Genomic DNA, 72,089 nt, shown 5'->3' with positions numbered 1-72,089 from the left:
TTTAAGAATGTTATCAGTTTTTCATCATTTGTTCCCACTTCATTTAATTAATAGGCTCAGTAAAGGACCGTTCAAATACCATATCACAAATTGATAGATTATAAAGAACTAGCTTGTCTCATATGGTCGTACAATCTCAAATTACCTGAAAATTAATTCCCATAGGAATGTACAATGAACGAATAAACAAGTGATGTGATATAATTTCATATTTTAACAGTGATAAATCGAGTTATCAAGAGATCCAGTAGCATCGTATTGCACTTGTATAAAAGTGTCATCGTTCCAAGAAAATTCAATCGTTTTTTGGACCGGGGATTGGAATAGCATACTCTGTCCTAAGATACTAGATATCAAAGATGAATCTTCACCGTAAATCATTCATAAATCATACGCCATACATATCAAAGTTAGGAGACTATAGACACTTTCAATATTATTGATTCTTATTTTTGATTTCTTCGGTCGCCGTAATTTATTTGGTATTCAATAAAACTTAGTTCAGGAAAGTCTGAATGAAAGGCTCATCTTTTGTGGATGCACAATCTTCATGCGACTGTAAAAAATCCAGTTAGAATTAATATCAAAACAAATCGATCATTGTGTTGTAATTATTATTGAGCAGATATAAACGATATATTTTCCGCCTTACTTATATAACTAGGATATTCCTAATTGTGTATTTCGTTTCGTCTTCCTGATTCCCAGTTGTATTTAATATATTAAACATAAAGCTTGACTAAACGAGGTGATTGTGTTTTTTTTTTAGTTAACACTTATAATTTGAGTCATCATTATGTTCAGTAGATCCGACTGTTTATTGGAAGGAAGTACACACCTGAGTGCTACGTATGACAACTCTGTTTAATTATGAAGGAATCTCTTAAGCATGTAAGCTCACCAAACGGAAGAAGCCTTTATCAAACATTAGCTCAGTTTTGATGCTCAGTATACCAATATTACTGAAATGTGTTGAGCGATAGATAAACCACTGGACAAACAGTTATAGTGTTAAGTTAAAATATGATTTAGTTAGAGCATATGCGTGCGCGCTTGTGTGTGTGTGTGTGTGTGTGTGTGTGCGCGCGCGCGCGTGTGTGTGTGTGTGTGTGTGTGTGTGTGTGTGTGTGTGTGTGTGTGTGTGTGTGTGTGTGTGTGTGTGTGTGTGTGTGTGTGTGTGTGTGTGTGTGTGTGTGTGTGTGTGTTGCAATTTTGTATCACCTGTTGAACATAAGGAGCCATCCCAAATAAATGCAATCAATCTGTTAATAATATTTTATTTGTAAACGGGCGGGCAGAAACCGAAAGAATTGCACTTAGTTTTCAATTTATCAAGAAGAATTTTATTTTTGAATCCGACGTAATGAAGAGTTTGGAAACAATATTCATTATACGAATCCGCAATTATTTTAAGTTTTACAATTTTCAGAGTACTTGATTCATTGGACTATAACAATATTGAATCTTTCAGTCAGGTGTAGGTTTTAAAAAGTATTTTATCAGTTTATCATGCTCAAAAAAAATCAAATCAAATCTAGAAAGGGAATTGTTTAATGCAAATAAAAAAAATTTCAGTTTTTGCAATTGCCTTGATTTGATTGATTCATCTTAGATAGAGGGGATATTTCGATATCGAATTTAGAATACGGCGTTCACAGTTTGACAGCTCCATAAGCTCTTAGCAAAAAAAAATTTCTTTATATCTCATAAATCAAATATCCTTCAGATTACTTTTTAAGATCAAGATGTAGCTCTTCGAACGAACTATTTCACTTGGCTAATAACTCTATTTGTTTACATTTTGCGCATCCGCCCTTTTCAAAATTCATTACCGTTAAATGTTTTGAATAAATTTTACGAGTAGAATTTTTGCGTGAAGTTATCAAAATAGTTTACAGATCTAAAATTTAAAATAATAAAAAAAATAATAACGCGTCCTGTAAATTTTGGCGATGGATGTGAAAAAAAAGCTGAAACTTGTTGATATTATCATCTGCTATTTTCATATAAATTAGATCATGTCATGTGTGTTACTTTTTTTTTTCTTTTTATATGTCGAAATAATAGTTATTTTTAACTATCAATTGCTGTTTTATTTCCATCTTAAGATCTGCTGTTTGTTCTCCATTTTTCTCATCATTTTATAATGATTTTGCTGCAATGAATCATTCATTATTGTCAAAATTCGTACTTGTTCATCAGATTATTCCTTCGTTCTACAAGTAAATTACAATCACTTAAAAATACTGTTTCCATGGTATTTCAAGTTAATTTGAAAAGGTCACGTTTTGTTTTTCTCAAAATATCCAGCATTTAAAAATAATAAAATGTTCTGATTGATAAGTTGTTACTCGAATTGGTAAATCGAAAAAAATATCAGATCTTTTCAAAAGTAGCAAAAATTTGAACATTACTTTGTACATGCAATGAAACTCAAAAAGGGGCAAGGAGAAAAAAGAATTGAAGAATTTTCAAAAGGTATAAATCACGAAAATAGTTTGAGAAGTTTTTGTTGGTGGCATATTATGGAAAATACATTCAATTCAAAATATTGTTTTTTTTTTAACCATAAAAGCCTTTTGATAATTCTTTGATTAAACAGGGATCACTGTTAGGGAAAAAAGCTAGTTTGATAGGGGTGAAATGTGGATGGTAATAATTTTCTTTCAATACTTAACTCAATATATATTTATTTAACGTTTATCGAATGCCTCGTAGAAGTAGGAGTTTCCTTATGAAATGTCTAGGAGCATAGAAGGTGTAGGAAAATACGATCGCACCATTGACCAAAATGGATCCTGATCTTTACCTTTTTCTAACTAACAAGTAACCCCTTCCTTTGATACTTGAATATAGATTCGCAGACGTACAGACGGTTTCCATAGTTGGTGATACTTACTTATTTCTTGTTCTGACTATTTCAAAATTATTTTTGGATTATGTAGGAGCATGAAGTTGCTAGTTGAACCTAAAGAGTATCAAACTAACATTCCTTCCTTTTTCCCCATTGACTACTAGGACGTGGCCGGCGCCGTTATTAATCATTTAAAAACGGAGAGCATGAGTTTTGTACATTGAGAATGAACTGCTAATCCCAAGCACCATTCTTTTGGACTTTGTGCAAAATTGATGGCCTCGATTAATCACGGAGTAGCAACCATTGGCGACGTGGAACTTGTTCTGCTTAGCCACGCCAGCGATCATGGAATTCGAAATGAGCATGAATTGATAAAAATAACTATAATAGGTCTCTTGAAGTACGTAATTAAATAGCATTACAATCCCCCGAAACCATTAAATAGCATTTCGAGTTCAATGATTTAAGGTGGATATGAGTAGTCAAACAAGCTAAGCTAAGCTAAGCTAAAATGATCATTCATGATGAAAAATTGTTGGATTACACTTTGTTTGACTGCATTTCTTTGAAAAAAAATCTTGAATTTAGGGGAAAAGAGGCAAAATGAGCCACTTGTCATAGTGAAATCAAAAATTGGAGTACACCAATCGATTTAACTGACATTTTTACATAAAAAGGTATGGTTTGTATGACTTTTTTGCTGCAAGGTAGATGGCTACAATCGGAATTATAACTTTACACCCAAAAAAATAGGGGAAATCGGGCAAAATGAGACGTTAAGAGTCATTTTATCAGAAAGCGGTGTAGACCATTCGATTCCTCGTGTTTTTTTACATAAAGAATGGTTGTTTTTTCATGCAAGGCGTTCTTGCCTGAATTTGGTACCTTTTTTGGCTCGAAAATCCCCACTGTGCACTGGGTGAGCAAAGAATTAACGCTGCAAAAATTTTTTGAGAAACAATGAACCAACGTTTGTTTTTCAATTGGGCCGTTGTTTGAGATCTGAATCTGCGCCGATCAGCCGTCGCATGGCCAGCTGGAAGCAGACGTCAGAGGTGCTCCGGGTCATTGTCATGCACCTGTGGAGCAGTGCAGCCAGGATGGGCTCCCAGATTATATGATACCTCATTAAACCGAGCTGTGATATGAATGTTTGTGCGTTTCGGATGTTGGCTCTGTAAATGTGTAGGAAACGGGCCTGTGTGTAGACATGATAAACTAGCTTAAGTTTTGAAAATATCGTGTGAGTAAAATTTAAAACTGCTACAACACTTAGGTTTTGCGTATTTGTGTTTTGGGTGATAGTTAGCCGTGCAGCACACACTAAAAGTAATTGGTGGTCAAATTGTTCCAATCTTTTTGGCAAAAAATTTTTTTTTGCAATTTTTTTATTTGAAACGGCTCATACCTTGACAATTTAAGGAGTCAAATTCGTTTTAAATGTTTACAATTGTTTGCTTAGGTTTACATCAGTTTTTGAAAAAAAAAAACAGGAAATAGATAGGGAAATATGAAAATAAAAAAAAATATAGACTTTTAGAAAAGGTATATTTCGAATATGTAATCAATGTCTATCGCAGCTAGTACATCTCTTACTGGGTTGCAGAGTAGTTTTCCTCGGGCCCGAAGAGAATCTATCAAGTTCGCTCTAGCGGCCAAAGTAAAAAAGTTATTAGCTATTGTACAGGGGTGTGTCTTTTGGCATTGAAAAACAATAAATTCAGTTAACATCACTGCTGGTGCCTAGCGAGGTATTGCATGACTACATTTCAAGCAATACTTCGCTTAGGCACCATCAGTATGGTCAATTCAACTGATTTTGTTTTAATGCCAAAATCCACACCCCTGTACAACAGCTAATAACTTTTTTACCAAATAAGATACGAAGTTACGGTCTTGGACAAAGTTGTTTAGTGGAAATTTGTAGGAATTTAAATATTGGTACATAAAACATCAGTAAGTTCGGTTCTACAGAGGAAAAAATGGTGTTGATTTTTCAGTAGAAAATGTTGAATTTTCTCATAGAAACCTAAAAGTTCAACTTTACTCATGTAAACGTTACTTAAAAATTCTGCAAAAAATCATGGATGAGTTTTAAACCAAAACAAAGCTACTTAAGATCCCAGGGTTTGAAAAATTCAAAAATGACCCCAAATCGACTCAGTCTAATACTGCAGCGCTCTTTTTGCGCCAACTCTAACGATGGGACCAAGAAGTTGAATTCCAAGCCGTGATGTCAATCGGCTCCAAGTGCGAAAAACGAGCTACCGTGCGACCATCATCATTACGTCGAACTGGAGGAGCAGGTGCTGAAGATGGGATAACTTCCTTGTTAGGAGACGGAATGTTGGACAAAACCAATCCAAACCAAGACGAAGCAGCTAGATAAAAAGTTGCTCACTCGAACGACGGATTACAGGAGTGTGTTGCAATGACTGCATTCGCAGCTATTAACTACCATAGCATGATTGCAGTTGCTGCCGCTTTGATGTCAAGCAGCAACTTTTTCTGCAAATGGTTTCAATCTAACTAATTAGTTGCTTTGGTTTTCAGTGCTATCAGTCGATTATGGTGCTTTCGGATAAACTTTTTCTTTACAAATCGAGAAGATACGCAGTAATTAATTGGGTATTGAATGTTCATCGTATATCTTTAAGCTTAAACACCTTTGAAATCAATTCTAAATGAAATATTAAGGTAGTTTAGTTGATTATCCAGGATTAAATTTGAAATAAACTTAGGGTTTATTATCTAGAATTATAATCGTTTTATTTGGTTATTAAAGCTATTGCTCGAAAATCAACCAACAGTGTACAATTACAATTAATTCCTACCGGAATCGAACAGGACTTGTCTATGAAAATTTTAATGAAATCTCTAGAGATGTCATCAGTCCAACCAAATAAGGAAGAAAAAGTTGAAATTATTCGTAAAAGCTCCAATCAAAAAAGGACTTTGGTTCCATCCAGGATCGAACTGGAGACCTTCTGCGTGTAAAGCAGACGTGATAACCGCTACACTATGGAACCAGTTGCTAATGCCTTCCTCCGTCAAGCAATGTTTATTTTTTCTGCCCCTTCCAGTTTTCGGTAGTTCTTCGCAGCAACTCGAATAGAGGCAGATAACTTTGTTTCAAACCCGCCAACAATCAGCAAGTGAACAAGGCGAGGCCAGGTATAGATAATATTTGAGTAGGTAGCTCCCTTTGCCAAAAGCAAACCACGCTCGATGGAAGCATTTTTATTTTTCTTGGTTCGCTCTTGCCAAAAAATTAATAACTTCTGTTCGGTTGACTGACAAGCCACTTCTGGGTTGAAACAGTGGAGGGTTATTGTTTATTCCTAGCTTTGATTTATGATTGCGTTTCATCGCATCATGTGACCAGATTTATTTTGCCTCATTAAGCCTTTCACTGCTCCGTCCACGGCCTGTCCGGATTGAGGTTAGGATCGGAAGAAACCCCATCTCTACCGATAAACTAACTACACTGCCTTCCACATTTCGGTGTCCAATGCATTGGTCAGCAGCCAAAAAATAACATAAGCGAAACTTACACACCCTTCCGAATAATTTACTTTTGATTTATTATCGCGGCTGCCAAGGTTTTTTTTATTTTCTTGAAAGAGGGTTGGCGATAAGTTGATAATTATGAATCACTGTTCCGTTACAACAAGTAGTTTGAGAATGAGAACTTTGAATGGTCACCGCTATCACTCCTGTTGTTGGATAACAATTGGCTTGGAAAACTATTTTGAAATAGTATTATGGCTAAAACTTAAAATTCAACTCATAATAAAACTTCAAAACTTTAAAATAGCATTGAAAAAATTAAATTTTTAAATGTAATTAAAAAAATTATTTGCTTGTTTGTAAAATTCAAAAATTTCGAGAAACGATAAAACATTTCCAAGTTAACTTTTTTTTTCAAAATTACTTTTGGTCCAAAATGGTTCAAATAAGGTCAGTGTACCTTGTATCGCTATACTTTGTCATTGATTTTTAAATTGGACATGTCTAGACTAAATCATCAAATCTTATGTTCAAATCAGTGGTTTTAAAAGTGGTCCCTACGGCCCCCTTGGGTTCGTTTAGAGCTTTTAGAGGAGTGGTGAGCTCAACTTTGAAATTTGGGGAGCGTTGGAGGGGCTCTGTGGGGCGGTGGGGTCATTTTTAAATTGACATTTTTACAAATTACGGAACAACTTAGAATTGAAATGACAACGTTCAATGCCCAACAATAAAACGACTTTAAAGAACTCCAAAAACCAAATTATACCAGGTTAAAGCCAATCACCTGTAAACTCACAGAGTTGTTGAGATCTGTATATTGATCTAGTGTTGTAAGTTTATTTTGGGTTGCAATATAAAGCAAAAATTTTGGATGGCAATGCCTGAAAATATTTACTTACAACTTCCAAATAGAATCTGTGTTAAAAGGCATCACAGAATTGGGTATAGATTTTTAGAATGAAAAGGATAATACTAACAAACAAAAGAAACTTTTATTTTTTAATCTGATTTGTTGATCTTTAATTCGGCAATTTTTCATGATCAAACATCAAAAGTTACTCGATTTTCTCCAAATAGTCGGAATTGAGTAGTTGAAACCTATTTTAAATTTTTAGACCCGTGAAAGAAACAGCATTTAAATTTAGGCTACAATTGTCATAAATAAAAGTAAATATTTTATTTTATCAAGAAATAATGCTATGTTATAAATAACAATATTTTTTTTATGGCAAGGCAAATTCAATTACTAAAAATTCTGTTTACCAAAACTTGGATAGGCTGTTTGTTATTAGATTTTTTTTTGTTTTCAATTTTTAGTACTTGTCTTGGAAAATTTATAATTTGAATAGATTTCAGACTTGGGGTTTGAAGCAATGGTTATGATGCGTTAACTTTTCGATCTTCTCAAGCCAAATATAGCCATTTTCGAATGTGCTTAATTGGACGTTTCAAATTATACTACAATAAAATTTCAAAAGCTTATGGTTTTGCAACTGCCAATTAGCATTCTCTTTAAAGATTTTTCAAAAATTTGCTCAGGGGGGCACTAAAACTTAGCAAAAGGGGGTGGTAAAGGAAATAAGTTTGAAAACCACTGGTTTGAATGCTTTGGATCTTTACGGTACGACACTTAACGATAGTTCAAAGAATAAATTTCTACCTGATATTTTTTTACCTTTTAACCATACAGCAAAGGGTATGTCACGATTGGAATTTTCGATTTTCTGTCAGTGTCATTCCAATCGAGCAAAACCAAGCAATCTTAAAGGCAGCCCCACAGCAGGGCTGCAAGCTTATTATTTTGAAAGGGATCAGATTGCGCCTCTTTGTATGTAGCCTCTTTACTTCATATACTTCAGCTAAAGAGACTGTAGTAAAAAAAAGAAACGCAATATGATCCTTTCAAAATAAATCATATAGCAGCCCCGCTGTCAGTTGAGCGCAACACAGTCTTTGCTTCAAACTTTACATGACTTCAGTTAAGGTTATGTTTTGTTTACACGTATCAATGATAATACTTTCCAAATTTTTCAGTTTGACAAGTCTTTTGCTCGATTGGAACGACACTGACAGAAAATAGTAAATTTTAATCAAAAAATTTTCTTTGTTGTTTTTAATAGTCTTTTCAACTTCAGCAAGAACATGCACATCAGCAACATCTACTGGGGAAAGTTCATACTAAAAGGAAATTTCAAGCATTGAAAAACTAATGTAACTCTGAACAATCTTTTCATCAACCGTAGGTTCGCGTTTTAACTACAAAGATTCGTGTTTGAACTTACATCTCGTTGACCACACGAAGAACATTTTGTTTATATTTAATTTTCAACAAAGGAATTTCAGCCTACTTGCCGTTTTTACCGAATGAAAAAAGATCCCGATCGATGGAATATGCTAAAATATTTTCAATTTTAGATTCCACTAATTATTCAGGAATTAAATTTGGAAAGTTCACTTTCTGAAAAAAAAACTGTATATGTGATAAAAAGGAATAATGAAAAATTCTACTATTTTACTAGGGAAATTGAATGAAACGATCGGTCTTAAAATCTGCTCAGGAGTATAATTTTAGATCGATTGATTTTCACAAAAGGTAACTCAAATGCTCTGGAACACGTTTGGTTAATGGAGATCAGCGTTTCCTCTAACAATGAATTAGCTGGTTATGGAATAAAAAAAAACATGTGGTTGAAGTTTTTGCGTAGACTCTTTTCATTTTGACCCATCTGATTTTATAAAAATTCCAAAACATATTACGACAATGAGAGTTTTGTTGATCCGATAAATTAAAATCATATTTCAAGTGTGAAATTAATCAATGAAATCAACTAACTTAATATGAAAATTTTTAGGAAAATTAAAAATATGGTATAATTGTCTGATCGGGACACGAAGCTTCGCTGATAACAAACTTCACAGTTGATGCCAGAAGCTTTTGGAGTAATTTGTTTTAAGGTCACTTAAGGCTATGATTATTTAGTTTCCGGGCACTTCATTTCGGTGATAGCTACGTTACTAGAGATCAGATATGAAAAACTCTAGCAAAGTTGTGTTGGTTATAAAAAAGACTATCTTGCCTAAGTTTTTCAGATTTTTAAATTTACGTGTGTTTGAGATATTCACGATGCAAAAAGACATGGTAAAAATAATTTTGCACAATAGCCTCGGAAATTCTTCATTGTCGACTTGAAAACTTATGAACTGTTGATTTTTTCTGATTTTTTTTGTTGGCCCAAATGGTTAAAAAGTATAAGGAGCCACTCTAGAATGCTCACGAAGTTCAAACCAAGCATGAGAGTGGAACCCTTGTTCTCAAAAATGGGTAAAAAGTCTATGGTTATTGGGAATTACCTAATGCAGACCCCTTAACTATGCGATTTCCGGCAGGTAAAGTGTAAATATCATATTAACACCTTCATTTCCTCCATAAAAATTTTTTCGATCAAATGAAGTTTTTTTGAATACACACGTTTGTAACTGGCCGGATTCTAAATTATCATAGCCTAATTTGAAGTTTATTGGTACTTTTCGGATGATTTCATTTTTAAATTGCTTGTTTTCAACGTTTGATATCTCTGAAGGTTACAACAAAATATTCAAATAAAAATACATATCCATAGGTATTTATATATAAAAAAATTAACACCCTTATCTTACTTGTTTATAAGAAACCTTAACATCGAATCAATAGCACCTACCACCGAAATCTGGAAAGAGAAAAATTAGAAAAGAATGTTACAGTTATAATTTTACATTTTTAAGAGGAAGAATGATGGTGATAAATTAAAATCCAACTCAGTAAAACCCCTATCATAATCAAAATAACCTCAACAACGTTCCAAATACCAAACTAGGACATTAATCCTACTCAAAGCACACCTTATCAAAGTGAGAAATCCCGCCCTCAACCGGTTAATCGTCTAGCACTGCAATATTAATTTGGCCAGACAGTAGTGCCGCGGCGCCATCAATTCGTTACATCTAAACGACTGCAACCTCGGGCAAAATCAGACAAAAAGTAGTGAAAAAACCCGACTAAGCCTGATTGACATTTCAATCCTCTCACTTAATTCGTTCAGCGGATTCAAACGTTGCCGTTGGTACGCTAACTAATGTATCAATTATCTTCGCGACCTGGAAAGTGACTAGTTAACTAGAAATGAATCTGCAAAAACCTAGAATCCCGAATCCCAACATCTAACCTTGTGACCAATAATGAGCTAGCACTAAGTAACGGTGCATCAGTAAACCCGCGGAATTACCGTAATTTGCTAAAGTCGGGACTATTGGATGCTACTTTTTTCCATTTCTGTTTTTGTAGATGCAGCTTTTAACCTCAGAATGATTGAATGGTCCGTAATTATCATCCCCCCATTCTTCCCTTCGCGTTGGAAAGTCGGACAGCAAAAAACAGTTACGAATAAATCAGAACAATTTCTTGTCGGGCTTGATCTTGCAGTCTGGAATTGCATCAATTGTGCTGTATCAGTTTGTTTTTTCACTACCTTTTTCCTCGTAAAGACCGAGAGGCCGACATCGAAAGTCCGGATCAGTAAGTTAGTAGAATTACATGGCCTGGGCACCATTGCTCTGGCTGACTGGAGGAACACCCACGTGTTTCTTGTTTTGTACGACTTGCGTCTTTTTTCTACTTGCAATCATTAATCCCGTTGATATACATGAACGAAAACGTCAATCACGATTATGGTCGGCGTTTTAACTTGATGAAAAAAAATCGTAAGAAATTTATTCGCTAACTACTTACTGATCACGAGATTGGTTTGTAGAGGGAAGTGATGAAAAAAATAAGCTTCAAATTTATTTCTCAGTTTGGAGAATTGCACCTTAATCAATAGTCAGCTGCTATGTTATTTAGAATTTAGGTACATAAACTCGAATTTTCGAAATTCCAGAACTTTTTACGCTTAAATTATAAATCAATCGTACTAAATCTTTTAACAATTCCTAAATGACAAATTGCACAAGGCTGCCTATAAAACATGAGATGAATAACAATAAAAAAAATAAAGAAATGGAAAAATTGTCCATAACGATAAAAAAAAACCCGAATAATAGTTACAAAAATAAAAATATAAAAAAGCAAACTTCAAAAAAGCCCAAAATGATAAAAATGACAAAAATGACAAAAATGACAAAAATGACAAAAATGACAAAAATGACAAAAATGACAAAAATGACAAAAATGACAAAAATGACAAAAATGACAAAAATGACAAAAATGACAAAAATGACAAAAATGACAAAAATGACAAAAATGACAAAAATGACAAAAATGACAAAAATGACAAAAATGACAAAAATGACAAAAATGACAAAAATGACAAAAATGACAAAAATGACAAAAATGACAAAAATGACAAAAATGACAAAAATGACAAAAATGACAAAAATGACAAAAATGACAAAAATGACAAAAATGACAAAAATGACAAAAATGACAAAAATGACAAAAATGACAAAAATGACAAAAATGACAAAAATGACAAAAATGACAAAAATGACAAAAATGACAAAAATGACAAAAATGACAAAAATGACAAAAATGACAAAAATGACAAAAATGACAAAAATGACAAAAATGACAAAAATGACAAAAATGACAAAAATGACAAAAATGACAAAAATGACAAAAATGACAAAAATGACAAAAATGACAAAAATGACATAAATGACAAAAATGACAAAAATGACAAAAATGACAAAAATGACAAAAATGACAAAAATGACAAAAATGATAAAAATGACAAAAATGACAAAAATGACAAAAATGACAAAAATGACAAAAATGACAAAAATGACAAAAATGACAAAAATGACAAAAATGACAAAAATGACAAAAATGACAAAAATGACAAAAATGACAAAAATGACAAAAATGACAAAAATGACAAAAATGACAAAAATGACAAAAATGACAAAAATGACAAAAATGACAAAAATGACAAAAATGACAAAAATGACAAAAATGACAAAAATGACAAAAATGACAAAAATGACAAAAATGACAAAAATGACAAAAATGACAAAAATGACAAAAATGACAAAAATGACAAAAATGACAAAAATGACAAAAATGACAAAAATGACAAAAATGACAAAAATGACAAAAATGACAAAAATGACAAAAATGACAAAAATGACAAAAATGACAAAAATGACAAAAATGACAAAAATGACAAAAATGACAAAAATGACAAAAATTGAAAAAATGACAAAAATGACAAAAATGACAAAAATGACAAAAATGACAAAAATGACAAAAATGACAAAAATGACAAAAATGACAAAAATGTCAAAAATGACAAAAATGACAAAAATGACAAAAATGACAAAAATGACAAAAATGACAAAAATGACAAAAATGACAAAAATGACAAAAATGACAAAAATGACAAAAATGACAAAAATGACAAAAATGACAAAAATGACAATAATGACAATAATGACAAAAATGACAAAAATGACAAAAATGACAAAAATGACAAAAATGACAAAAATGACAAAAATGACAAAAATGACAAAAATGACAAAAATGACAAAAATGACAAAAATGACAAAAATGACAAAAATGACAAAAATGACAAAAATGACAAAAATGACAAAAATGACAAAAATGACAAAAATGACAAAAATGACAAAAATGACAAAAATGACAAAAATGACAAAAATGACAAAAATGACAAAAATGACAAAAATGACAAAAATGACAAAAATGACAAAAATGACAAAAATGACAAAAATGACAAAAATGACAAAAATGACAAAAATGACAAAAATGACAAAAATGACAAAAATGACAAAAATGACAAAAATGACAAAAATGACAAAAATGACAAAAATGACAAAAATGACAAAAATGACAAAAATGACAAAAATGACAAAAATGACAAAAATGACAAAAATGACAAAAATGATAAAAATGACAAAAATGACAAAACTGACAAAACTGACTAAACTGACGAAAATGGCAAAAATGACAAAACTGACAAAACTGACAAAAATGACAAAAATGACAAAAATGACAAAAATGACAAAAATGACAAAAATGACAAAAATGACAAAAATGACAAAAATGACAAAAATGACAAAAATGACAAAAATGACAAAAATGACAAAAATGACAAAAATGACAAAAATGACGTGAGCTTTTATTACGTCTTATGAAACATCTTAAGGATTCACAATTCACAGAAAATTGCAGCAATTTGCGGCTAGTTTTAGTCAGTTTTTGTATTTTATTTCACAATTCAACTCTTTGTTTTCATTTTGTTTCGTACGACGTAATGAAAGCTCACGCGAGATATATTACTCTTTATCTCATGCAACATCATTTTTGAACATCAAATAACGTAATAATGAAGAATGTTCCGAATGTTCAAAAAAGAAATTTATTGACATTTTTTTGCATGCACTCAAATTGTTTTCAAATTTACCTTGATCAAATTTGTTGAATAAAATCAAAAACAATCCATTAAAAAATTTATTAAGACCTTTGGAAACCCACCAAATAAAAAAAAACAAGATGCTGCCAAAACTTGAGTACGATAATCAGATTGATGTGAAGAAAATAAACCGATAAGAAATGTTTGAAAGAAACAAAAAAAACAATTATTCACAATGATAGAAAAAACCTCTACATTTTCTTTTACTCTTTCGCTCTCCACAACGTGCCACCAGAAGTCTTTAATGTGTGACGAACATTCAGATTTTCCCACCACTTTTTAGCAACGCACTCCACCGAAAGAAAAAAATACAGCTTCCGATTGAGAGAAAATGTTCGTACGTGTTGTTGTTGATGTTGATGAGGACGCGTCTGGGCCAACGACATCGGTTCAAACACCAGCCAAAATAAAAACACGGAACGAAGATTAATCATCCGGAAGGTGAATTTCAACATCGTCGCGAGGAGAACAAATTGTGATGGAATGAATACCACTTTGTTTTTTTTTTCGTGAAAAATTCTGAAGAAGATGAAGTGAAAGTAGAAAAACTCATACGATTTTATGACATGAATTTAAAAAAAAATGTACCATCTAAAAACAGAACAAAATGAATTAAAAAGTTCAGAGACTTCATAAGTTCAGTTTTTTGAAGGAAACGATGATTTATTAATAGGCCGTTTTGAAAAATCTCCCCGAAACATCTCAATTTAAAAAAGATACAACAAAAACGAAAGAAAAAACACCTCTCAAGGCCCCGGCAAAGCAAGATACACGGATTGGAATCGCTGATACCAGCATTGCAATGACCACGAAGAAGATCGCTAATCGTCAATTTGAGCTGAGAAGTGAAGTGAGTAGCTCTAAGTGCTTCGGCGATTGATGGATTTGTGTTTTGTGTGGTAGGTTCCTATTTCTCGATGCGAACCACGAGAAATGCCAGGCGCCAACAAATGTTGATTTTATGGCGTCGCCAGCAATTAGCCCCCCTTCACAGGGTATTCTCCACCTGCTGTCGACCCCATCAGCAACGTTCCGATCAAGCGTATATGAATAATTGATGAATTTCTTCCATTCATGCTCGCCGAGGTAAACTTTCATTCATGCTGCTCTCGATGAAATTTTTTCAGTGGTTTAAAATTTAATGATACGGAAATGCGATTACACTTACTCTGAAATGGATAATGTTTGGTTCCATTCAATGATGTGATAAGGAGCCACCTGAACTGCGCTGAACTATGCTTACTTAGAGGCCTACCCCAACTTTTTGGTAACACAATTCCTTCCATTTGTACTAAATCAATAGCAATTAATTCGAAAAAGTTACCACTATGTCCTCATAAATTATCAAAAACCCCGTCAGCAGCAGACTAAATTTAATTTATCAGTTCCCAAAACCTATAACCCTTCTGACAGGAACCCACCATAAATCGGCCCCTTGATCATAAATCAGTTCTCGATGGGTTCTCGATGGAAACCTGATCTGATCACATTCATCAATTGTGGCCGTTCGTTTCTTGCATTGGGAGCCAGCCAGCATATCACTTTTCCAATTACAGTGCTAAGCCTCTCTAAAAGAAAAGCTTGAACGCACCCTCGAGGAGCTCCAGAGCGCTAATCAATATTCATTTATCGAACAAAACAAACCAATAAAATCGATTCCATATTACACGTTACGTTGTTGGTTGGTTGGGCATTAATATTTATTGTCCTATGCTGGGCCCAGGCTGCAGAGGGAATTCGCAGCAGCAAAACTTCGGAAAGAACCAGAACCCACCCGACTTACGAGGCGAGTTGTCGTCGAGAGAGCGCCTAAGTTGCGTGTCTGCCACTTGGTACAAAAATAGCTAGGATATTGAGGAGGCCTCTCTTTCGTTTGGCATTGGGCAATAGTCATATGATTCTTGCAGAAGAACCAATACATATGGATTTAAAACAAACTGGTTAGCCCTCTTCCGATTTCCTGCGTTGAGATTATGTTTTCAAGTTACATATGCCTGAAGTTTAAACTAAAAATCCAACGGGAGCTGAAGAGTGATATTTACTTTCTTATGTTAATTGTGACAGGAGCTATCAATCATGGGATTTGGTATTTGGGCAATTGGGCATTGGGCAATAGTCATATGATTCTTGCAGAAGAACCAATACATATGGATTTAAAACAAACTGGTTAGCCCTCTTCCGATTTCCTGCGTTGAGATTATGTTTTCAAGTTACATATGCCTGAAGTTTAAACTAAAAATCCAACGGGAGCTGAAGAGTGACATTTACTTTCTTATGTTAATTGTGACAGGAGCTATCAATCATGGGATTTGGTATTAAACAATAATCAATAAAATTTATGGAGTGGTATGCCACGGAAAATGTCTAGATTGTAAATAGAGACATACATTCTAAGGACACATTGGAGCTCAACCCAATGGAAAAGAAACGAAAAAAATGGTGTTTCATGACGTGAAGAACTATGAAAAGATGCGCAAAACAGTAGCTTACATTAGAATCCATCAAAAAATCCAAATCATGACCGAATATCGATATTTTTTTCAAATAAATTGCATATTTTTTTACACTTTTACTGATTGCCCTAAAGGTTAAAACTTACGCTACACAAATAACACAAAATAACCCACCACACTACAAAATACACACACATCACTCGGTACTTCATTCTACAATATCCTTGCTAGCTGATTGTTTCCATCCTGCTTTGTCTTGTAATAGAATACGGGATATGTTTTAATTGGTTTCTTCCAGACATATGCAATGCGGATGCGCTGGGAGGACAATGCCAGATATTAGAAAGCTCGTTAATGCCAGTCTGACATAGAATATTATACCGATAATTCCATCTCCAAGGAAGTTCATTATTGGAGAAGAGTCTGATTGTGGGTGAAGTCAGAAGTATAGAACATGCGTCTTGAAAATTCAAACGATCGATTTGAAGAAATGCTGTTCCAGTTAGAAAGTACCACCCAACTTTAAAAAAGGCTATTTCTACGATAAAATGGGGCTAAACAGGTACATTTTTCCTTTAGTGCATTTTTTCTTGTCAAATTTTACAGGACGCTACCTACCGTCGATATTGCGAATCTGCAAAATTTGACAAAAAATAAGGAGCCGTTCAGATACCACGTGGACAGAAAAATTAGATTTTTGACCCCCTCTTCCCCATCCGTGGACAAGCGTGGACATTTGGCAAACCCCTACCCCCCTCCCCGGATGTCCACGTGGACACATTTGAAAAAGTTTTTAATTAAAATACCTATAATTTGACAGTTAGAAAACACCACTTTTTGCCTTTTTGTTATAGAAATGGCTGCTTTTGTTAAAACGAATAAAAATTTCCTGATATAAAACAAAAATAAAAATTTAAATTTCTAATTATCATATTTATCACGTGCTTTCAAGTAGCTACTTATTGTTTAAACTTAAACTGGAAAGGTATGCAATTTTAAGATTTTGATTTAAACATCTTAATATCTATTCACGTTTAGAAAATATTTTGAAAGTAAGTATGTCCACGTGGACGTGACCCAAACCCTTACCCCCCTCTCCGTGGACAAGCGTGGACATTTCCATACCCCCCTCCTCCCTCTAAGTTGTCCACGTGGTATGTGAACGGCCACTAAGCCAGAAAATGGTCGAATTTTTGTTCTTTGAATTCCGCCAACAAGGCACCAGATTGCACCATTCCGTATTAAAGAAAATTTCGATGTCCTACTGTCCATTTGGCCTTGCGTCAAATTGACAGAGCAATTTACGTCCAAATACATAATTAATACCCAAAGAGCTCCTGTATCCGTAGTCTAATCTTGAGTCTAATTTATACAATACAGATTCAATCCAGTGAAAAAACTGGCAACCCCACGCGGGTTCCATTAACTGTCAAACGGTTTAGAACTGCGTCAAATTGGGTCCAAATCTCATCACTTTTGGAGCAATCCTTATACCGGTTCTTAAAAAAAGTTGAGTTGAAACTGGTATAATGGACCAGGAATGCGGTTTGGACTACGGATACAGGTGCTCTTTTGTCAGTCTACTGTCCGTTCGAACAATGTACCATTCAGTCTGACATCCATTCTGCCTATCGTTCATTTGGCCTTGCGTCCATTTTGGCATTGTGTCCCGTTCGGCGTATTGTCACACGACCTGAAGACCAAATTCTTCACATCTTCCGGCCTCACAACCTAAGGCCGAATTCCTGACTCACATTTAACAACATGATTAATATCACCTGTGCGTTCTGTCATAAATCCTATCCGCATATGATTTTTATATGATTTTTCAAAGTAAAACTGTACAAAAAACTCAATTTAGCCCGATGAATCTTTATTGGTCAGAGTCTGGACAACTTTGCAGCTTTAAAAACGCTTGGAACTGCTCTATGATAGAACATTTAATCGCACTCACACCCAAAGGACAGATTTGTTTGAAAATATGTGACTATCGAAAGGTTGCTGAAGCACGCAAAGGGTAGTAGTACAGGATTTGGCAACACTTTTCAAGAAAATACTGCAGCACCCTCGTCGATGTGTCCGTGTATTGGGGGAAAAATGTGTATTGAATAGGAATGTTGGGATTGGGAGAACATGTTCTTAATAAAAAAATTTAAAAATGGAAAAATAACGTTTAAGACATCAAGTTTTGAAAAAGAAGTTGATAAAATTCAAACATACATATTTAGGGAAGTAAAACAAAACTCATCTTAAATTATTGTGTGAATCGACACATTTCCCACATTTTCTATTGATAATTGAGTTCCTTTTAGTCTATAAAAGGTAAATGCAATTGGAAACCGATTCCGGATCCTGACGTAGATGCACTGGCTCAATCGAACTGCTCTCAACTGCTAAAACTCCCCACAAGTCCCAAGGGAAATAAAAAGCCAGCGTCAAAAGCTACCTTCTCCCTGTAGGACTGTGCATCGAAGGCTATAGAAAATAGTTTTAGCGCACTTTTTACCCCGAAGGGCTTTATTATATGCTAGACCAGATTGGCAGTTCCCCTCGACCTACACCGACTATTACCAGAGGCTATAAATTTCACTGTCGCCGCAATCCAACTGCTGCTGGCGAAAGTCAAGTTCATAGTTCAGAACTGCAGCGAGGGCCTTCTCTAGTCTGTTTTTAGAAAAGAACTGGGGGGGCTTGACTAGCAAACAAACAAACTAACACACACATTTCATTCCATCCCCCTACAAATCGGCCACGCGCTCATCGAGGACGTTTCTGAGGAACAAGTTGAGGGTAGTAAATTTTTGAACTTGGGCCAAATCCAGTCACGAGTATTTTTGTGCGCTCCATCCTCAGCCAGCTGTACGTGTTATTACTTTCTGCTGCATCCGTATGGGATACAGCACTGGTCCGTTCCATTCGACTAAATAAATGCTGGCGAACCCGGGCGGATGACGATGACGTTAGCATCACTTCATAGATGAACCCTTGTGCCCTCTATCGGATCCCGCACTTGCCGCCTGGTCTATTCTGACTTTTGGTTTAGTTTACACAAAATCCAACTGAGTGTTGTACCTGGGGATTTGTCCCCAGCATCACGACGCCCATCCCAACAATATGCAATGGTTGAAACCGCACTCATTCGCTATCCTCTAATGGAAGACTAAATTGACGGTATAATAAATTATGATTGAAACAGTGCTTTTTTGTTTGTTTCACCTTCACCTTCAAATCTGGGACGAAGGATGGTAGGTTTTGGCACATCAAGACCGATTCATACCCATCTGAATATTTGAAATTCCTTTGGGGACAACGACGGACGGTTGACGTGCACAGTTAATCATCCGAGGCGTTTGGTTACGGTGTACTTTTTGTAACAACCGGTAGACAGCTGGACAGCTGCCTGATGAAGGTTCGGAGAGTTTTTGGAATTTCAGAGTTCTGGGGGACATTCAGAAGTAAGTTGGATAGGAATGACTTAAGTTTTCACAGTTCTGACTTAAAGCACAACACCACCATTTAATGGTTCAATGTTTACATACCTAGCTCGGATTTTTTTATTTGTTTTTTTTTTTTTCAATTACTGTTATTGTAAAGTTTTATTAACAGACTATAAATTACTCGCTAATTTTGAAATCCTCAGAGCCCGACTCCATTTTACTAAGACATCGCCTTTTGTATGACGCAGCCGTCGCTTGATCTAAAACGACTCAGTTTTTCCGAGTATCGGCTACTCAGACGACTCGAAAATTGGCACTCAGCGAATTCGAGTGCTTGATGGCGACAAATGAGTAAATTTGGTACAGTTTGTGCGAAGCAGTCGACTTTGTTTGTTTTCGTCACGAATAATTAGGAAATTTATATGGTAAATGTAAGTTTTTAACGGTAATCTAATAATAATAACGTGATTTCGATCATTTTACAGGGAATCCGGTAACGCAGAATAAGTCCCGCTGAAGGCGAAAACCGGCGGGGGACAAACAGAATGGTGAAATGGTTCAACATAACTATTTCTTTTAATAAAAATTTATGTGCAATATTTCGACTTGTTATTTATTGAATCACCAAATCCATCATTTTTTCAACAATCATACAGGTTTTTACTTTTCCAGCATAAAAAATCAGGTCAAAAACTGTTCCGAAATCATTCACGACTTCTGAGTAACGCCGACTCAGAAGTCGCGAAAAGGGCAGTTAGTCAGATCTGAGTAAAGGCCGTTTAGTCAAAACTGAGTAAGTGCGGTTTTGGCGACAACTGAGTAGCCGTCACTCTGAACTGAGTAGCTGAACGTTGGCGAGTACAATTCTTTTGATTTTAGAAGTGCGTCCGCTAAATATATTTCAATCCTTTCTTTTTTGTTGGATGAAGTAAATTTGTTGTGTTGATCGAAACGGTCAAATACTTTGACACTCATATTAGTTCTAAGTTCTAGTGACTCGTGCTAATACCACTGATGAACAGATGTAACTCCCTAAAGCAAATGCAAGAAAATTTTATCGCCCAGAGCTCTAGGCGTCATCTAACTTATCTTTCCCGAACCACAAGCTCCTGTGTGAACAATTTCTATTCCACTAGCGCCATAACTACTAACGGTATAATCACTAACTATTAAGAAAATGGTTGATGGAAAGGTGCTGATACTCTTCTGATATCGATTTTGGATCATTAAACCGTGCTGCTTCCGAGATTCTTCAAGATATAGTCAAAAGGCAACCATTATTTAACCGGTACTTTTTAAATAGTATTATGTGTATAGCACCAAACCGAATAGCGACAGTAGGACTAGCGACGCTTTTTTACTAGCGAGATTTCTGTCATTCGCAGGTTTGTTTTCTTTTTTCAGTCCAGTAGGCGATTTCGATGTAGTACTCGAACAATGTTTATGTTATTTATTGTATATTTTCCTTAGGGCATCAATCGCATGCTCCAGGTCTCCTAGGAAACTTGCGGTGCGTCGTTATTATTTTCAACGTCGCGACGTATGCGACGTGTCGCTAGTAGGCAAAGCTGCTATGATTATTAGCGCTCATATTTTGGATTTTTTCTGCATGCATAATAATTAACTAGATCTTGTGTAAACTTCGAAATCCATTTTTGTGATTTCCAAACGAAGTTGGCTCTAGCAGCCTTCTAACATCAATTTTTGTCTTCTACTAGCCGAGCCGTTTCACCCCGGCTGTTGAATTTCGAGGATCGAAGCAACCCACAGGTTTGACAAGACGTGAAAAATTTGGCTCTTCCTAATTATTGTTGAAGTTGTTCCCAAGTATTGAAAAGTTCCGGTGGAGTTGGTGAATGCAACGTGAAATGAAGTCCGATTTGTTGTAGTCTGGCCGAGGAAAGTTTGTACCCAGGTTTCTGGTGTCACAGCAGAGCAGCCCAAATCTGCAGATCGGCTTGAGGTGAATGGACCCCATTTCCAAATGTCCCTAACTTGTTACCGAAACACCGAATCAGGCATCTTGAAACACTGGACTAAAGACTTCACTAACAATGTTGGAAGCTTGGAAGTTTGGATTTCACAATTCTTGGACCCGGATTCAAAGCTAAGTGCCATTTTTCTTCTTTTTCAATCCATTGCATAACACATAAAATTAAATTTAACTGTACGTTACTAAATTGATTTTTTTTTAAATAAAATTACGCTTATGGATTTTTTGGTAGATTTTTAATTAGTTTTTCTTTACAAATGTGCTGAAAAGTTATTTGTTTATAATGTACGAACGCAGCTTAATCACTTCCAATTACTTTGACCAAAAGATCCCAAAAGGGGTTTACAGAGTTTAAATAGTTCACATATACATATTTGGTAAGAAGGTTTCAGGATGATGTGATATTTATAATTTAACCTTTCTTTTCAAAATATATACATAGGTACATAATCAAATTCATTGAAAAGTAGATGAGTTTCAAAATCGATTTCAAACAATTTTAAATAAATGAAATCTCTGCTTACTCAAAAACGTAACCTTTGAAAAAAAATAATAGAAACGACAAGAAACAGGAAAATACATAGAAGAACCAATACCATTTCTTAACGAATTATGATTGGATGAAATTTGGTTTTAAATCCAATAATATACAATCAGCTGAATCAATCATTTTGCTAGAGTTTATGAAATTAGAAAAAACGAGGGAGCCTAAAATAAAAATTTGGGGTATAATTTTTAACAAAAAATATGTACATTACAACTAGCAGTTCTCATATGAAATTTCATTTTCAGTGTTTATTAAGTAAAAACGGAAACTATATCAGCTTTTTCTAAAATATTATGTATTTTTTGCAGTTTTCCAAAGAAACTAAGTAGCTTTAGGAATTAGGAGCGTAGGTTTTAATCTACGTTTGTGAGAATTGCGGAGGGATGGCATATAGCCGGACTCCGCAAAACAAATCGTCATATGTACTGCACTTCCCTTCCTCATCGACTACATGGACTTGGCCGGCGTCGTTGTTGATTCAAATTAAAGTCTGAAATTCTCAAAACTGTACAGTAAGATTGTGTTTTTGATCCCAACAATCTTTCACTTGGTTCATTGTGCAATTATTGTTGAAAACAGTAGTTTTTCGATTTAATCGCGGTCAAAAAAAATTTCATCGTGAATTTGGCGAAACTAAAAATTACTGGAAAAATGTATTTTTATTGTCTTTAACCAATCATTTTTATTGTTTTCTGTAGTGGAAACGTTTTGTATAAATAAATTTTGATCATGAGATGTAATTATCAAATTTAATTTAACACAAAGAATCGATTTCAGTTCAAATAATTCTTGTCTATAACAATTTTGAGATTTTTTTATAGAAATAAAACCATGTAGAATATCAATTTGATAGTATACATCTTATTAAAGTGAATTATTTTGTGTTTATGGAAATTTAATATTATCTCTTATGTCCATTTAAAAAAAAATAAAGAAAATCAAAAAATTATCTTCTGCAAATTTTAAATTTCAATATTTTAATCATTACACATTTGATTAACTAAAAAGTTTACCTTTTCTAAAATTGTTTTTGAATTTGCTCAACTAAGACTCTTAATTTTTTTTTTATTATTATAGTCGTTTTATCATTTTTATGGCTTTCGCGACTTTATCAACGTTGTAGTTGGCGGATCGTTATTGAAAAACTTAGCCGGTGCAACTGTGTTCGATGTTTACTCTTGGGCTCGAACTCACGGACATCGGTTCAGGAGACAACAGACTTGCCAACTGAGCTATATCACAAGCCACATGATCTGATACTTATCTGAATTTCTATTTGTTTTAAATAGGCAAAAATTCCATTCTCTGTGTCTTAGTTCTTTTTATCTTTTATGATCGCTCTTTGCTGTGCTATTTTGGGCAAGGTTACCAACCAGCAACGCAAAAAATCTGGGTTTTAATCTCAGAGGCAATCCTTTCTCGTTTTCTTCAATATCTAGTATCAGATTTGTTATGAAGAATAAGTTATTGTCAATAAAAAAACATTATGAAATTTTGTGTACAGTGTTGCCAGACCCAATATTATTGTATTTTAAAAGTTAAAATAGAATTATTTCAAAACGCCTGTCCTGTATAGGAGAACTAGGGGTAAGACGCACACGTTAAGCAGAATCCTTTATAACTCATAAATGAAGAATGTAATCCAGTAAATTCGACAATAGTTTTGGAAAGGGGAATGTTCTTCAGAAAAAATATATAAACAGGAATACTTAAACCAATAATACGTGTCTCAATCGTGAAATTTTGTTAGTCTTTCTAAAGTATGACCTCCATTTCGTTAGGGGCAAAGTGCGCATATGTATGTACACAAACGCGCCGGTTAAGGTTCAATACGTGTTAATTAATTGAAGTATACCTCCGAAAGTCTTTGCTAGGTAAATACACTTCTATTTTATTTCACAGTTGGAAGAATGATACACTGACATTCTTGTGAATAGTTTATCAAATCTATATGAAATTCATGAACTTCAAAAATTTCTGTTTATATTCAAGTTATGTTTTCCAATTCAACATGGAAATATCTTTTTAAGCGTTGTGATGAAAACTGCATGTAAATTTAAACAAATATAAAACATGCTTATAAATAAAAGATATGGCGCTTCACCCTACCTCGACATGTTCATTTAAAATCGTTCAAACAACAGAAATAATACTTCAATAAGAAAACTTTTCGTTATGTGATGAATATAAAGATCAAAGTTCATCATTAAACCTGATGACAGAATTATTTTTTTGTTTTTAGATGCCGTAATTCCTCACGAGAAAAGTTGAAAAATTTCAAGAAAAACTCCTTGAAAATTTTATTTTCGTTTTTCGTCAGTTTTACGTAATAAAGAAATCTGAGAAGGTTCCCAAATGTTAAGGAACGCACAGTAGTGTAGATAGGACAGACTGACATTTACTGAAATGTTGAAAAACATTTGTTTAGTGAAATACTGATGATTGCGCATCTTGTCAGCTCTGCGGATTTTTTACCCAGTTCCCTTACGTAGTAAACACTTGAAATTTCATTTTGAACTTGCATGTTTTTTTCTTAAAATAACATTTAGTTTCCATACGGTGAAAAAAAAATTAGAAGCGGCTCAAAAAAGCTCTTGCAAAAATAGGAACGAACTGAACCTTTTCAAACATTACTTTTTTACTCGCTAGCACTCACACTTAATATCAAAAGCCTTGAAAGCAGAAATGGTCATTTTTGAGAAAAAGAAAAGTCTTTTATACGAAAAACGCCAATTTGGAGGTCATCTTACCCCGTACCTCCCAAAATCATTGGATAGTCTAGTGTTAACTAAATTCCTAATTTCAGTAGGTTGATTTGGTCTTTTTGCCTAACCTCAAAATTTTTAAGTAAGCTTGAGGTGCTCGTCTTGCCCTTATTCTCTCTATTCGACTGTTTTTCTACAACAACTACCATATGTGAAAATTTTCCTGATAAATTGATTCATTTCAAGGGAGCTCCATGCTTCGGTTCTCCCCATCTGTAAAACAAAAGTCTGTCAATTGGGAAAACTCGATAAAGCTTCCTTTTATTCCAGGGATGAGGGAAGGAAGCTTAAAAATTCCAAACCTGCAGAACGGTGTTCTAATTCCATTCTTCAAAGAAGCATCCGACGGGAATGTTATCGGAGAAAAGGGCCAAATTTCATGCGACGTTACTTTTTCTGCTGCAGCTCCGGGACAAATCCCTACCTAGAAGAAGAAGTTTATCGCCTATCCTTTTGTTTTAGTATTATTCCGGGGAGGGAAATTTAGAATGGGGAAAATGCTCCACACAACATCAACCGGAACCAGAACCTGTGCATGCACAAAAAGATCAATCCTCTGGATTGTGGTGTTGCCGAACACACTTTAGGTCGGTTTTTCTGTTATGTGTTCAGTTTGATTAATTAGTCTGGAGTTTTGAGCGACACATTTCCGGTTCCCTTGACGTTACTGATGATGGCGCGCTCGGATGATGGCGGTCGGTCGATTCTCTGGAGCTCGATGGTGTTATTGTGGCGTGTCCTTTCAGTGTAGATACTTCAGCAGGTATTCGTTGGTGCTCCAGCTTCCTGGGGGGATGATGATGCTGGAATGCTGGTAGAATTTTAATGACCCAATCTGGGCGACAAACTGACTTGCGAGAGGCTTCTGGTTTGAGACGGACGAGAGACGACCACGGAAACCAGATGAAAAATGAATAATATTGATTGGTAACTTTTATGCTGCTGTTTTTGGTTTTGATGAAATCATACTAAGCTGTACAATTTTCTTTGAAGCTGACTTCTTCCTGTAGTCAGGATTGTTGGTTTAAAAGCGAATGTTTTTGTATGATTTTACTGAAACCTCATCCAAGTCTTCTTGATGTTCAAATACTGTATGATGTTGCAAACGTCAACAATTTGGAATCCACAGAATTAATATTTAACTTTACCTGGCATTTAATCACATAATGTAAAGATGGCTTATTTTTGTACTCAGGTTGCTACAAAGAAATAAACAGAGTACTTTCGTAAATTGCATTTTAGACATCAATATCTCGTTTTGGAGTAGGGCTGATTTTGTTTAATTGAGAAACTGTTTGTGTTGACAAAACAGTAATTGCTTTCGTCCATTAGGCATTCAGGGATGCTTCCATAAAACTTCAAAACATTTATGATTGAAACTCGTTGCTTATATAATCAAATCAACCGAAAAGTGACACAATTCCGTGCAGAACGAGAACACGCATCGCATTGAACCTTAAAAAATCAAGCCCAAATGTCTCTGGAATTGCTTAAATATTGCCGGTCATCACCAGTGCAGCTGAGCTCATCGTCTTCGTTCCACATCTGTCGCACTGGGACAGTCCATCTGCGGTTTGTCATGGTTACTTTAAAGTCCAATCTCGTCTCTCGGTTTCACAATCGTAAATTGTCCGGCATCCACTCAAGTTTTCTTGCGCGCCGGCCGTTTAGTCGAAATCGCCGTCCGCTTGCTTGCCAATTCAGTGCGCCCTAAATCAATTTAAATCAATTGACAAAACCAGAAAGAATCACGAGAAGAGTACCTAGTTGTTGTTTTTTGCTGCTGCCTCGATGCCACTTGGCACATGGTTTGGATTGTTTTTTCTCCTACTTCACTCACAAAAAGAGCGATTTCGATACCCGTTTTCGTGTGATAACGTCATCAGGAAATATTCCGGTTTCCAAGCATAACATAAGGGACATGCGATCAACAGCTTCCTTACCTGGAAAAGAATAAGTCATCAAACAGCTGCTGCTGATGCTGCAGTCTGATTGCTCCCATTCGGTGGGACGTTTCATTTATTCAAGACGTTCAAGAAGTTGTTCAACAAGAGGTTGTCCAATCTGAGATCAGCAAGAAGTGGAGATCATCCATGAAATTTGGTGTTGAAAAATTACCTTCACGGTGAAACAGTTTCTATTTTTATATTCAAGCTTTCAAGTCGGGTTTCATTCGGTTAGACTTCCTTAGAAAGTTTCGGCAGCTCAAGGTGGTTACTTGTACTGTAGCATAAATTTAAATATATTAAAATAATGTACGGCATTTTGTGGCACTTTTTTGCATGCTCCAAAACTCCTTTAAATCCTTCCTACAGCGTATGAAACATCTTAAGAATTCACAGAATACTGCTACAAAAGTCATCAAAACAACTTCAAAATTTGTATTTCCCACATTGAATATGTTGTCCAGACTACAAACATTATAAATGGAAAAAAGTTGCGTTGAGTTTATAATTGTTTTGTAATAAAACTGTTCGTTTACATTTTGTTTCATACGACGCAATGAAAGCTTACGTGATATATCTTACGAATTTACATACTCAAAAAATTTCAAAAATTCATTCAAGGTTTCGATGCACTTTGATGTTATATTTTGACCTTTTAAAGTTATACGTTCAGAAGCTCAAAACAAAAACTTGTGTGGTTTTTATTCTTATTCTTTTGAACATAAAAAAAACAACAAATTCGAGCTTTCATGAATGCTTAATAAAGATAAGAAAAATCAATGAGATAGTGTTTTTCCATGCCCCCATCATGTTTGTTAAATGAACCAACCCAAAAAAAACAAGTAGAATAGAATAAATTTATGATTTACATCAGGGGCGAGCAACCTTTTGAACCAACGGGCCAATTTAAATTTGAAATCTTGTCGGCGGGCCGCACTTAAAATAACTTTTTTTTTAATAATTAGCAGAACTTCACGTCAGTTTTTATAACTACAAATTTTTGGCAAAACAAATCTGAAAAAGGAAAGATTAACCGAATTTACGAGTTTAAAAACAGAAAATCAACACGAATTTTTGAATACCCGATATTGAAAAGGTACATCACTAAATCTTTGTCATTTCTACTATCTCTCAATTTTTCAATAGTCAATCACCGTCTTCTTGGCGTTGAACGTTGAACTGCTAATTGACTTTCTGTGTTTTGTTTTTCCATAATTAAAACTTGTCCTCAAAGCCTAGATTTTTTTTCCAACAAACGATAAGAACCTCGTTTTTTAAATCGAAGGTTTGTATTGGATCATTGCATTCAGATGTTGAGCAAGGTTGTATAGAAATCACACAGAAATTTTCAATTTCACATATTTTCAAGCCACTATCTTCAAAATTCTAGAATTTTTATCCAGATTTTCATAATTTTTAATCTTATTTAGATATCATTGGGATAGGATTTCAAAAGCTATATTATGAGTGAAACAACTCAATTTATCGATGTTTGTTATAAATTTTCTATAAAATTTCTGAAAAAGCATCACAGATAATCGTCAAATAACTTTTGGGTCAAATCACAGAATTTCAGATATCTAACTTTAATGCCGGCTGATTCATGTTAATATAAAATCAAAAATCGTTCACCCAGGCTTTATTTTTAAACTTTCGTTTTTTCGTCAATATTCAGAAATTAATAATATTACCCAAGGTTTTGGTTTGAATTTTTTTGCCAGTATTTGGATGCTGACAGAACAAGCCTTTTTACCGAATGAGATAGAAAATTATCTTCTGAGCATATTTTTTATCATTCAACTTTATTATTGCTTGAAACGAAAAAAATGACTTAACTAATGGACTTCGAAATTCCTTTGATCATGTGTAGCTTTACTTGCTCTTCCTCACTTTAATGGATTATGCTTTTCAAGGTGGTAGGAGTTAAATAATTAGGAAAAGTGTATCCTGATTTAAAAAAGAAATTCAAAATTACGTTATGCCAATGAAAAATATTGCATTTATGCCTTGAACAGAACATAATAGATGCTTAAAAGCCAGAAAAAGTTAACAATTTCAATGATTGTGGGGAAAATGCAGATAAGAGCATATTTTGATCAAGTCATTTAAATTTTCCAAACAATCCATTGTTGAAAAAAAGGTAAGGCAAAACATTTTAAAAAAGCTATGTGAGCCGCACAAAAAGGTCTCGCGGGCCACATGCGGCCCGCGGGCTGCGGGTTGCTCACCCCTGATTTACATCATTAAGACTTTGAATCAAAGCTCTAATAAACATCTCAACAGATAATAGACGATATCAAAACAGATTTGCTAAAGTGTTTCTTATGAATAAACTGAATTCATATTATGACTTTTATTTCATCCCATAAAATTATGAAAATCATACATTTTTACAAAATTTCAGCTTGGTTATATGAAAATTATCAGTTTCTGGACCATCTGGACTTTTTCAGATTTTTATCAAGCCATTATTGTGCCTTTTGAGTAGTGGACTGATGCCAATCCGGCCAAAACAGTACAAGGTGATTGCGGATCATAGCTCGGATTGCATGCCACACTTACATATGGCTTGACAAACCAATGCCTTTTTACCGAATTTTACAGTAAAAATTTATGTTTTCGTTTCGTAAATACATTGGCCATCCCAAACAGTGCAATACTCATGACCCAGAAACGTTTTGTTATCAAGCTTGCAGTTGATCATATAATTTTCGCGCTCTTGTTTTGAAAGAAGCAGAAGGTTTTTGACTCGGCTTCGGCTTCTTCTGCCTCTTATCTGTCTTTAGACCCAATATTACCTTGGCACAATGGACATTGCTGATCCACGTTTTTGGCCACATCCTGAAATAATCCGGTCTTCCTACTGGCATAAGCACGCATGAGTTTTCGGTCCAAAGTTTTGTCCATCGGACCCGGTTTCCGACTATTTAGATTTTTTTTGTTCACGAAGCTGCTTCCCTCTTCATTCTTCCGAATCGAATTTCAGGCCACTTTAATGCATATTTCTTCCATTTTCACCAACTGACTCAGCTAAATATTGGTAATAGCACAGAGAACTGGTTCTCTGGTAGGGCTGGAGCTCCAAGGGTGTGGCAATTTTTCCACATAGCTAAGAGCGTTACCGGTACTAAAATCTTTTCCATTTTTTCTACACGCTCAGAAAATTGCACTCTCTACTAATGACAAAAGCATTGCAAACCAAATCATTTTTTAGAGTTTAAATCATGAGTATGAAAATAGTATAATTTTTACAATTTTGAGTATGAAAATGCACGTTCTGATGCATGAGATATATATTTTACAATTATATGATTTCAAATGCCCATTTTAGACCATCGTTAGGGGCCGTTCACATACCACGTGGACAACTTAGGGGGGGGAGGGGGGTATGGAAATGTCAACGCTTGTCCACGGAGAGGGGGGTAGGGGTTTTGGTCATGTCCACGTGGACATACTTACTTTCATAATATTTTCTAAAGGTGAATAATTATTAAGATGTTTAAATCAAATTCTTAAAATGGCATACCTTTCCAGTTTAAGTTTAAACAATATTAAGTAGCTCTTTCAAGTAGTCAAATGATAAACGTGATATATAAGAAATTTAAAAATTTTTATTTTTGTTATATCATGAAATTCTTATTCGGTTTTTCAAAATCAGCCATTTCTATAACAAAAAGGCAAAAAGTGGTGTTTTCTAACTGTCAAATTATAGGTATTTAGAATAAAAACTTTTTCAAATTTGTCCACGTGGGCATCCGGGGAGGGAGGTAGGGGTTAGCCAAATGTCCACGCTTGTCCATGGAGGGGGAGGAGGGGGTCAAAAATCTCATTTTTCTGTCCACGTGGTATCTGAACGGCCCCTTATGTGTATACAAGTTTTCAACGTTGCTGAGCTAGGATACGCTCCATCTATGCGTTTACCGCTACATCACAACTATTATAACAGCCAACTTCGGACTCATATTGGTGTTAGGGTTCAATTTTCCCTTCCATAATGTTCTTCTCACCGTTAATCAAATTCTAAGTATTAGATGGGATGAAAAAAAAAACTTCAATGAAAAGTTACAATTTAAATTGCATAAGACTCATATAGATAATTATGATGCCTCGAAAGCATCAACGAAACCCACAGCAAAAGAAAACCACAACCCAGCAGTATGTCACTGTGATTATGGGTATTGCGGTTTTTCAGTAATAAAAGAAAATCGGCAGCAAAAGACGCCAACCCGCCATCAACGAAAGGGAAACAGATCCAATTATCCGTGTGACTTCTTCTTGATGACGGATGGGGAATGCAGCGACTCCCGTTGCTTTGGCTGATTATATTTATTTTTACCATATATGTAAGTATAAATGGTGATGTTCGGTACTGGAAGAAAAACATATTAAAGCTTCACCACCGACCCACTTTGTAAAGTGCATACGACTCATAATTTTTAATCCCTACAAAAACATGAAAGCTGATGGGAAGCGCCCTGCTGATAACGGAAACGACAGCAAGATATTTTTGACAGTAATTTTAATTTTTTCATATGGTCATATGGTGAATTTGTAATCAAATATTAGTCAAAAAGAAATGAACTGGATGCTGTGTCCCATTTACCCATTTCCCAACTTGTCAGTTTTTTTTATAAAATCTTATTATTCAACATTGAACTTTTCCACGAAAAAAAATGAGAAATCTTCTCTGAATGCAACCCCAACAATATCGTTTTAACACATGAACTTGCCTATACAGAGTCAAACACAATACGAGTAAACCATTCAAACGAATGCATGGGGTAAGCTCCCTGAAATCCCATTCCCCCATGTTGAGTTTTGACACGATTTTGTACGAACTTTCACATGTGAACCACCAACATGTGAATAGATGTACGAGTAGGTACCCACCTAATAGTGCAGTTCCCATTTGCCGGATTGTTTTCCTGTGTGGAAGGAAACAGTGGGAACTCGAGCAAACTATGTATTCAGTGATGACTGGTATGGTGGTGGTGTGCTTTAGTAATGAATGAACAAATGAATGAATGGAGTGCTCTGAACAAAAGTCAACCCGACTGGGTTAAGGAAGTTGCGCTGGGAAAAAGTTGTTCTAGTTTTGAATTTACTTAAGCTTCCCATTGAAACTAAATTGTTCCTGGAGATGGAGAACAGATCCCAGTCTTGGGAAGAACTTACAACTGTTGAACACTGAACTGTTCCTTCGATAAGGTCACCAATGACAGATTTTAGAACACTTATAAATTAAAATTTTGACGATTTCCATTTGAAATTTATTAAGATTAATGTAAATAATTAGAACCATTTCAATTTTCAAAAAACTAAAACCTTCAAATTAACCTACAAATTTTAGTGAACGAAACTATGGTATTAGGAATTTGTCATTTCGATGTTTCCGACACTCAAATTCAGCAGGAAATGTTTATATTTAAAAAAAAAAAAGATTACATCAATTTCCACACTTTTAATACACTTGAGGTCTCTATAAACACTTATCTTAATCGTTTGACATTGTTTGATGAGACTCACGTGATTATTAATATATTTTACTATGAAAGCAATATCCCCGAGCAACTTCTTCAAATGTTGATAGTTTTACGAAAAAAAAATTGAAGATTAGATTTATAATACGTTTTGCACAATAATTTTACTTATTTATTTGATTATAAAAATAAAGGCACCAAAAATGCTGTCCCCCTATTATTTTTGTTACTTGCGTGGCGCGTAGCAAAAGGGAAAGGTTGTTTCCGAATTTGTAACACTCCTTTATTCGTTCAAAGTTCGGTGCGTTTTAAAAACCTACGATAGAAACATAACTTTGATGAAGAGGACTAAAATTCAATGTTTCTTTATCTCACGTTAAGTAACTTTCTCCTATTCCCTTCCTGCTGTCTCGATTCGAATTAGCTGCCTTCCGCTAGCCACCTTTAATATTAATTATGCTAAATAAATAACGTTTCTTCTAACATTTCTCAATGAAATTCTCACCTCTACTCAACAGCTTGAACTTAATTGGGTGTCTTCTGAACCAGCGCGTATCCGCAATATTGCCCTGAATTAAGAGATTCCAAATTACTCAAACCGCACTTAGAGCACTTATAATACTCCTACCTTTGCTCAAGCGACCTCACTTCACTTCCGCACTATTGTATTAAGTTGCATTTTTAGCCTAACTCGTACTTTCAGGACGAATCTTTACAAAAGTAGATTCTTCTGCTCATAACAACTTCAAACCTAACGCGAATTTATTGTTGTTTTGTTATTGTTTATTTTCGTCCTACAACTTTCCCGCCGAATAAACCGCTTTTTTTCTCTGCTTGTCCGCAATGGGACGGCTAAGACCAATATGGTCCAACTCGCCAAATAAACCGCTTTCTTTTCTCTCGCTCTTTTTCCCTGTTCGAAACTGTCATCAACTTGAGTGCGTTCAGTGCTGCCTGTTCAGTAGCCCCGTTCAGTAACATCCCCTGTATAATCGATTTAAAAAGGCACATATGTTTCATTTATCATTTTTTTCATTTATCATTTTAAAAAACATTAAAAATGTAATAAAATAGTGTAAAACAGCAATTTTTATTATATTATTAAAATTAAATTATTTCAAATGAAAGTTTTTCACATTTTTTCTGGAGCAACAAAGAGGCATTCCTTTGCCAACTTCTCAACAACTCAACCGAAAAAGATTGTTCATATTGACAGAAAAGAAAAAGTTCCAAAAAAATCATGTTTGATGGAACTGAAAGTGGTTGATTTTGTTTTGGCGTGCATTTTTCAGACTGTAAGCACAGAGAACAGACGTACAAGCTCGAACAAAAAATCTTTAAAAAAGTGTGTAAAATTTCAAATGCTGACACCCAAAAAATACGTTGAAAATTGACTTGAAACAGTGCCATCTATTGCGCCGTTCAAAAGTTACAAATCAAATTTTCACAGTTCTCTTTGGTGTATTTGGAGACATCTGGTGACTAAGCTAAAAAGGAAAAATTGGTTAAGCCTAAATTTATTTATAAAGAGCATCTATGAGTCGATGAAGATTAAACATCCTAAGCCAATGTACACTATTGAGCGGATTTTTATTGAGCGGATTTTTTTTGCATATTTGTATATATGCCTAGCGTTTATTTTGCCTGCATTTAAAGCAGTGGTTTTCAAACTTTATTCACTCACCGCCCCATTTTGCTAAGTTTATGAGCTCAACACATATTTGGAAAACTATTAGCATTCTGTTCTGTTTTTGTTGTTTTTATTCTAAAACTTTCAAACTGCCTCCAACCTCCTAAAAACTATAATTTCTTGGACAAGTACTAAAACTTGGAACCAATTTGTCTTGAGAACCAAACCAATATCTCAAATTTTGGAAAACAAACAAGTATGAAATGAAAATTTCACCAAACAAAAATTGAAACATAAAGAATCTTTTGGCAAAATAAACTTAAAACTGAAAATTTTATACCCCTTTGACTCTGAGGGGCTCAAATTAATTGTTGAATTTCTTGATATAGAAAATTTTAAATTAGGTTTGTATTTTCGACCAGGCAGATGTTTTTAAATTATAATTTTTGGCTTTTAGCGGTCTGAGATTTTAATCAAACAACTTTTCATTTGAAATACCAGACGTTTCGACCATTTTTGTGGTTTTTCTCAAGGTAAGTATCTGTCTGCTGTCAATTTTAATATCGTTTTTTTCCAACGGCTAGGTGTCCAGTATTTGCAGCTTATTTAAACCGGTTAGAAAAGATTATTTTTCATTCGATTTCCTCTGGTCGTACTTTAACGTACTTTTTCCGAACGTTTTCATACAATTTTTATTGCAAAGATCGATAACTATGGAATCAAATTGGCTTGGGAGGATATTTGGATATCAGAGAAGGTTCTATGATTGTTTGAAACCCCACCCGATTTGCATTGGGTGGATAGGAAGAAGGGAGGGGGCTCTCAAACAATTTTTTGCAGAACTGGTGGAATAATCGAGCAAACGGAACTAAATTCGGCATGGGAGGTTATTTGGATACGAAAAAGACTTTATGGATGTTGAGACCCCCCCCCCCATGGCCCCAGTAAACAAATAGGAAGAAAAGAGGGGGCCACTAAAGTTTTTTTTAAAGATGTCGAGAGTAAAGAGAGTAAATTTCGAAAAAAGTCAAATATCCGATAAATTACAAGACTAAAACCAAATTTTGGAAGATGACTGTGCTTTCACCTCTTGTATTCTTGATTTTATTGAATTTTTCAATAAAAAATTACTTGATTTATAGGTTTTGTGCAATAATATAGTATCTATATGAAATTTTGTGCATTCAAGCTTTCGCGCAATTTTTTTCCAATTTGTTTGTTTTTTGCATTATTTTTTATTAGTTCTCTTTACGATTGTCGAACACCCAATAATTTGAATAACTTCTAATTAATACCACCTATTCGAAATTATATTCTATCCACAGGAAAGTACTAGTACTAGTAGTTCTTTCAGTTCCTAATATCACACAAAAGCTTGTTTCACCTTCTATTTCTCGTGTGCAAAACTGCAAAAACTTTCTTCAAAACGATGTATAAACTTTACATTTATCTAGACTAAGGTTGCCAGATTGCCCGGTTTTATCCAGGTTTGCCCGGCTATTTAATATAACATTTGGCAAAAGTCCGGTCCGGCCCGGTTGTCCGGATTTCATGGGAAAAGCCCACATTTTGCCCGGATTTATTTTTATGCTCATTCTCAAATCAAGCTAAAAAAAAATCAAATTGTTTTGTAAATTTTTTTTTGAGAAAGTTTCATAAAAAATAATCATGAAAGGTGTTTTGAAAGCCTAAAATACGATTTGAAATCTGCTGATAAATTTTGATGAAAATTTTTTTTTCAACTTTTTTTTATGATTTATGATCAGTAATTTCTAGGTTTTGACCAAATTTGCCCCAATATATTTTGCCCGGGTTTTGGTCGAAAATTTTTAAATGAAATGCACGGTTTTTTTTATAAGACATACACCGTCTTAGCCGGCTTAGGCTTTACAGACTGAATAATTGACGTGGACAACTTAATATTAACATTTAACACCCAGTACCGAGATGGGAATCGAACCCATGCCATCAGTGGACCAGCGATTACCGTCTTACCACGCTAACCACTCGACCACCGAGACGTACATTTGCCAGGTTTATCGCAAAAATAGCCCGGGTTGTCGGGTCCGGATACGTGTTGAAAAAAATCTGGCTACCTTAATATAGACTAAAAAGAAAATTTTATGAACCTTACTTTTACTGTCTAATTTCAAATATTTTTTTTTTCATCAGATGACAAATAGAAGTCCATTTAAAATCACTGTTGGGAAACTTTGTTTGGTCTTAAATGAGAATTGACGATCTTAAACTAGCCCTTTTATAAACATTTTTGAGTACCATATAGTTTATAAGAGATGTACCTACATGTAAAGATTCCTTCAGAAGAGAACTTTCAATGCCCCTCTAAAATTTTAGGCAACCGTATAAGTTTTCAAACCTATAAAACTAAAGAAAAATTTCAAATAAAATGCAAAATCTGACGAGTGTGCTAGAAATTAAAATTGGGTTTATGTTTCTTTTATTTACATGCAAGTAGAAAGCCATAGATAAGATATAAGACAAATCCTAGCATTAATTTAATCGAAACTTAAAATTCTCCTTAAGCATGAGAAGATCTAAAACCGCAAAATAAGCATGATTTATTTGCAACTTTTGCTTTGAAAAACAAGTCTACCATCCTTTTTTATTGAAGTTATGCAACTGCGATACGGTGTGAAGCCCTAAAGAAATCAGGTTATAATCGTTATAATATCTGATGCAAAGTGTCAAGTAATTAAATACTTACTTTAATGATCTAGTAAACATACCAGAAGCAAGTGATGGCAAATCAATAGATTTAAAATCATATAACCAAGTTTAGCTGTTCTGAAGTTGAACATAAAAGTGTTGGAAAATTGTAGGGTGGTCTAACCGGTTTTACCGAAACCGGTAAAACCGGTAAAACCGTCCATTTTCTCAATACCGGAATACCGACTCTTGGGACGGTAAAAAACCGGTATTTCCGGTAAATTTTTCTTCATTATTTGTCATTGTTCTAAAATTGACACAGCTAAATGTTTTTTTTACCAAATATTTATGAGTACAAATACTCAAATTTTGTTCAATCAGCTTCAAAATTCAAACTCAATAAACCTTACTGCAAGGTTTATGTAAGATTTGATTATTTTTAAACCTTGTCGATTTATCATGAAACTTTACACATTTCAGTTCAGCTATCGAACTAACGCACCTCTACATTTAAAGATTGTACAAGTATACAATGACTGAAAAAAGATACAGCTACAAGAGATTTAAGATTGCTTCACTATAATCACGGAATTTTTCATTGATCAGCTGGAATTTGAAATAAATTGCAAAAATGTTTTATCAATATACAGGCCAAGTTTATCAAAATCGTTTTAAGCGGTGCCGGGCTTTCACAAACTTGAAATTTTGAAACGAAAATATTGAAAACTGATTAGAAACTTCCTAGTTTGTTTCAAAACATAAAATGTTTCAACAGAGTCAGCATTTAAACACATGTTAACATCAATTCTAATATCAGTTCTTACGAAACTTTCAACGGAGTCAGCATTTAAACACATATTCGACTGTTTGTATGATTTTTTTTTATCAATATTTTCAAGGTAATTGATGGAACTCCGTGGTTTTTTTTTTATTTTTAACGCTGAGCATTTCCTTTTTCTAGACAAAGCAGTAGCGAAGTTTTTATAAATTTGCAACAGTATTACAGCAACAAAGAGCGTATGGATCAGATCCAAACAACTATATTTTTGCTGAATTTTGACTGGTTTTTAATAGATTTTATATCTATTTGTTCGTTTTATTTTTCGGAAGGCAAACCTAATGCGATCACGACCTAGGTTGCGGGGAAAACATCTGTATTTTAGGTAACAATAATCTGTAATTCTGTAAGTAAACCAAAAATTTTGTGACAGTGTTTTGAGTTTTGTTTATTAAAAAGTTAAGTAATAGTATTAACGAAAAATCTTTTAGTATACCAATTTCATATCATTTTCATGAAAGACTATATAAACTTTAACTAAATCTGTTAAATCTGTTCTTTAATATGAATACTGTTTTACAGAGTATAGGTAAAAAATTCGTTGAAAATAATATGAAGTTTCTAGAACTTCCGCAACATCACAGCGAAATAATAATAATAAAATGCAGATGAGAAATCATTATCATGAGGATGATGATAGATTTATGACATAGGGATAATTTAAAGGCACAATACCATTTTTTTTCCATTGGAAATGTCGCTAAATCTATTTCGTTATAAATTCTGAGAATTTTATGCCATTACTACTGCAATTGGACGAAACCTTTTCATGAATCCGATATACTTTGAAAAATACCGGTTTTAGCGGTTTTATCGGTTTTATAAATTACAAATACCGAAATACCGGATTTGAAAAAAACCTGTAAATCCGACCACCCTAGAAAATTGTCATCTCCACGCCCAATGAATCGATTGATGTTTTGCGTACGTAATTTGCATCAAATTCACATTTTTCTCCATCCAACTTTGAGGTGTCTCTCGTCATGGTCGGTTGTCGGGAATGAGTTGTTGCTGTTTTATGTGTTCTACGACCCTGGCTGGGAGCGCATAGCAATTGGGAGCTGCTCTGCTTGGTACAGGGCAAATTTACATAAATATCCCTGCTTCAACTAGATGAAAACGGTTCTGCTCGCTAGCATATCCGCATTAATTATAACATACTGTGAATAGCATTGCTCGTTCTCAGTCACATCATTACAGTATCTATGTATTGGCATCACTTTCCATCACATCCATACGATGATACGCATAAAATTTTAAGTGTAGCATTAAAATTATCAGTACCGTGCTTTGGTGCGAATCCATATTTGTAAAAAAAAATGAGATTGCGTTCTTTTTTCAATCATCAAATGAAATGATAAAAATTTTAAACTTGTAGGTTGTTTTGAAAAATTACTAGTACTTTTTAACAGAATTCTACAGTGTAAAGCAATTTAACGAGACGCTTAATTGATGGGTAAATATTTACGTTCAATTACGACGAGCTCGTCAGGAGTATGTACCTCGACAGTATGTTTGTGATAGGATTTGATCATAAATAGTGGCACTCCTCCAAAACGAAATAGAAACTCTAGAGAAAAAAAAAGACGATTAGATCTCCAACAGTGGAGAGTGAAGCAACTTCATAGGCCAATTAAAAAGTAAAACTGGTCAAATTCTTGACGACATGCCCAGTGATGATGGCAACAGATGTCATTGGAAAAGGGGAATAAACTATAACTTAGAGCTCGGATCTGATTGTAAGTTTTGGACTTAAATGTGGATCCGACTTATTTATATCATGGCAATGACAGATGTTGATTTTAATCGAAAGAAAGATGCATTTTCTTTACTCAGCCTGATTTTTTACCATCCAAAACAGATTGTCTCTTGTTTTCCGAAAAATGAGTTGAACCTTTGCTTGCAAAAAGAATAACATTTTCAGCTCAAGATTTTTGGCACATTTAACGAAAGAATGAATATAAATTCAGTTATCTTAATCTCAGATTTCCGCCCAAATTCTTAAAATGTTGTACCGTAAACGACATTAATTCTGTAAATTTTAAAAGACAATTTAAAAAATGAAAAATAATACTGGAGGCGTTTTCTTTGTTACACCATCACGTATAAACGGTCGATCGGAATGAAGTGAAATTTGGTATCCGAGGGTTTTTTGGGTCTGAGATGGTTTATATAATAGTTTCAAGAATTTTACTTTTTATTGAAGGAGGGTCCTCATACAAAACTATCTCTTCTACACATCTTCTTATATATAAAAATGGAGGTGCTATCTTTGTGATAACATCACGTATGAACGGGCGGTCGGAATGAAGTGAAACTTGGTATCCGAGGGTTTTTGGGGCCAGAGATGGTTTGTATAATAGTTTCAAGAATCTCACTATTTATAGAAGGGGGGCTCCCATACAAAATCAAATTGAAACGGGACATAACTTGAACAATTTAAATGCGATTTTCATAAAAATTGGTTCACGAGATCGAAAAGACACAAGAAGTTGATTCATTATGCAGACTGCAATTGCTCGATTTAAAACGTGGGGCTCCCTTAAAAAAATGTGAAAAAATTTGAAAAAATATATACAACCCATACAATTCACATGGGATATTCATGAAATTGTGTACACATGCATGTTTTGATGTGGAAAAACAATCTATTTTACTAAATAACACATCCTACCTTTATAACCAGAGGCTCCCATACAAAATCAACGTGAGTTATAACATAACTTAAACAATTGCCAAGCGATTTTGCTTAAACGAGCCAGGCAGCCATGTTTTGGCAGTAAAATATGATTTATTGTAATAAATAACGCTTTCTCCATAAACCCCCCCCCCCCCCCATTTTTGAACTAAAGGTGAGAGGAGGGGAGAGAAGTTTCATATAAATCTTATATGTGAAAATGAAGACGCTTCCTTCATATGAACGAGCGGTCAGAATTACATGAAATTTGGTTTATATTATAGTTTTAAGACTATCCGACTTTAGTGGGAAGGAGCTCTCATATCAAATCATTATCAAACATGACACATCTCGAGCAATTTTCATGTAATGTTATATATAAAAATGGAAGCGTTTTCTTTGTAACATCATCACGTATGAATGGTCGGTCGGAATGAAGTGAAATTTGGTATCCGAGGGTTTTTTGGGTCCGAGATGGTTTGTATAATAGTTTCAAGAGTCTCACTTTTGATGAAAGGGGAGTCCCCATACAAAGTTATCTTTTCTTCACATCTTCTTCTTATATATAAAAATGGAGGCGTTTTCTTTGAAACAACTATAACGACTTTTGATTTTGCGTTCAGAACCCCAGCAAATTCGTTCTTTAATTCGCCTTATCCGTGGCTATTCGGATTTAAACTATTTTTAAGTCTATTTGCAATTCGAGCCCCTTAGCATAATCGTCCACGCCCGGCTAAAGCACTCTCTATGTTGTTAAGGTGCTCAAAATATGAAATAGCGCAAATAAATAAATTCAGATTGCATGTCCTTGAAGTTGCTTATTATTGCATGCAAATCCACATAATCTTATAAACTATGATTTTACCTAATTGCTACTTACGAACTAAACAAACATTCAAATCTGTAGTGACACACAGTTAATTGATTGCCAGTAGCGGTTCTCCGCTACTGGGGCACTTTTCGAGTTCGCTTGGATGCGATTTCAATCCCTGCTGGCTGTTCAGATTCCTCGCAACTAGCGCGCTAGTTGAATTCTGCATGCATCGGCATGCTGCTGATAAGATCATGCTGGTACAAATTCTTCCGCTCTCCCGATTTTCCTTCTCCCACTGCTGGGTGGTGAGTTCCAAGTCACTCACTTCCTCGGCGCGCTAGCTCGTGCTGCTTATCCAAAAAAAGTATTCCGTTGAGCAACCACAAATCGAATGTCCTATTTTCCACGTGCTTTTTGCGCAAGCTTTCCTATGACTGCTCCGATTATTTCAGCTACTGCACTTTTCGCTCTTGTGCGAATTCCCTTCGATGACAACGACGACAACAACAACAAGTTTGCATGCACTTGTTGTTTGGTTTGCACAATTTTTAGAGGGCGATCCCCGACTTCAGCAACTTCTTCAGCTTTGTCGTTTCTTCATGCAACGACGACTCGGCTTCTCCTATGTTCCCGCATGCACTCGATCTCCGTCACATCGGAGATTTCAACGTTGTGAGACTCGATGACCTCGAAGATCAAGGAAGAAGATCGAACTCCCGAAAACGGCCCTATAGTGTCGAATGTAGTGTGTTAGGCAAATCATTTAGGTTACATTAAATTGCGCTTACTTCACGAGGAAGGCCGTTGGCATGCACGGAGCTCGGTTTGATCAAGTGGCTACGGGGCCCTCTCTTCTCTCCTGTCCTCCTCTGTTGTCGTAATAATCTGCTGAAAATTTTGTAATGTAGGGTTAGTTGCCCTACTTTGGACCCTTTAAGCGGTGGTTTTCAAATAACCATGATTTTCTCAAAAATGGACGGTTAAATTTATATACTTTAGGAAATTCATTTTTAAGTCGTGATCTTATCTAAAGGTTTCAATGAAAATTTTCAACATAGGTTACACCGTTATTGAGAGATTTGCAAAGATATGGATGATCCAAAGTTCCAACATTGAACCTACTGTTCCTATTTTGGCACCGGACCGGTTCCTTTTAATGGACCTAGAACTAAAATTCATATAAAAGTATGATTTTTCGAAAATAAATAAACAAATTTATTTTAAATGTAATCTTCAATCAATTAATATCATACAAAAGTATTAAAGCTTTTTAACATTTAAAAAAACTAAAATTTCTGTTATTAATATCACAAACACCTTCATTCTCTGTTAGCTCTATCAGCAGAACTATAGCTGAAACTTGTTTGTGTCTACTTACTTGTAGTTTATATCCGTAAAGCTGGCAAAAACTGTTAGCAATATTCAATATTGGTTCAGAATTATACCTCAATCAATAATTCGCGCCTTTGTTGATTTGTTAGTGTTGATACAAAGTTTTGGTGATGTTAGGTCTAAACATGGAACATCAATTCGATAGTTTCCTATATTTGGACCCTTTGCTAATTTTCCGAGTTTTCCGTTGATTTTCATGAATTTTAGGAAAAATAGGTAGGATGGTTCAAATTCTTAACAATGAAAGTAAATTTCCTTTAATCTTTTGCTTGGACAGTAAAAAACAGTGATTTTTCCTTAAACACTCTGATTTCTTAAAACGCGCTCCACTAAATGAGCTGTCTGATTTACAACTGATGAGGAGGTACATTTTCAAAAACGTTGAAAATTTTTTCAGAAAGCCTTTTAATGTCAAAAAACGGTATGGTAGGGTTCAGGAAGAATAAGAGTTCATTGTGTGCATAGAAATATATTAATTCTATGTCAGCAAAAAGAATTATTTACAATTTTCGGCATTTTAGGACTAAAGTAGGCTCTAGGTCCAAAGTAGGAGCACTCACCCTAATTGAAGGAACATTTTACCATTGTTTTGCCTTACTCAAATTTCACGCCGGACACGATCAATATTCCGCTCGCTGATCGATAGTCGATCGATTCTTCTGGCTGTAATTTTATTTGGGGTGATTTAGATTAATCGATATTTGCTTGGTAAAAAGGTTCTTACTGTGTCGAGTGATTCGGTGGCATGCGACGTGCACCACAAAGAACTCCTTTGTATTTTCTAGGCTGAATTTAACAGCCACTTTTGTATATTCACACTGGATACTGGAGTATTATTTCACCCGATTACATACAGTGCGATCACATTACCGTTTTTAGCCGAACAACGAGATTTGTTCCACAGTCCGCGAAACGACTTTGCCGGGAGTTTAGCGCATCAAAAAACTCCGGCCTTTCTATGCTGTATTGCACTACCGATTTTTCCACCGGAAACTCTTGTCCGAGAGCTGATGGACATCACTTTTGGATGGTTTTCCAGAAAATTATTCTTCTGGCTCTTGGTTTCAAGCAAATTAGATGTCATTTGCTTTTAGTGATTTGCCATAAAAACTGTTACCTTAGGCTAAATTGTAACACAACATCACGTATGAATGGTCGGTCGGAATGAAGTGAAATTTGGTATCCGAGGGTTTTTTGGGTCCGAGATGGTTTGTATAATAGTTTCAAGAGTCTCACTTTTGATGAAAGGGGAGTCCCCATACAAAGTTATCTTTTCTTCACATCTTCTTCTTATATATATAAATGGAGGCGTTTTCTTTGTAACAACATCAAGTATGAATGGTCGGTCGGAATGAAGTGAAATTTGGTATCCGAGGGTTTTTTGGGTCAGAGATGGTTTGTATAATAGTTTCAAGAATCTCACTTTTGATGAAAGTGTGGTCCCCATACAAAATTATCTCTTCACATCTTCTTATATATAAAAATGAAGGCGTTTTCTTTGTAACAACATCACGTATGAATGGTCGGTCGGAATGAAGTGAAATTTGGTATCCGAGGGTTTTTTGGGTCAGAGATGGTTTGTATAATAGTTTCAAGAATCTCACTTTTGATGAAAGGGGGGTCCCCATACAAAATTATCTCTTCACATCTTCTTCTTATATATAAAAATGGAAGCGTTTTCTTTGTAACAACATCACGTATGAATGGTCGGTCGGAATGAAGTGAAATTTGGTATCCGAAGGTTTTTTGGGTCAGAGATGGTTTGTATAATAGTTTCAAAAATCTCACTTTTGATGAAAGGGGGGTCCCCATACAAAATTATCTCTTCACATCTTCTTCTTATATATAAAAATGGAAGCGTTTTCTTTGTAACATCATCACGTATGAATGGTCGGTCGGAATGAAGTGAAATTTGGTATCCGAGGGTTTTTTGGGTCAGAAATGGTTTGTATAATAGTTTCAAGAATCTCACTTTTGATGAAAGGGGGGTCCCCATAAAAAATTATCTCTTCACATCTTCTTATATATAAAAATGGAGGCGTTTTCTTTGTAACAACATCACGTATGAATGGTCGGTCGGAATGAAGTGAAATTTGGTATCCGAGGGTTTTTTGGGTCAGAAATGGTTTGTATAATAGTTTCAAGAATCTCACTTTTGATGAAAGGGGGGTCCCCATACAAAATTATCTCTTCACATCTTCTTATATATAAAAATGGAGGCGTTTTCTTTGTAACAACATCACGTATGAATGGTCGGTCGGAATGAAGTGAAATTTGGTATCCGAGGGTTTTTTGGGTCAGAAATGGTTTGTATAATAGTTTCAAGGATCTCACTTTTTATGGAAGGTGGTCCCAATACAAATTCAACTTTATTTGTTACGATATCCATAAGAATCTATTCGCGAGCACGATGCAGTTAAGGACGTGTAGATGAAATTAAACATTTATTACGATTTATACTTAAGAAGGTAAAACGAAGATTACCGGGTCAGCTAGTCTTATATATAAAAATGGAGGAGTTTTCTTTGTAACACCATCACGTATGAACGGTCAGTCGGAATGAAGTGAAATTTGGTATCCGAGGGATTTTTGGGTCAGAGATGGTTTGTATAATAGTTTCGAGAAAATCACTTTTTATGGAAGGGGGTCCCCATACAAAATCAACAATAAATGGGACACACCCCGTACAATTTTGTTACGATTTTTTCAAAAAACGATTCACGAGCACGATGCAGTTAAAGACATGTTGGTTGTGTTCAACAAATTTTTCTATTCTGATAATGAGATGTTTTTTCGATGTTCTTCAATTCGGCTTCAAAAGTTTCAGTTTCTGAATGTATTGTATTGAATTAACAATTTTTCTTAATAAAATTATACCGAACAAACTTGCCCAATACCTATGTTAATCCGCCTCGCCATGAATAAAATGATTCGGCCAGGCACAGGCTTAAACTAAGTAAATTACCCAAAAAAAAACATTCCAAACACCACCAAAGCATTGCAGCACCAAAAAATGATATTAAAAGTATGACCGCAACCGAGTCTTCTTCCTTCGACACAGAAAAGGAAAAAGAAACACAAAGCCAAACTTGGAGGAAACCGGTCCAAATTAATAAGTTGCGGCCACTCTCCCTGGTCCCCCATTTTAGTTGCTCTACCTTCATCCACTCAGGTGACCGAAATTAAGTCAGTGGGAAGATGTACATGATTTTTTTATGGCTTTCATTTTTTTTTTCGGGGAAATAATAACACGGAGCACCAAGTAGGTACCTACAACGACTTTGGAAGGCGCGTGGGCGGAAGAAGTGAATTCCGTTTAAGGCTAAAGTATTGCGATTTATATTTGGGCATGCTGCTGCTGAATCTTGAAGGTGGTCGCCCTTTGAGGCTTTCGGTGGTTCCTCCGTTTGAGAGAAGTACATACATTGGAAAGCTCCAACTTGATTTATTTACATTTTGGATTACCCGTTCACTGTTTTCATGCAAAATTTTGGTTGGCACCGAATGATTTCTTGGAAACGGAAAGCTTTTCGAGTGAAAAGCCTTTGATTGGAAGCGAGGAAAGCCATCATATTTTTTAAGATGTTTTGCAGAATTGTGATATCCATCTTTTTTTTGGAAGCATTTTAAGCTTCCGCTGACATTTATACACCGGTATTATCCCTGGATTACAGCTTACAGTTTCCAAAGTGATAGTCATAGTATTAAGTATAAAAATTCGAAGCCAAAACCTCAAGCAATAAAACGGTAAACGTTTAGAACGAAATTTGCCCAATTTAAAAAGCAGAAAGGTGAGAGAAATTTAAGTTTCCCACTTCGAAAGAAAGGCAGTCGCTCGTTTACTATTCCGTACATATGGGGTAATTATATTTGCCCTGCTTGCCGTAAAAGCCAAGCTAAACTTGACCGCCAAACTGGCGGTCAGCTTGCGTCCATCATCATCAGTCCAGTCGGTCATTCGGGGTCTCAAACCCCTGAAAAAAAACAGAATAAAACAATTTTATCGTCTCTACCTCAAGCTTTTATCACCTTTCATTTTTCTTTCTTTTGCACCGAGTGCGCCCCGGGTTCGCCGTTACTTCAAGTTTATAGTTTCCCCAACGCTCTGGTGAGAATAGCCCGAAAGCAGAAAGTAATCAACTGCTGCTCACCTTTTTTGCTATTTTTATTCCTTCCTCCGAAAACTCTTTTTCCGCCTTCGAGACACCCCTAGTCCGGGGCTAGATTATCTTTCGCCTATTTAGAGAATGTGCCTGCTGTGGTGCTCCGGTAGACCGGAACGTGACGCGGTTTTCTGGTTGCGGCCGGCCTTCTCCTTGGGCCAAGGCAATTTGATGTTCAAGTTCACCTCTCGCTGCTAACCCCCTCCTGGGGCGAAATGATATCATCTTCCCAGGGATGCGACATACATATCATTATCTATAGGCGAAGGAAGAAGATTCTACCAACAAACTAATCTTCCCCCCGAACTGTGTCGATGGAAGATTTGATGACGTCCGCTTCTCTTGGCTCTATAGGTGGCATCCGGGAATCAGTCGAGCAGCAATGAATCAGCAGTCGGTGCGTTAGAGTAAAGAAAAGTAAGCCAGGCAATTGTGGTTTGAAAATTGTTCAAAAACAACAATGGCGATTTATTTTTGAAATTATTTTATTTTTCAGTTTTTCTCCAAAAAATTTTGTCTTTTCAGGTTTGCACAACCTTAATGCGGATCAACACTTCCGACCAAGATCCACAAAGCCAGCCTGAGTTCAAGTAATTCAAACCATAAATATACCGATGAGCAGAGTCATCATTTTCAGGAAGCTATCTTGGTCATCTGTCCTAATGACTCATAATACCTGAAGAAGTAACAGCCCTAAATAAAGCGAATTGAATTGGGAAGACCTCAAAAGATCACTTAGGGCAACTAGAATAGAGTCCCGACAACAACATGACTAAGGCGGGATTCCTCCATGTTGGCTATTTCTGCCCACATAGCCTACTGGCATCAATCAAAATGAGTGCAAGGGGTGAAATCATACAACAAAAATGCCAAATGATCATCAAGTTTCCTGTTTGACTGTGCAGATTTGAGTCACTTTTAGTTCCTACTTAATCGAAGGTTTGAGTTTCGTAGAGCCTTGAGCTAAATTATTTTAGATCGAATGTTTTTAAGTTCGAATGTCCTTGCCGCCGAAGGCCTTCAAGCTCAAAATATGAAAAGCCTGGAAGTCTTCGGGTCAAAAGATCTTCAAGATTGAAACCCTTCTCCAGGTTTAAAAGACTTTGTAAAGAGTTTAGAGAATTTGGGAAGCTTTTAGTAACAGGCATATAATTAAAAGGGAATTAGCTAATAATGTTATTTTTTAATAATTGCTGGGCAAAATTTTGTCATGAAAAGTTACTTGCAAGACACGCCGAAAGAAATACATTCGTTTTTTTTCAAAATTTTTCGAAAAATGTGCAAACAGCTCTCACATAAGAGCAGACATTCCAGTAGTGCATTTTTCATAAATGAAATACCACTCCTAAGAAATCTATAAAAAAAAAAATCCAAATCATTTTAAATCTTTTTCCAGTACAAAAAACAATTCAAATACTCCATTGATTCCACAAAAAAACCATCAAATTTGCTACTTTAACAAAAAACAGGATAAAAATCCAGATTTTTCAACCAGGTTTTTTCCTTGTTAGAATGCTTTCCAAAACAGAACTTTCGTAAATTTAGCTTACAAATATATCCAGCAATTTTTTTGAATGAATGTTTTTATGAAAATATCACTTTTTCATTCAAAAACTTTTGAAATACTTAGGTGTGTTTTCAATCGCAAGAAAAACACCAGTTTTTGAAACTCAATTTGTCGCTTAGTAGCTATCAATATTTTTTCAAAAAATATTTAAAACAAGGCCCAGATGTGCCCAAACTAAATTTTTAGAGATCATCAGATCCAAAGCCCAGCAAAAAATTTTATAGGTATTTTTCTCTACAACTGTTATACATATACATTAAAGAATAATCGCATAAAACTCACAAAAACAGTATTTATCTAGGAAAGTGGAGGCATGAATAAACAGACACATTTTTAACTTGTGGCTAACGCAAGGAGCGCGGAGAACAAATTGAGCGAAATTATCTTCAGAATCTGAAACATGGAGGACTTCTTTTTTTTTATTTCCGATTTATATCGAGTTCAAGTAATCATTTAGGATAATTTACTTATTTGGTAGGAATAGCGATTCGCAGTAACTTTGTTAACGACTTGAGCTATCATTGCAAATGTGATCTTATGTTTGCAGGAAGATCTGCAAGCCCAAACGTCCCTAGTATCAACAAAGTTTCATTTTCAAAGGGTTGCAAACCCAATAATTTTCAAAATCAGAAGTCTTAAGGCAGAAAAGTCCTCAATCAAAAGAAAAATTCTTGAGATGACAAAAGCTGTCCAAGTCGAAAATGGTTCTAGCTCGAAGGTCTTTAAACCCTAAAGTCTGCTATCACAAAGGTCTTCGAGTAGTATTTATTCACGGCAAACGGTTTTCACAATCATAGGTCTTCAAACCCATAGGTTTACAAGTTCAAAGTACCAGGGTCTCCAGTCCATAGATATTCAAAGGCAAAGGTCTTCAAACTAAATGTCTTTAGGCTCGTAGTTTTTCAAGATGGAGTCCTCAAAGGTGGAACTCTTAAGACTTTAAGTCATTCAATGCCAAAGGTAGTTCAAGCCTTCAAGCCAAAAGCTGTTCAAGTTTCAACCCACAAGTCTTCAAACCTTCAAACATTAAACTAAGCTCACAGCTCACGGTGAGTCCTGTGAGCTCACAGCTGCTCACAGGACTCACCGGATCAGGATCATAAGATCTACAGCTCACAGGACTCAGGAGCTTCACGTCTTGGTCTGCAATTTAAAACAAAAATTACTAGCTCATGGATCTTTACATTCAAACGCCTTACAACTCAAAGGTTTTCAACTTCCTAGCTTTTCAAGCCCGACGATGTGCAAGCCCAGGTGCTTTTAAGCCCAAGAATCTTCAACTTAAGCATCTCAAGTTCAAAAAGTCATCTAGCAACAAACTTTTCTATATAGTTATTCAACAAATATCTTCAAATTCACACTTCTTCAACTTAAAGATCTACAGATACCCAGTTCTTCAAATAAATTGGCCTCCAAGCTCAAATGTTTTCAAGTCCTATTTAATCAAGCATGATAAATTTCAAGCCTAAGGGTATTAAAACCAATATAAATCTGAACGTTCTCCAGTCCGGAAGTCTTCAAACTCCTAGATATTTACACCCTATTTATGAAATACAAAGTTCGTTAGTCAAAATTTCTAAGTCAAAGTCTTTAAGGCTAAAAACCTTCATTATCTAAAGTTTTCAATTCCATGAAAGACGTCAGAGAAATTACTTTGGTCAGCCTAATGGACTCAAACATAAAGTCTGTTGACAAAAAAAAGTTATCAAACGGAAGGAAACTTTCAGGACTTTCGACAAAATAAAAGTTCCTCCTGACCGAGAGAAGGTTTTCAGGTAAAAGTAAGAACTTCCAGCCGAAGGAAGACCTTCGGTCGGAAGCAGGTTTTCAAAACGGAAAATGGTCTTAAAATAAATATAAAGTAAAAAAAAAACATGGAATGGACGTAAACGCCGATAAGTGCAAGTGCATCAGCTTTTTTAGAACCAGAGACTCTTTGGTCTTCGATTACGCTTTTGGTGGCACTCCGCTCGAAAGAGTTGTCACAATTAAGGATCTTGGAGTAACTTTTGATCAGAAACTCTCGTTTAATCAGCATATCGCAACAACAACAGCTAAAGTCTTCGCTTTGTTTGGATTCCTGCGACGAAATACTTTGAGCTTTGAGGACCCATACGCTCTCAAGACAGTGTTCTGCTCTTTGGTGCGAAGTGTCTTGGAGTATGCGGCACCAGTTTGGTCACCCTACCACTCTGTCCATATCGAACGAATCGAACGAATTCAGAGAAAATTTATTCGTTATGCGTTGCGTCAACTGCCCTTGCGAGACCCTGTAAGGCTACCAACCTACCCCCAAAGGTGTGCTCTTTTGTCTATACCGTCCCTAGGCCAAAGAAGAACATATTTGCAGCGATATCCTGACAAACTCTATAGACTGTCCACAATTGCTCCAAAGCTTGAGTTTGCACGCCCCAGCCCGCCGTTTGCGTAGCCAAACCACCTATTGGCTACCTAGAAGCAAAACAGTTTTTGGACAAAACCACCCGCTTAATCGATGTTGTCAAGTCTTCAACGATGTTCACACTTGTTTGACTTCAATGTATCCAAATCAATGTTTAAATGTGCAATCCGTAACGTTCCCAAGCTTTAACATCCCGAATACGAAAATATTGTAACGAAACCGTTCCTGTAGTAGTTATAAAACGATTTGAGATAGTGTAAAAAAACGTTTTGAAAATGATACCTGAAACCATAAAAAACATTGCACTTATCTTGAATTTCAAAACGACGGTCTGTTGAATATGGCGTTAAGTTATGTTACTGTTTAAAACTGTTAAAACCTTTATATGGAGACACTGTTCTAGGAACAGTTAGGGTATGGTTTATAAAACGCTTATGAATAACGTTTTCAGGGCATTGAACTGTTTCTAGAATGAACACATGTAGGCATATTTTAAACGATCTATCAAAGCGTTAATCGAACTGTTATGGAAATCGGAATTATTATTGTACGAATCGTTTGTACTTAGATTACTGTTTTTTTAATGGTGTCTCATATAACGTAACCATTAAAAAAAACTATTAGATTATATCGTTGAACCGTTTAGGAACCGTAGTAATGGCGGACGCACCAAAAGCTGTGGCCAAAGAGATTTTTTTTTTTGGAGTTTTCGGATTTCACATAGTTATTTGATTTCATCATATATTTTATTTTTATATTTTAACTTACGTTCAATCCATTCAGAAACCTTTTTAATTCTTTGATTCAGCTTCATCCATTATTCAATGCGTGTATGAAGTGGGCTGAGACATTGGCCAATTGGTTCCGAAATCCACACTGCAGAGCCATAGTTATACAAGCGAGGTAGTCCCCACGGTCGGGGAACTCGGGCTGCACAGAAAAATGCTTCATTCGGCGACACTAAATAAAATGAAGAACGAAACAGTTAGAAACATGTTGGAAATTAGAAAACGAAAAATTGTGCTACCAAGCAACAAGTGAAACGGAAACAAAAAACTTACTCACCTGAAATATTATGCATCTCTTTGTCTAAGTTGCAGAGTCCAGCCCACGGTGCGCCGGCTTCCTGGTCCATTGCGGGAGATCAACAGAAGTTTCGCACGAATTTTTGATAACAGCATCAAAAATTCGTACGAGATTTCTGTTTATTTTATTTTTCTTTTTTTTCTTCTTCTCAGCAGTCATGACAGCAGCTACCAAAGGTGCCAGTTGTCCTGATAAATCGGGATTTGTCCTGATATTCGGAGGGGCTATGAAGAAAACAAAAATTCCCGTTTCAAGTTTTTAGTTAAGAAACCCGCAGGAAGAAGAAAAATGAAATGAGTGAAACACGTATAGAGGCAACATGGCGTCTTCATTGCAAAAATTTCAACCAGAGCCAATTTTTTGATAATCCTTAAAATCATTCTGCGGCTCGGGAATGTCAATCAAAAGAATCTTTTGTAACATTGATAAATTATAGTTTGGCACAAAATACAGAGTTTTCAGTATAATCCTTAAAATTAAAATTGATTCTGAATCTTCAGTATGACAACAACAGATGCGCTTGGTAATCAAAATATTACCCTATATTGATGCTGTTTTGGGTTGAAGTGTTTAATTCCGGGAACCACACTGAAGTTTGGTACGGTGCGTTTGTTAGTGATTTGACAGATGTTTCAGTCCTCTGTCGGAAGACCGTACTGAAAGGTGGTTTTGAAAATATACTGAATAGTCCTGATATTCAAAAAAATATCGAAATGAGTATCGAATTTATAGTAGAATTATCAGAATAACGAATAAATCTGTAATAAAATAATTTAATCGATAATAATGCTCGGTTGAAGTTATATTTAAATGGTGTTTTACACATATTAAAGTCAGCTACGATTCTACTCGCCTCAATGTATAAATAAAGGCGTCTACAGTGGTATTTTGCCTTTATTTATGTAATTCAAGCATAATTTATTGTTCCCTGAATAATTCTGATTTTTTCTTCATGCTGTTCTGATTTTAGAAAAAATCACCTGGCATCCCTTGATGTCATCCAGAAATTTGAGAAGTGTCAAAATTGTATGGACGTTAGCAGTAATCGTTCGAGATGATTTTTACGGTTAATGAAATACGTTCATATTCACATGAACGTTCATATTTCGTTCGTATCGTTTTCGAAGTAAAGTTTAAAATAATAGCTACGTTCACCGAAACAATCACTATTTCTAGAGCCGTAGGTGTATCGTATTGATTATTTAAGATATAGTTTTTTGGTATGCGGGATAATTTTAATTTAAACATGAGTTAATTTTAATATTCGGTCTGTATGTCAGCAGTCAAAGACTTAAATAAATAAATATATAAATACATATGAACGTTCATGTGAAAACGTGATGTTATCCGGAAAGGTGATGGAAGATATGAACGATATCCTTCAATTTTTCTTTAACACGTTCGTCGCCATGGGACCCATATTCGGGTGACGAGTGTAATTCCTGGGGGCCCCGTCATGTCAAAAACAGGTGACGCTCTCTTTAGACTGAATAATGGTCAGAAGAAAATACTTAAGAACGAAATGGTCACCAGACCTATGGAAGAGCTTCCAGTTGAAGACTAGTCTTCTAGCGTAGTGAAAATCCTTGAATTTCAATAAATTTTTCAGGCAGGATGTAGGAGGTTCGTTTGGCCAATAGAAAATCGTCAGATCCAAGTAAGGTATTCAGATTAAATGAAGGATTTCAAGTCGAAGAAAAGTTTTCAGGCCGAACAAATGTTTTGGGACCAAGAAAGATTTTTAAGAACAAGGAGAGTATCCGGCTGAAAATAAATGGCTTCAAATTTCGCATCCGGTAACAGCAGCAAACTTCTGCTGCCACGAGCAGAACCAAAACATTTTTTTTTTGCTTCCTCTTGCTATGTCCAATCCGCGATGCCAGGTAAATGTTTGGTGTTTTGTAGTTAGGAGAAAATGTATGGGCGTTTCCGAAAGCTCTCCGAAAGCTTCCTAACTAATCTAAACTTTTCTATAGTCCTATTTGCCGCTGGTAGTGTTCGTGATATTATGTTGGTTGTTTCACCAACACTTATCAGTTTTTGGACAATCAACCTCAAAAACGACCATGTGTGTCGACCAGCTTGCCGTTTTTGTACCGAGAGTTTTTGAGGTTAATTGACCCGTCTCATCTGTACACGCTCAACAAGTCTGCGTAAGAAATGTCAAAAACAACTCTATGGAGGACATGGTGTTGTCAGTGTTTGCTTAATCGAGAACAATGGATCATTGATTGCTGATGCTGATGATAAACGCGGTACAAATATTTACATCATCACACGGTTAAGCTAGACTACCCAAATTGGGTTCGTGGTAACACAAAAGAGTTGCCAGATATTCTGGGTAAGAGGTACGGGAATATGAGAATTGAAAAGTGACAAATCGCAATCGGTAATGGGTAGTTGTCGAACTTGACGAACAAATTTTAACAAAGATAACTCTACTCCACCACTGAAACATGCGTTTTCAACAAGTTATTAACCATAAAAATAGTTCGTTACTTTAACTTACAAAACCCAATGTCCTACAAATCGGGTGAGTGCGAATACGATTACTCAACACCATTTTCGAAATGCTGCTGCTAAAGCTCATTACTGTTAAAACTCAACCAACTGATGAATATCAACAGATGAATGGACGCCACTGACTGGGTCAGTATGTTTCGGACACACAATGACAATTGGCAGTTCAGTTATTTATTCCCACGCATTTGTCAACACGACTGTAATTCAGTATTCCCTGGACAGTTTGGTGGAACTAAAATAACCATAAAAGCCTTTTTATTTGCTGACTGGGCGAGCGTGCAAACGGTTTTTGTGATGGGAGAGAAAACGAATGGAAAAGCCATTGATCATATTACAAACTGGGCACATGACTGAACTGGAACTACTTCATAAAGCACCAACATTTGGACCGGACAGTCCCATCAACAGGTTTTTACTTAGCAAGAGGAATCATGCACATCGTCGGATGTTACTGACCGAGAATGATGTTCCCACAGCTGTAAGAGCTCCGGAATAGTCCGATTGGGTATGAAAAAAAAGTACCGCCCATATTGTCGGAGCATCATTTCAAGCTGATGTGTTCAAAATCAATCCGTTGAAGTTATTAAGTTTACCCCGTTTTTAGCCTCTCACGGTGTGGTTCGAAATCAGCGATGCATTGTGGAACGAGCGAAAGGCCATTCGGATCTAATCGAAAGCCCCGGTTCCGTAGAATGATTCTTCGCTTCCCGTCTCTCTTGATGGTAACCGCGGATCGAAATTGCATTGCAGACGGACCGTTCTTTCGGAAGAAAAGGAAAATAAGTTGTCGGATGCTAGAGAATCATTAATGAAAAAAAAAACTAGAAACACTTGTTTGCGGCTTTCTTGGGAGGGGCTGTGCACCGATATGCTTGAGCCGGATCGAGAATCCACCACCGGAAGATATAATCATTAGGTTTTCCTGTTGTTTTTAAAGAGAACAACTTTTCTTCTAGTTATTCCTATTAAAGTATGTTATTAAAGTTTCTTTTCAGATATTCGTTTAGGAAACTAATCTCGTAAAAAAAACAAGAAATTAGTAGAATAAAACTGCAACCTGTCTTTAACATAAAATTTACGGGTTGACGAAATTTATGGGTTGACAAAATTTACGGGTTGACGAAATTTACGGGTCATTTTTGACGGAATCACAATTTTGAGAAGCGTTGTGCCAATCTTAGTTGCAATATTTTAACTAAAGTTTTGAATGTATCATCATGAAAATTCTGCGAGAAGATCTCCTAGCTCTCATGAGGTCCTTATATTTGACTTTTTCACAAAGCTTGTGCAGAATAACATTCGAATTTAAAAATAGTACAAAAAAACTGTTTTATACACAGCAAGAATTATTTCCTGTAAAATTACGCAAATGTCCTGTAACAAAAAGGAGCAGGACATTTTCCATAATTTTACAGGTCGAAAACATGATTACGTTACATTTAATTTATAATGTACATTTTTTTACAGGACATTTGCTGTAATAATAAATGAATCTTCGTTAATTTTCAAGGAAAACAATTTGAAATTACAGGTTTTGTTAATTACAGGTGATTTATTTTAAAGGTTGCAGTTTTCAGTGACACGTAATAGTCAAAATTGTTTTCTGTGTACAGGCTGAAGTCCTCTTTCGGCAAAAATAATTTTTATCAGTTTAACCATGTCTGATGGCCTAAGGGCCTACTCTAGACCTGAAGATCTTTTAAATGCCTGAAGAGCTTATTTAGGTGTAAAGACCTTCCTTAGACGTAAAGGCCTCCAACAAGACTTTTTTCGGTCAGAAAGACTTTTTCGGGCGAAAAGCCCTGAAGACTTTGTCTTGCTTCAAAACCTTTCCACATACATGGCAGGCTTTAAACCCTGCCTCTATCCTGAGGACTTCATTGGATTGACAAGCTTCTTTGGCCTGGAGACCTTCTCCCGTTTGAAGACCTTCAATAGGTCTAAAGATCTTCCTTTGGCCAACAGACTTCCATATGTTTTCTTCAGCCTGAAGATTTTTGCATGCCCTGAAGACCTTGCTTTTCCTAGAGCCTGAAGACCTTCCCTTGGCCTTTTGAGTTTCGTGCGGTTTGGCGAACAGCTGAGCTAGCTCTGTAGTCTTTTTTTTGGCCTGGATACCTTTGTGGGGCCTGGATGCCTTGCATGGTCTTGAAGAACTCAACTTTCTCTGATGACATACCTTGGATCGATAGTCTTTTCTTTATTCTGGAGATTTTCATCTACAAGGGACGACATCTTCTGCAGCCAATAGACAAACTTCTAATTCGGAAAGCTTCCTTCCCTTTGATAATATTTCTGCAGCTCGAGACCTTCTTGCTAAAGTAGTATCGGCAAAACGAATGTAAAAAGTTATGTTCATAATCAATTGGAAATGGCTCAAATAGTCCTTAAGAGAAATTGGAAGCTGAACCAATCATACCTTTCTCTAGGCAGAAGACTTTCTTGGGACTCGATGGCCGAAAGATCACTGTTTGATCCGAAGACCTTCCTTTAGACCGAAGATTATCAGTGAGGAAATTTCGCGCTTTGAAGATCATTGATGTGCAATTTTTTTTATTTTCAGTTCTTTTAGCTCAAAGGCCTTAGGCCGCAATGACGTTCCAGCTTGAAGACTTTAAATTTAGAATCCTTTAGCTCACGGGGATCTTGAGAACTTCGACTTGAAAGTAACCGATAGTGCCTAGAAATGTATTTTGACCGCTTCTCTTGTACTTGTTTGATTGATTTCTCTTTGGTTTGATGACCTTTCTTCGTTCTTACCACAGACAAAGTTTTACTTTACCAGAAGTCCTTAACTTCACCAGAAGTCCTTAGAAACTTTTATCTAGCCAAAAAAAAATCCTACTTTAACAGAAAAGTTTTCTCCGGAAGGCCTCATCCTTTTAGTAAACTTCGAGCCTTTTGGTTTTAAAAACATCAGCTGGACAAACTTTGGGATCATAGAAATTTTGTTTTGAAAAAAGTCTTGGTCAAAGGTTTAAAGGACTTTCGGCTTGAAGAATGAACAACTTTGGACTTCAGATCCTTGTAAGGCCGCTACTGTTCTTGAAAACCGCTGAATTCGAAGACCTTTGAGTTGCAAGACCTTTTCACCTTCAAGAACTTTGGGCACTGATCACACTGACATGACACTTAGAACAAAAATTCAACCATTTTCTGTCTAATTTTTTTGTAGTCAAATTTTGCAGGTTCGCAATACCGACGGCAGGTGGCGAACCTGAAAAATGTGAAAAAAATGCCCTGTAAGAAAAATATACCTGTTTAGCCCGATTTTATCGTAGAAATTGCCTGTTTTTTTTTTTAAGTTGGTTGGCATTTCCAAACTGGGATAGCATTTCTTCAAATCCAGAAAACGAAATCGAGTGTCCAGTCAGTATGGTCAGTGCTTTGGGTTTGAAGACATATGCCCTTGAATTACTACGGTGTTGAAGACCTGTGTGCTACAAATTTTTGAGCCTAAAGACCTTTGAACTTTGAAATCTCTAAAGACTGTTCCGATAATTATTAATACACTATAACCGCCATTTCAAAAATCGTATAGCGCTTAACTAAATTTTGGCTGCGTACTGTTGTTTACATCCAAGTGAAGTAGACGTTGTCCTTTTTTGTCGTTTTTCGCGAAGAATTCTGAAAATGTGTGGCTTTACTCCCGAGCAAAGAAAACGGATTGTGCACAAATGGGGCACTGTGAGTGGTCTTTCAATTAGAAAACTAGATAAGGAAGAAGGTGTGAGTGTCGGAGCAGCTTGAACTGCGTTAATCTTGTGTAGAGTTTGGGAACTATAAATTATAACTTTAAGAGTTTTAAACTCGATGACAGTCTGACTTGGGATTTTGGGATTGAACTTGCATACGGACTTGACGAAATTTGAGTGTGAAAATGTTTGACCTTGCGAAACTATGGCTTTTAAGACTTGTGCTTGTGCTTAAAGATTTTGGATGGCTATGGTAATCGAAATTTCTACAAAAATTGCCTTATTTTGAAGCTAACGGACAGCAGAATCTGAATTTCTTTATGAAAACTTCGCTTCTTGGATCCGCTTGTTGCTATTTTGGTCAAAATCTTGCCTATCCGGGCTTTAAGGCTTGAATGTCTACGATCTTGGAGAGGTTCAAACAACCTTGAAAAACATTCGGCATGAAGACTTCCGGCAGGACTAATTTCTGGATTGATTGCTTTAAGCCTAAATGGCTTGTAAACTTGAAGATTTTTGGGGCTTTGAAACCTTTTGAAATTTTTTTTAATCTCCAACACCTTGAGCATGAGAATCTTTGTACTTGAAAACATTTGAGATTGGTATGTTTTGGGTTTGATGACCTTTGGCTTAGTAAATTTCGATGTATATTGAAAATAACTTATCTTGAAGAATTTTGAATGTGAAACTTTGCAATTTTTGAAATAATTTCTGAAATTTCTGCAGTTTTTGTAATTTTTGCAGTTTTTTGTAATTTTTGTAATTTTTGTGATTTTTGTAATTCATGTAATTTTTATATTTATTGTAATTTCTGGTATTTTTGTTATTCATGTTATTTCAGTTACATTTCTTATCATAAATTGTTTTAAGGCATTTTTGTCATTTTTGTCATTTTTATCATTTTTATCATTTTTATCAGTTTTATCATTTTTATCAGTTTTATCATTTTTAGCATTTTTATTATTTTTGACATGTGTATCATTATTATCATTTTTATCATTTTTTCATCTTTTATCGCTTTTGTCATTATTGTCATTTTTATCTTTTTTGTCATTTTTATCATTATTTGTCTCTTTTGTCATTTTTGTTTTTTATGATATTATTCTGAGGAATTTTTTTATGTTATGGTATTGCGTCACGGTCTGATAAGCGTCTTACCAGTCGTGATTTAATTCTTTGTTGGACAATACTGAAAGTTTTTCCGCTTGCTCTACCAAAAACACGATAGAGAATTTCCAGTGCAGGTTCATAACTTACGAAAGTGCAAAAAGTTTTATGAATCATGTGTGTAAGAGAACTCTTGGGATTTCCCTGTAAGTATGTGACAATCGTGTATGAACTGTTCTTATAGAAGGGGCAGCTTAAATTGTCTGTGGAATAAGTTCAACTGTAAGTACATTTACCGTTTTTTTTGCGATATGGCTCGTTTTAGCAAGAAAATGCTATCGAGAGATAGTAATGGTAACGACTGAAATGGGCCCAACTCCTCGATATGGTGAACCAGGGAAAAATAGATACTTACGTTGATTGTAAACTCGATCGAGATCTTTCCAAACACTTCAAAACGAAGTTCTACAGCAAAGCGAGACTGAAGAAAAGTTTTGTTCTGTCTTTACAGCTCACTGGCTTGATGCGATGATTCAACTTCTTCTTCGGGTACGAAACGCCTCTCAAGAGCAGCTGCCACACCTCAGCCCCTTTTCGTAAAACTTGTGGAAATGAATCTTCCAAAGATGGTGCAGCCAAGATTGAAACCAGCCAAGGTAGAATAACTACACAACACCCAGAGGTAAAGAGAGCACAAATCTGGTACAGCAATTGAGGGAAGAAACCTTTTTTTGGCTCTGATCCACTCTTACACTTCGAAGAACTCTTGAAGCAAGACAGCCGGCTTAAATGTATTCACACCGGAACAGCAGAACAAGAAATATGAATCCGTCTTTGGGATTGTTACTTCAGAGATGTACACACAACAGGAAGCAAACCCTCCAGAGGTATTCCTCAAGTTGTTCTTCTCTGCAATCGGCTTTCGACACACTTTCTACGGTAATTTAACTTTGCCGTTTTCCTCTGGCGAGCCCAACTTTTTTTTATTGCAATTCAGCACAATTAATCTATTTTAGCTACCTTTCCACAGCAAATTTATCGGACCCGTGCAATTCACAATTTTCGAATGAGAATATTTCAACCCAGGGGAAACCCTCCGGTGACCCTCTTTCTTCCCAAGTTAAACTTGAAATATTTGGCTTTCACCCTGTCTTCTCTATACTTGATACTGCTCACTCACTCAATGGGGCTTCCGGAAATCTGAAACGAAAAAGGAGGACAAATAGAAATTAATGTTATTTTGATTGCTATATCGATATCGGTTTTATGGGATAGGATAAGAACCCTGGAAGGCTGGAAAAAATCACATAAATTCGTTTAATATTTCGTAGCTTCAAATAATCAATAGTTGAGGGCAGCTAGAGGGAAGAAAATGTTCCGGGATAAGGCACGTATCGCTTTTTTATCTTAAGCGTGAACCACCTCCACTAAATGCCGGAAGGCAAATCCCCTTTGAGATAGAAGCTTTTGTATCTATCCTAGAACACGAAAAGATTCAACATAATCTAAGGAAAACAAATTCTGAAACGAAATTCAAAACGATATATTTTAAAGAAACTTGGAAATATCGAGAAGTATTTAAACTTTAAAATTCCAAAAATGTATTTTGGATAAAAAATTTAAGTTTAGAATTAAGATACAAATTCAGATTTTCGATTCAGAACTCAGACTCAGAACTCAGATTCAGAATTCAGATTCAGGATTCAGATTCAGAATTCAGATTTAGAATTCAGATTCAGAATTCAGATTCAGAATTCAGATTCAGAATTCAGATTCAGAATTCAGATTCAGAATTCAGATTTAGAATTCAGATTCAGAATTCAGATTCAGGATTCAGATTCAGAATTCAGATTCAGAATTCAGATTCAGAATTCAGAATTCAGATTCAGAATTCAGATTCAGAATTCAGATTCAGAATTCAGATTCAGAATTCAGATTCAGAATTCAGATTCAGAATTCAGATTCAGAATTCAGATTCAGAATTCAGATTCAGAATTCAGATTCAGAATTCAGATTCAGAATTCAGATTCAGAATTCAGATTCAGAATTCAGATTCAGAATTCAGATTCAGAATTCAGATTCAGAATTCAGATTCAGAATTCAGATTCAGAATTCAGATTCAGAATTCAGATTCAGAATTCAGATTCAGAATTCAGATTCAGAATTCAGATTCAGAATTCAGATTCAGAATTCAGATTCAGAATTCAGAATTCAGATTCAGAATTCAGATTCAGAATTCAGAATTCACCACCTATAAAGTTCGCCATCCAGACTTTTGCAGAAATTTTTCAAAATCTTCCAGACATTTCTGAAAAACAGTTGGCATCACTGCTTGTGAGTGACAGACGTGCCTGAATAAATCTCTGAATTGAGATTCATAAAAACGTCAATTCACGACAATGGCGTGGTTGATAGAATAAAGACAGCGAGCGCAGATTGTCAAGGCTGCTGCCATGAAAAATTTGTTTCTGATTTGGTCTCCGGTAGAAAGACGGATTGGCACAGAGAGCACAGATTTTAAAGGCTCTTGCTACGAACAAAATTGTTTCTGACACGGCCTCTGGAAAATGACGGATTGACTTAGGATGCGCATATTTTTAATGCTGCTTAATTAGGTTAGGAAGTGCAGATTTTAGAGGCTGCGGCTACTGATAGTTTGTTTTGGTTTGGCTTTCCGGTGAAAAAGGACGGAATTGGCTGAAGAAGCGCAGATTTTTAAGACTGCGGCTGGCGATTGTTTGTTTTGGTTTGGCCTTCCGGTGGATATAGACGGAATGACTTTAGGAACGCAGATTTTTAGGACTGTTGCGACTGATTGTTTGCTTCGATCAGGTGCTTTGATCTTGTCATCCGGTGGAAAAAGACAGAATTGACTAAGGAAGTGCAGATTTTTAAGCCTGCTTCTGCTGATTGTTTGTGTTGATTAGGCCTTCCGGTGGAAAATGCTAGAATTGACTTAGGAAGCGCAGATTTTGAAGGCTGCTGCTGCTGATTGTTTGCTATGATTTGGTCTTCCGGTAGAAAAAAAAGACGGAATTTTCTTAGGAATCGCGGATTTTTAAGGCTAATGCTGCTGATTGCCAATGGAAAATAAAATTTAATATTTGAGAAAAACAAAAAATCAGCACATAAAAGATTCTATTGAGATTAGAGATGAGAAGGAACATTAAGGATATGCTGAAATTTGATAAAATTTGTAAAATAAAGAATATAGATGAGGAATATGGAATAAAAATTAAGGATATTTGGTAAATGAAATTCATATTCTGAATCAAGAATTGAGAGTAGGAATCACAATTCAGAATTCAATTCCAATGTTCATGATGGTGCAAATCACACACTTTAGGAAGATTTATTATATTGAATAACGCTTTTCCCCAGTCCTTCCTCACTGTAGAAGGTACTCCGGTACCAGGAAAAAAAATTGATAACACTCCAAAAACGCGACAGGGGTCTCCTCACCAGGACAGAGCTGGGAAAACTTTCTGGCATTTGGTTTTAATTTATGACTCAACGTACGATGCCCAAAGCATACGGTTTCGTGCTCCAGTTTCCGAAATAGCAGCACTTTCCGAAAGTCCTTCGGGGGTTTGCAAAATGAGTTCCCATTTTCGGGATGTCCTTCTACTGGTTGGCTGGCTGGCTGGCGAAGGAAATTTTCTGACATTTGCTCCATTTTCATCAGATGACGACAACGACGGTGACTTCATTCAGTTACACTACGGGTGCAAAGGATCTGACGTTTTTTCTTCCGTAGCTACTTTCTTTCGTTGTAACAAAGGACAATCAAGAAGAAAACGGGTCGAGAGCTCGAACACAAAGAAGAATTTTGGGAAGCTGAAATACTGCTACCCAGTCAGTATTGCCGTCATCAGGAGCAGACGGTGCGAAAAAAGGAAACCGAGAGGCCAACATTAGAAGCAGGAAAGGAGCCGCCTTTACGCATAGTTGACGATAATGGTGAACTGATAGGATCTGACGGGAGGGTGCGAAAATTGCAACTTGAAAACACGTGGCCGTGACATTATTGGGCTTGTTTTTCTTTTACTTTACTTTTGATCTTTGGTTGGGGAGGGGAGCAGAAGAATTTATAATGGTTTTTAAATATCTTCGCTTGATAAATTGAACAACATGTAGGTCAACGATGACAGTAATTTATTCATACTCTTAAATACATAATTGGTTATTTATTGAACATTTCAACTATAGTCGGGGGATATTTGAGGCCCTCAGAGCCAAAGAGAAATAAATGCAAAAATTGCCATACGACTTTTCATAATTCTTACTATATTTGGTGATTTTTTTCAGATTCTTAGGATTTTCTTTACAAACTTTTACATTCGAAAGAAAAAAAAATGTACAAATTCTCGAGAAATGTTAAAATGGTCAAGCACAACAACGTATGTAGAAGCGTGATTTCTCGCAATAAGCTTTTAAAAAATTTTCCAAGACTTGGGAACCACAGATGAACAGATGTACAAGCTAAACCTTGAAAAATTTGTAAATTCCCAACGACCGTTTTGAATCAATTTCATGTTTTTATTTGGTTGAGCCACCATAAGTCTCCGAGATGACTCCGGAGAGAACTGTCAAAATGTAAACAAATCACAATAACAAAAATCAAGTTTTGAAGGGATTGTATTACTACTTGAGGATTTTCGAGCAAATCGATGTTGAAATTTTGTAACTCATTTGTGATATTGCCTTATTTTTTACTAAAAACTCTTTTGCTTTCATTAATTTTGTACTATAGATAGTGAACCTTCATATAAGAGAAGTGACATCTGATCCCTCTTAAAATAAAATGTCTGGCCGCATCGCCGAAAGCTTAGACAAAAAAAACCCTCAGCACTGTTTTGTTGCTCAATGTTCAAGCTCCAAAGTGAACGCTCAGTAAATCCAACAAAACAATATTGAATTTGAGGCCCGGTGGATCGCGATAAACGGTATGAATGACTTGAATTTTGTTAGTTTTCTAACTACGAACACGAACCACCAGCAGAACTGCCAACTGTTTTTCGAAAAAGTCTGGAAGATTTTGAAAAAATGTCTGGAAATGTCTGAAGAAGTCAGGATAGCTTGCTTTTGGGAAAGTGGTGACCTTTTTTTAACATATATCTTTTGAAGAATTTGCCATTATTCATAGCTTTCAGCCACTGCATTCAAAATTCATAAATTCTAATCATTTTATGCCATATTATACCATGACCGTTTTGAATTTTCAAAGTTTCTTAGTACAATTTATGTCCTTAGGGGGCATCCATAAATTACGTAACGCTCCTAGGGGGGGGAGGGAGTAAGCTCGAGCGTTACGAATTGTGACATAGGGGAGGGGAGGAGGTATGCTCATCGTTACGTAACGATTTTTTCCTTAAAAATTTTAGTTTAATTGCAGCTTTTTAGATGTCATGCAATTTTTGCAGAATAATAGCAATCCAAAATCAGCTTAAAATTTGAGGCTTCAACAAGATTGAAAATGGTTTATAACCTTTCCTCTTTAAAAATTCTGAGATAGACTCCATAAAATATGCGTTGGAAATCCGTGAAACAACCGTTGGAAAGCCAAATATTAGGTACATTTACCTCCAAGAACTCAATCCAATCTTAAAACGGAATTTTTACTATATTTTCTCAATTGATTTAAAAAATGCAATTTTGGTTATTCCCATGAATATTACTAAGTGGAGTATTTTTTGCATAACAAGTTAAGCTCCTGGAACAAAACAAGGTAGATCATCAGTTAACACGCACAGAGCAACTAGTAATAAGACAAATAATTTATTTTATCAGAGAGTTATCATCAATGAGTACTAAGAAGCGATTTGGATAGATATAAATTCCGTTTTTAAGAACGTTAAAAACATTTAGGTTAATATCTTTTTTTAATAAAAATCAGTATTTAAAACCATGAGAAGATGGGGGGGGGGTTATTGTCAGCGTTACGTAATTTTCATACGGGGGTACGTCGAAGCGTTACGATTTGTGACATATGGGGGGAGGGGGTCAAAAAAGTGATTTTTTGCGTTACGTAATTTATGGATGCCGCCTTAGTCAAAAGTCTGGAACTATCTGGACGAAATGTCAAAAGTCTGGAAGTCTGGAATCCTGAAAAAAATGTCTGGCAAAAGTCCAAAAAGTCTGGAAGATCCAGAAAAAGTCTGGAAGGTTGACATCACTGGCTGGAACCGTCTTGCTCTCTCAGTGCGGTACTCTCGCGTATTTTCTTTTTTGCTCTCAGATTGAAAACCGCTCAAGTCCGTAGATTTGACGAAATCGAAAAAATGTCCTGATTTCGGCAAAATAAAACTTGATGAATTTTTTCGATCATCCGTAGAAAATCCGTAGGAAATGCTGTAAACCCGTAGATTTCGAGCATCGATCCGTAACTCCGTAGAAATGCTTAAAATCCGTAGAACTACGGAGAAATCCGTAGATCTGGCAACGCTGGACTGAACAGTGACCGTTAAACATTACTACAGCTAGTTTCCAGGGGGTCAAAATTACATATTCTAGAACCACGGCATATAACATTTTAACATTCCCAAGTCAATACTCATGGTAAGTTGAGACAAGTGAAAGGGCTTTTTAAAGAATGCAAATCACTTCAAACTGAAACAAACATGTTTAAAACTGTACATAAATCAGATGTAAACTAAAAACTACAATTATTTTGAAAAGCTCTCCCAAAGTTCAAAACATTTTGCTACAGCTGACTCTCATTTTAATTCATTATCACGAATAAACGCTGCAGAAATTAAACATAACTTAATATTATTCGCTTCTATAGGACCAACATAATTAAGACAAACAACATAAATATATTTTAACGTCCCTTAACAAACTTTGCAATAAATTACTTGAAAACGATTAAGAAGTTTTTTAAAATTCAAACAAAAATATACAAACAAAATACCAAAAATGACAATTAAAAACTAAAGTATGATGTAGATTAAGCTTGCCAGATTATCCGGATATCAAATACAAAATTTGGGAAAAGTTCGGTCCTGGCCGGTTGCCTGAAATTTGTTGAAAAACCCGGATTTTGCCCGGATTTCTTCACCCCATTTGCCAAATCGAACAAAAAAAAAATTTGTGTTGAAATTTTTCTGTTTATTTATTCGTCCAAAACGGATTTTTTTCAGAGAGTTTTATTAAAAAAAATCAAGAGAAGTTGTTCGAAAGCCTGAAGTTCGCTTAAAAATCTGTTAATTAGTTTTGATGAAATAAAAATTAAAAATTTAATTTTAGTTAAATGTCCGAAATTTGCCAAATCTTGAGAAAAGACGAAATAAAAAAAATCGCATATATACATTATAAACAAATCAAAAATAGTGCCAAATGTGTCTGAAATATAAAAAAAAAGAAAATACGACTAAAAATTTTCAAAATTTGACGGAAAATAACGCTAATGACAATAACATTGGTTAATTTTGAGAAACCAAAATAATAAAAAGACAAGAAAAAAAACCGTTCAATTTTGGCATGGTTCAATTTTGCAACACAAAGTATTATATTTTCTATATTTTTTTTTCTATATATTCATTATATTTTCTAAAAATTATGATTCGTTATCGGATTTTAATAAATGAGAGGAATTATGAGCCACTAAATCAGAACTAATCATTTATCCCTCCCCGAGCAACCAAAAGTCCCATAAAACAGGTACGAAAAGGTTTACGCAGCACGAACATTGATCTGAAGTACGTTCTTTGCAGCTCAAAATTTAAGCTCTTATTGATACATTCAAGTTCCAAAACAAGTCTAAATGACCTGCTATTCGGCTTCCAGAGGCCTTTTATTTCAGGTTCCAAAAAAGTTGAAAAATGAGCAAGAAATTCTCTCTCCATCTCCAATTTCACCCTAGGCATCAGTACATATAACCTTTTCTTGGTTATTTACTATGCTAAGATCATGGTGCCTCCATGATGCCTGGCGTCGGGTTCCAAACTCGACAAATTGCGGTTCTTCGAGAATTGTTCAATTTGCTGCTCGATTGCTCCTTTCTTTCACTTCCCACATATATCGCATCACTCAAGTAATCAAATGACTTATTGAAAAAAAAATTTGCTCGGCTTTGTTGTTCTAGCTGAAACTAAAACTCGAAGTGGTGATATGATTTTGTAGCATTCCTGCTGGCGCACCCGCCCAACCAGAAAGCGAGCAAGCAAGGAAGAAAACACTTCAATGCACTTTTTGTGACTAGGTAAATCCCGTTTAGAGTACTTTTGTGCCCTTTTTGTAACTGAAGTCTCTTGCAACGTGCATATAAAGCAGTTTTGTTACTTTCAAGTTCATTAATGAGTACATATAGTTCACTCATGGGACTTTAGCAAAATAAGTCACATACCACGTGCATATCAATCACTTTTGAAACTTTTAAGTTCATTAAGAGAGAAGGGGGCAGTTGTTTCTCTTTGTAAGCCAATATGTTACTTTCAAAGCCTTCTTTTAAGTGAATATGTGACTTTTAGTTGCTTGGGATGCTCTCTAGAGTTTCAAAATGACACTATTGAAAGTTTGAAAGTTTGTAACTTTTTCCTGGCACATTTAAAAACAATCTCCTGATACCCCAAAATGAATCACAAATACTTTTGTAATACTCGTCATAAAACCCAGATAAAAAAAATCACCTAATGAATTCTATAGTGTCAATTTGTCTTGTTTCTCGAACGCTTTGCACAAAGTTTATTATCTTGTAACGTTACTCAAATTTGTTACAAGTATGAAAATATTTTTATTATTTTTTTTTTTTGCTGTAAACTCAGGTGCAAGTTGAATGTTAGTGTAAATATAATCTAAATATTGCAAACCTTCAAAAATTTGACATCAATTCTGTGTACAGAATTTGATCAATCTAATGATTACAATTTCGCAAATCTAATTACGTCATCCTTCTAATCCCCTTGATTCTAACTTCAGTTTACTCATGCCCTAAATAGATGTTTTAAGCATTCGATAGCTCATATTTAAGGTGCATTTGGAGGTTTTCAAAACCATAAATGCTGTACAATTCTGTCGAGGAGCAAAAGAGATACAGCGGTTTTGGTAAAAAGTGAATAAAAAAAAATATTACGGGTAAAATAAAATGAGACGGATGACAATAAATGCATTCGGTGTTAGATTTTCGAGTCATGAATTGATCAGCACAAGGAAGAGCTGTGCCTCAATAATTTGGCTACGATTGAATGATTATTTGGTGGACACATCAAGTAACATTATGATAAAAGATGTTCTGTACTATGCCTCTCCTATGGCGACCGTCAAAACTTTAATGAACGATTTTCAGTTTCAGGTTTATTCACAGAGGGTAACTGAATTCACACAAATTAACAAAACATTTCAAACATGCATCAACCAAACTGCATATGTCAAATCCTGCCCTCAGAAATCAATTTTGCTCCTGTTCAACAAAGAAACAGTAGGAACGGTACATATTCTAAATTCACCGCTAATGAAATATGCAACAACCATGTACGCACGAACGTATGTACGGTACAAGAAACTCCACACCCATATCGCGTAATTAAATTTGAAGGTCAAATTCCGCCAATTTCGCACCCTTTTTGTCACACATCCCCATCCACATATGGACTGTGAGCAAACATACAGGACCTCACGGGGACAGCAACGCATACATAATGATTCACTCCCATTTTATGTTTTTTTATTCTTTTGTTTCGTTTCGGATTTCACAGACGACAGTGACAACAAGAGCATATAGCAAAAAGCAACACTGCCAGACTGTGCAAACACAGGTATGGGATATGTCAGCTATCCAGTCTGTCAGAGTCCGCCTGCCAGTATGCAACCGAGGCGGGCTGGATCAAATTAGGCAAAGGTGTGTGACATGGAACGACGACGACGACGACGGCGCGTTCCTCCTTGATCTTCTAGGATCACAAAAACGCGTCCCAAAAGTATGGGGAACTGAGCGATGATGAAGCCAACAACAGAAAAACACACAAAATTGCAAACATGGTATCGATTTTTTTTGCTCCTTCGCCAACCAACCATCGTAAACGGATTCGTGCGCCCGTTCCACGGAGCTGAGCTAGCAACAGCGTAGGGTAGTAAAAAGAAAAACATATCCACTAGAATACGCTCCCCAGGCCACTCCAGCCCCAATCAAAAGCACCCCAATCCGGCTACTTCCAGGGCACACTCACAAACACCGACCAACACTAACAACACCAGTCTACACTAATGTTTCCTAGTCCTATACCCAGGCCCAGCGGTAGTCCGGAACAAAACTAGGGGCCACAGATATCTCGTCAGGCGGAAGTCGAGGGGGTGACAAGCGCAAAAAACACACACATGTACACAACAATTCCTTCCAGGGCAGGCAGCAATCCCGACTCGGGTTTTCCACCCTCGCACCAATATTTGCCATTCTATTTCCTTCCGTTTTTCGGTGTGCCACCCACTCAACTCAACTCACACCGCCCATTGAAGGTTCCCGGCACACACAAATTTCACTTCCGTATCTCCTTACTGTTGCGGCACGAGTCCTGCTGCCTGAGCCCTGTTTTGCTTTGCTCCCTCGCTCGGTGTCGACCGACCAGACCCTGACCATAAACTTCGAGCGAGGAAAAGCAAACACGGCAGCGATGAATCCTCGTGATTGGTCCCTTTTTCGGTGGAACTTTGCCTCGTTCAACTTCACTATTTTTTAAGAAATTTATCCCATAAATTCAGTTGATTTTTTCTGAGATTGATTCCTTAAAATGTATGGAAGATATATCATTAAAAAGTCATCTCAAAACCCCTACTTTTTGAGACATTCTCTTTTTTTTCTGTGGCTTCCACACCTCAGCGATCGCTAACTATTCGCGTAAAATGCGCTCGATTACTCCCCCAAACGAAGATGGTCCAGGAAATTTCAAACCGGACTGAAGAAAAGGTAATAAAAACCAAAAAAAAAATGTTCCAAACCTACCAAAACGTTACGCTTCGCGAATCTTCCCGCCAGTTGCCGAAAATTGCATTCAACGCCCATACATTCGCGAAGCAGTCAGCCCAAAATCACCTTCTTGACAATATAAACGGGGACATAAGAGGCAAAGGATAGGAACAAGAAAAAAAAGCAAAATCCACACACTGGTTTCGCAATCCGATTTGGTTGTAATCCGCAGGTCGCTTCTCCAAATGCTTTACTGCTGCTCCGAAAAAAAAACGCTGTTATCCACTTTAAGCCATCCACTTCAGCTGCGACTCCAAATAAAAAATCACGCCTCACGTATCCCTTTCCAAACAAATCTTCTCACAAGGACCTTAATCCCACAACACAAAAGTCTCACTATTATCACTTCTGTTGCAGATTTCCATCAATCAAATACGGTAAAACCGCGAAAGAAGGCAAGCAGAACCAGAAAAAAAAACCGCTAACCGATTCTAATCCCCACTGTCGCTGATGATGCTGCTTCAGATGCTTCAGAAGAACAACTCACTCCAATCAGCCACAAACACCGGAACCAGATTCACTTGGATACACCACTGCACAATTGCATCACACTACCGTGTAGAACACACGCTTCGACTGCAGGATTAAACAGGGTACAAGAACTTCCGCGCGCTTCGAAGTCCCGTTCGAAACTGAATTCTGCTTTGCGTCCGCCTGAGACCGGGGCCGGGAAGATTAAACTGAAACTGAACCACAAATCGCACCACGCGAATGAAAGTACACGCGTATGGCGCTGTCTCTACGCCTGAAGCAGAAAACCGATCAACAGAACACGAGTCGCGCTTCGCGCTAAGCATCACCCGAAGTAATCCGATCTTAGGAGCTTTCGGTTGCGGGAGCTTTCCGAACCACTTTCGGAGCTTTTACGAGTGCATGCGCGTACCGTTCGGTACAGTGCGGCCAGGCTTACCGAATATGGGTTCGTTTGCAAAAATTTAAAAAAAAAACTGTTTTGAATATGATCACAAGCATTTAAAGTTCATATTTAGGGGGAAGTGTTGGGCGTATAGGGTTTAATACGCCTACGGCCGTTTGACGAAATGGCTGACATGACAACATATCTAAATAATCAATGCATTTTGAGGATGATACTGTTTGAACATAAGGCAGGAAAGAATTTTTTGAATTAACCAACTGAAAAAAAATTAAAAAGTTATACAAGGTTTTGACACCTTTTGATGTAATATTTTGATTTTTAAAAGTTACTAGCTGACCCGGTAAACTTCGTTTTACCTTCTTAAGTATAAATCGTAATAAATGTTTAATTTCATCTACACGTCCTTAACTGCATCGTGCTCGCGAATAGATTCTTATGGGAATCGTAACAAATAAAGTTGAATTTGTATTGGGACCACCTTCCATAAAAAGTGAGATCCTTGAAACTATTATACAAACCATCTCTGACCCAAATAACCCTCGGATACCAAATTTCACTTCATTCCGACCGACCATTCATACGTGATGTTGTTACAAAGAAAACGCCTCCATTTTTATATAAGATAGGAAAAAGAACTCAGAACAAAAACTAGGGTGGTTTTTGTTTCTTATTATTCAAATTTACTTAAAAAGTAAAACAAATTTAAGCTTTTATGAAGGTTTCACAATGATAAGAAAGTGAAAAAAAAGGTGTGTTTGTATTATTTTTGTAAAATGCCTCTATCCTCAAATGACAAGTTAAAAAGAATAAATATATGAATTTTATCTTTAAAACTTCGAATCTAAGCTCTTATTAATATCTTAAGAGCAGTCTTCACGGAGCAACCCATGTGCTATGTGCATACATGTTTGTACAATCTTACAATCTTATCATTATAAAACCCTTTTTCCACTGACAACAGTTTACGGAAGACAACGGTGTAGGTGCTGTCCAGAATCTTCATATATCCTAACTCAGAAAGATAGATGCTGTAAATTTGCTTGGACGATTGAACGTCATCCTGTAGTATCCATTTGTGAAGATCGAGTTGAACTATATTCTTGAAAATGCTATCGAATTGGTTCCACTTGCCTTACCGAGCAGAACAATCAGGTGACGAGAGTACGTAGCCAAATATTTTATAATTTAACTCTTCCAACAAGCAGATACCTACTTCAGACTTAAGTTATTCCATTTTTAGC

At 35.7% G+C, this 72,089-nt stretch overlaps 1 long non-coding RNA gene and 1 other non-coding gene across 4 annotated transcripts; both read right to left on the bottom strand.

Moving 5' to 3' along the window:
• Window positions 1-5,813: 5,813 nt before the first annotated feature.
• Window positions 5,814-5,886, bottom strand: Trnav-uac (transfer RNA valine (anticodon UAC)). Its single transcript has one exon. It is a non-coding gene; the product is annotated as a tRNA-Val (tRNA).
• A 45,454-nt stretch (window positions 5,887-51,340) lies between these two features.
• LOC129746875 (uncharacterized) lies at window positions 51,341-70,589 on the bottom strand. 3 transcript variants are annotated; one of them, XR_008737391.1, is made up of 4 exons: window positions 69,948-70,589; window positions 59,427-60,211; window positions 51,666-51,910; window positions 51,341-51,560 (listed from the first exon to the last, which is right to left on the bottom strand). It is a non-coding gene; the product is annotated as an uncharacterized LOC129746875 (long non-coding RNA). The 3 variants fall into 3 exon arrangements; XR_008737392.1 differs by having other exon boundaries at window positions 70,110-70,589; XR_008737393.1 differs by having other exon boundaries at window positions 70,398-70,589.
• Window positions 70,590-72,089: the final 1,500 nt, after the last annotated feature.

Source organism: Uranotaenia lowii, chromosome 2 (assembly GCF_029784155.1).
Source record: "Uranotaenia lowii strain MFRU-FL chromosome 2, ASM2978415v1, whole genome shotgun sequence".
Classification (NCBI taxonomy): Eukaryota; Metazoa; Arthropoda; class Insecta; order Diptera; family Culicidae; genus Uranotaenia; species Uranotaenia lowii.
Note: the sequence above shows the minus strand (reverse complement) of the source record. Positions and strands in the feature narration are given on the sequence as shown.